Source organism: Lepisosteus platostomus, chromosome 7, assembly GCF_059453375.1.
Source record: "Lepisosteus platostomus isolate fLepPlt1 chromosome 7, fLepPlt1.hap1, whole genome shotgun sequence".
In the NCBI taxonomy this organism is placed as follows: Eukaryota; Metazoa; Chordata; class Actinopteri; order Semionotiformes; family Lepisosteidae; genus Lepisosteus; species Lepisosteus platostomus.
This window is the reverse complement of record NC_142617.1, coordinates 43,177,626-43,247,076: the sequence shown is the minus strand read 5'-3', so window position 1 is coordinate 43,247,076 and position 69,451 is coordinate 43,177,626. Positions and strand designations below refer to the sequence as shown.

At 41.8% G+C, this 69,451-nt stretch overlaps 4 protein-coding genes, 1 long non-coding RNA gene and 1 pseudogene across 10 annotated transcripts in view; 1 reads left to right on the top strand and 5 right to left on the bottom strand.

Annotated features, from left to right (window-relative positions):
* The window catches only part of LOC148658853 (sodium- and chloride-dependent GABA transporter 2-like), an 11,477-nt pseudogene extending 3,450 nt beyond the window's left edge, over positions 1-8,027 (bottom strand). The window contains exons 1-7 of the transcript XR_015940519.1: positions 7,665-8,027; positions 6,721-6,950; positions 2,653-2,792; positions 1,354-1,494; positions 1,000-1,087; positions 770-902; positions 1-89 (exon numbers count right to left, since the gene is read on the bottom strand). The exon at positions 1-89 is cut by the window's left edge and continues 46 nt beyond it. The product of XR_015940519.1 is annotated as a sodium- and chloride-dependent GABA transporter 2-like (transcript). The remainder of the gene's footprint in view (positions 90-769; positions 903-999; positions 1,088-1,353; positions 1,495-2,652; positions 2,793-6,720; positions 6,951-7,664) is intronic.
* A 4,054-nt stretch (positions 8,028-12,081) lies between these two features.
* Positions 12,082-19,365, bottom strand: LOC148658852 (sodium- and chloride-dependent GABA transporter 2-like). 3 transcript variants are annotated; one of them, XM_088640620.1, is made up of 15 exons: positions 19,194-19,364; positions 18,461-18,680; positions 17,975-18,109; positions 16,579-16,719; positions 16,237-16,324; positions 16,007-16,139; positions 15,192-15,326; positions 14,736-14,839; positions 14,249-14,373; positions 13,870-13,982; positions 13,600-13,737; positions 13,266-13,368; positions 12,879-12,979; positions 12,558-12,728; positions 12,082-12,447 (listed from the first exon to the last, which is right to left on the bottom strand). In XM_088640620.1, the coding sequence occupies exons 2-15, from the start codon at positions 18,654-18,656 to the stop codon at positions 12,277-12,279; spliced, it is 1,854 nt and encodes a 617-aa protein (XP_088496746.1). In that variant the 5' UTR covers positions 18,657-18,680; positions 19,194-19,364; the 3' UTR covers positions 12,082-12,276. The 3 variants fall into 3 exon arrangements, with proteins under 3 accessions (XP_088496746.1, XP_088496747.1, XP_088496748.1); XM_088640621.1 differs by lacking the exon at positions 19,194-19,364 and having other exon boundaries at positions 18,461-18,816; XM_088640622.1 differs by lacking the exons at positions 12,082-12,447; positions 12,558-12,728; positions 12,879-12,979 and having other exon boundaries at positions 13,068-13,368; positions 19,194-19,365.
* A 1,804-nt stretch (positions 19,366-21,169) lies between these two features.
* LOC148658851 (sodium- and chloride-dependent GABA transporter 2-like) lies at positions 21,170-28,785 on the bottom strand. Its single transcript, XM_088640560.1, has 14 exons — positions 28,590-28,785; positions 28,265-28,399; positions 27,809-27,949; positions 27,454-27,541; positions 27,229-27,361; positions 26,496-26,630; positions 25,040-25,143; positions 24,600-24,724; positions 24,371-24,483; positions 24,099-24,236; positions 23,664-23,766; positions 23,110-23,210; positions 22,782-22,952; positions 21,170-22,670 (listed from the first exon to the last, which is right to left on the bottom strand). The coding sequence occupies exons 1-14, from the start codon at positions 28,783-28,785 to the stop codon at positions 22,500-22,502; spliced, it is 1,854 nt and encodes a 617-aa protein (XP_088496686.1). The 3' UTR covers positions 21,170-22,499.
* Positions 25,849-29,525, top strand: LOC148658850 (uncharacterized). The gene is made up of 3 exons (XR_015940224.1): positions 25,849-25,948; positions 26,457-28,362; positions 28,607-29,525. It is a non-coding gene; the product is annotated as an uncharacterized LOC148658850 (long non-coding RNA).
* A 5,811-nt stretch (positions 29,526-35,336) lies between these two features.
* LOC148658849 (sodium- and chloride-dependent GABA transporter 2-like) lies at positions 35,337-43,861 on the bottom strand. 3 transcript variants are annotated; one of them, XR_015940223.1, is made up of 16 exons: positions 43,688-43,861; positions 40,729-40,971; positions 40,353-40,487; positions 39,957-40,097; positions 39,620-39,707; positions 39,169-39,301; positions 38,350-38,484; positions 38,118-38,221; positions 37,728-37,852; positions 37,366-37,478; positions 37,117-37,254; positions 36,787-36,889; positions 36,475-36,575; positions 36,152-36,322; positions 35,797-36,037; positions 35,337-35,466 (listed from the first exon to the last, which is right to left on the bottom strand). XR_015940223.1 is itself a non-coding variant. In XM_088640558.1 (15 exons), the coding sequence occupies exons 2-15, from the start codon at positions 40,922-40,924 to the stop codon at positions 35,867-35,869; spliced, it is 1,854 nt and encodes a 617-aa protein (XP_088496684.1). In that variant the 5' UTR covers positions 40,925-40,971; positions 43,688-43,861; the 3' UTR covers positions 35,498-35,866. The 3 variants fall into 3 exon arrangements, 2 of the variants coding, with proteins under 2 accessions (XP_088496684.1, XP_088496685.1); XM_088640558.1 differs by lacking the exon at positions 35,337-35,466 and having other exon boundaries at positions 35,498-36,037; XM_088640559.1 differs by lacking the exons at positions 35,337-35,466; positions 43,688-43,861 and adding an exon at positions 41,262-41,616 and having other exon boundaries at positions 35,498-36,037.
* A 5,458-nt stretch (positions 43,862-49,319) lies between these two features.
* On the bottom strand, positions 49,320-62,272 carry LOC148658848 (sodium- and chloride-dependent GABA transporter 2-like). Its single transcript, XM_088640557.1, has 14 exons — positions 61,795-62,272; positions 59,458-59,592; positions 58,213-58,353; positions 56,088-56,175; positions 55,871-56,003; positions 55,379-55,513; positions 54,914-55,017; positions 54,162-54,286; positions 53,947-54,059; positions 53,652-53,789; positions 53,194-53,296; positions 52,695-52,795; positions 52,155-52,325; positions 49,320-51,703 (listed from the first exon to the last, which is right to left on the bottom strand). Exons 1-14 carry the CDS (start codon positions 62,039-62,041, stop codon positions 51,557-51,559), a joined length of 1,881 nt encoding a protein of 626 aa, XP_088496683.1. The 5' UTR covers positions 62,042-62,272; the 3' UTR covers positions 49,320-51,556.
* Between the last annotated feature and the right edge of the window lie 7,179 nt (positions 62,273-69,451).

Here is a 69,451-nt window from a genome sequence, read left to right as displayed (position 1 = left end):
AGTCCATCAGCAGCTCCAGGCAGAGTGAGTCCTCGGACCAACAGTACCACCAGCATCACATAGGGGAAAGTGGCTGTGACGTACACCACCTGAGAGGGCAGGAAACCATTGATATATAGAGGGTTCATTTCAAATCTGCAACTAACCAGCAGCCATGTCACCCTGCAACTTACAGTTGGCAACCTACTGAAGCAAAGCAGGTGTGAGCCTGGTCAGTACCTGGATCGGAGACCTCCTGGGAAAAACTAAGGTTGCTGCTGAAAGAGGTGTTAGTGAGGCCAGCAGGGGGCGCTCACCCTGCGGTCCATGTGGGTCATAATGCCCCAGTATAGTGACAGGGACACTATACTGTAAACAAGCGCCGTCTTTCGGATGAGACGTAAAACCGAGGTCCTGGCTCTCTGTGGTCATTAAAAATCCCAGGGTGTTTCTCGAAAAGAGAATTGGCTACATTACTTTGTTCTCCTCCCCCTCCGCCCACACCGACGGCAGGCGGAGCGATGCGCCGGTTGGAGTATTCTTGGTCGCGGTAAATGGCAACGTCAGCTCAAAGATTTGGTTCAAACCAGCAAATGGAGACGGGCGTGCCGACAAGCGGATCCTGCTGATGCGGGATTAACGTTAGGATGAGAGAGATTTCAAATCTGCAACTAATTCATTAAATTACCATGTTAGCAAGTCAATCTGGCTTTTTATACTTCAAACTACAATCTTAAGAAAATATCAGAAGAAACTATGACATTATGCAGGCCAAATGCAAAATCCTCACCTTCCCAGTGGACTTCACTCCCTTCCAGACAGAAAAGTAACAGATGATCCAGGCCAGCAGGAGACACAGGGCCAGTTCCCATCTCAGACTGCCCACCTCATCGATCCCACCAGAGATACCCAGCACCCTCCTGCTGTAGGGATGATGATGCACATTTCATATTATAGTAATTAAGTATTGTATGCGCCTGTAATATCACTTTAGATATAGGTACAGTATGCCTAACGTACTTCCAGAATTCCATTACAGCTGAGGTGGTCTTTTCTGCATCTGTCCAGTTGGAAGTGAGATTCTGCTTGTCAAACTCCACACAGTAATCTATCAGAATTCCAACAGAATAGAAGACGTGTGTGACCTTGTGCGGCAGACAGCAAGGACTGGTGAGAGTGCAGAGAGAACAGGATCAGAACTCTGTTAATACAGGAACTACTGAACTATCAGCTTCAAGACAGGATGTCTTGCTTCTAGACAGTTTTACTAACACCAGTGTGCTCAGCCAAGGAAAAAGAGTATCTCTGGACTCTTCTTTAACAATGCACTGATTGTTCATCAGGGGCTGCTAGTGAACTCCTTTGCTCCAGTACCTGTGTTCCAGGAGTTTCTGCAGCTGGCCCAGGGCAGCTCAGAGCTGAAGGAGGAGAACAGGTAGAAGAAGGCCCAGGCCTGGATGATGATGTAAACAATGACATTGTAGATCATGATCACCACTGTGCAAAAGCCAATTCCTACAGAGACAAAATCAGAACTGGAGCAGAACTGCATTGTCATGTCATTTACCAAACCGCTTTATACCACACAGTGTCGTGGGAAGCCAGAGCTTTCCCAGCAAGCAACGAGCACAAGGCAGGGTACACCATGGATGGGGCGCCAGTCCATTGCAGGGCAAGTGTAAGCCAATCAAAAATGGGGACAATTTGGAAGCCATCGTTTAGACTGAGTGAAGAAATTTAGCCCGCACACCGGGATAACTCCCCGGTGATCTTTAATAACCACTGAGAGTCAGGACCTCGATCTAACGTCTCATCAGAAAGATGGAAGAACTGCATTGTTGGGTGGTTCTTCGTACTGTATAGGGTTATTTTACATAACATATTTTTCATAACACGTTGTTGGGTATTTTATTAATAAAATGCTTAAAAATGCCCTATTTCAAAATTGAATGTCAAGAAAATGGATGGGGTGTTACTCCTGCATTGTCCCTTTCGGGGGAATTTAGACTAGTGCTGAATTTGGAGTGAATTCAGTGTTCCAGTGTTCCTGTTGTCACCAGATCAGTTCAAAGGAATTGTTAAAGGTAACCATCTTGTGCAGTGATAAAACTGTTCCTGATTCCAAAGGAAGATGTGTCCTGCGTTTGTTTTTCATAACAGGCACAGTAACTCCACGTTTGAGAAGGGACACTTATTGAAGAATGTTACTTTGTGCAATGTCAGAATAACATGCTACCTGAGACACTGTTCTCAAAATAATAGTTAAATTTACCATACACATTTTAAATCTTATTTCCCAGTATTTTCTGTGCTTGAACATAACAATTACAAAATCGTCTATTTCTAATTATCTCATGGCTTTATGACACCGTATTCTCTTCTGAACTGGACAGGTTATTCACAAACTCAGGTCTGGAACAAACTGCCATGTCAAGTTATTTTTTTGGATTCTCTTGGAATTGTTAAGGAAACAGCTTCTTAACTTCTGTAACCGTTCCTATAGTCTAAATGAATCAGTCAGTAATAGTTTCATGTTTCATTGGAGAAATGACACCCTTGTGGAAGTTTTAAATGTAGTAAAGAATGAAGTAACTTCTTACAAATTAGCTGTAATGATGGTTCCATGAGTGTATGCAAAACAGTTATTCAAATGAATGGAAACAAGAAGCTCACCTTCAAACAGGCGTGTTTTCCTCCAGCAGGTGATGCCCCCCTGGCTGGTGTTCTGCCCCAGAGCCGTCTCCAGCAGGTACAGGGGGATTCCACAGGTAAACAGGTAAACAGGAACAGGACGTAGGGGATGAGGAAGGCACCTTCTACAAAAGGGAGATTAAATATCACAAAAGATATAAAGGAGAGATTAAAACTTGGAAAAGATATTATGTCGAACTATATTAACACTTTGCCTTTTCCAGTGTTAATTTCCAAAGTCAATGCCACATTGTTCACTGAAACAGATTAATATTGTTAGTGTTGTAACAGAACGAATAAGGTTCTTGATCCCGAGATGAAGTAAAACAGATGAGTTTATTGCATGCAAGGAACAATAAAGCTGAAGTCTTGTTTCCCGCAAGAAACAGCAAAACCGAAGTATTGTTCACCGTACTGGTACAAACTTTTGGGTTATATAGTGTCTTCTTCTCCATTCTGACGTCATTCGGTCTGATGGTAAAGAGGGGGTTCATGGTATTTGGCCAGTTTACGATGTCCTGGCCAAATAGTCAGTTTAAGATTACACCCAGGGGGGTTCCTAGCTTTCATCTGCAATCCTTATCAGTTAACCCCCTTTCCTGCCATAAACCCCAGCTTGTGACTTAGAAGTCTAAACTTCATACAGAAAGGATTAAATTTAAACACCCGTCTTCACATCTTTCTTCATTCCCCCCTTATAAAATATGGCAAACGTCAGTGTAGCCTATTTTTATACATACAATGTCAGGGCAGATCTTTCCTTTCTTGGTGAACAGGTATGTATTGCCATGACATTGTACGTTCCACGGTTATAGCAAGATGTGATACATGTTTTTGTGCACGTGATGATTACAATTATACATATAAACAATACTATTCCTACAAATAAACACTGTAGAAAGGTTCCACCCCAGGCCCCAAACACAGACTTTACCCAAGACCCAATTCCCCAATTTTCAGTATAATAGTCCTGATATTTCTGTCCCTCATTGTAAATGTGTTGGGCCAGATCTGAGATGTGCTCAGAATTATCAGGAATATATGTGCAGCATTCAGTGCCAATTACTGCACAAGTTCCTCCTTGGGCCGCCAGTACATAATCTAAAGCTAGTCGGTTCTGCATGGCCACTGTTCTGAGGGCTACCATCTCATCATTAACAGCCTTCAGACTAGATGAGGTAGTATTTGCTAATTTTTCTAAAGTCGAGGCCATTTGAATTAACTCTCGACTCAGAAAGTTCATGCCGGCTTGTGGAAATATTATACCTAAATAATATTCCCAATCAGGAATATTGGATTTACAGGATTGGATCCTGTAAATCACTTGTAGCCTCCCTAAGTCTGTCCCAGTCCAGTGGTTAAAAATGTACTGTTAATGGAGTGTTGGTTTCTCTGTTAGGGGATACTGGAGCACTACTGTCATGCTTGTTTCACTCCTCTGTTCAACAGTGTGCTATAGATTAATGTATATGGGAAGACGGCAGGAGGCCACAGGAGTATTGGGACAGCAAGTTTTGACGCTGTTGATGACAGCGTCACTCTAAGTGTCTAGCACCTCGACGGGGTGCTAGACACTTAGAGTGACGCTGTCATCAACAGCGCCAGCCCCCGCTACATCAGGCCCTCTCCCGCTTAGGGTGAGAGTACAGGTCTGCGGGCGCCCTCTGTTTAAGAAGGGAGTTCCTGTTCCATCTCTATCACACTCGTACCAGGTGTCATCCCACTCAGACCCCCCGTCTCCATATGGTCACTGTGGGAATTGATCCCAATTATATTCATTTCCTGCCTGTCTGTTCCCCTATGGGAGAGCAGGATATAACACATTAACTAGTGCAGTGCGACCAGGAACTAATTCTTCTTTTAGTTTCTGATTCTCCTGCACTGCCTCTTTTCGCTTTTGTTTATACTCTCTCGTAGCGAGTAAAGTATCTTTTCTTCCGGGTTTTTGTTTTCCCCGTAAACACACTTTTAAGTCACATCCCAATTTCTTTTTTTTTTTCTTTTTTTCCTCATGTATCTGCCACCACTGGTGCTGGCCGTGCACCAGGGTGGGAGCTACATGCTTGTGCTTTTGCCAATCAATACTCATACAGTATGCTTTCTTTACAGGCGTCTTCGCCCCAGACTCCCTCTGACAAACTCAACTTTTCGCATATTTTTCTCCTTTTTTTTTCCCGTCAACGTACACTTTTCCGATATATAAACGGACCCTTCCACCACTTTCTCAAACCATCAGTTAGCACACATGTTCGGTCTCTTTTACTTTTGTCGTGTGTGAGGTAACAGCTCATACAGTAAGGGGATGCTTTCACTTGAAAAACCTGTGCATTCCTGCACTCATTCAGCCAAGGGCCTCTGTTACCTCCAGATCTAAATGCCTCTCAGAGACTTTAGAGAGGACTTACACCATACTGTTCACAGGTAAGGAACGAGACCTCGAAAACCCCCTTTCTTGATCAGTAATTCACCATCCCCAGAACGCCAGCATCGCTGCTTTTGCCCCGGGATGGACTTACGTACTGAGCTCAATCAGGGCGATTCTCGGGTCTCAACGTCCTTTAAATCCTGCTACTTAATGCTTTGCTCTTTTATTATGAGGTGTGTTTATGTTAGTGTCGTGCGTGTGTATATGTATTTCACAAACAAGGAAAACACCAAAAACATACATACATATATATCTCTTCTACTCCTGTTTCCTTTAAAACAAAAAACCACGCCACGCCAATCCGTGCACGATCAAGGCGTAGCTAATCTCAGGACCCCAGGCGCAATTAAGGCCCACACCAATCCTGGATTAGACGTGCATTTAATGCACCACTCAGCTCCAGAACCCCGGGCGCAATTAAGGCCCACACCGATCCCGAGCCTCAGAACTCCGGGCGCAATTAAGGCCCACACCAGTCCTGAATTACGTGCATTTAATGCACCACTTGCTCTAGAACCCCGGGCGCAATTAAGGCCCACACCGATCCTGAGCCTCAGAACTCCGGGCGCAATTAAGGCCCAAACCAGTTCTGACCTTCAGAACTCCGGGCGCAATTAAGGCCCACACCAGTCCTGAACTTCGCGGTAAGGGTCCAAAACCCGTTCAAAAACTCCACGCGCAATTAAGGCATACACCAGCTTCGAACGCCTGTACACAATACCGCGGACCACCTGCCAGACCAAATTCTGGGCTTACAGCAAACAACCCCTTACATACACCGGTGTCTTCCCCGGGCCAGAGGAATTCAGGAACTCACGTTTACTCTGTCATCTCGGGCGATTCTCGCAGGGAGCAGAGACTTCCCAATCAGTCAGAGAGAGTCGGGACTTTTAAATAAAAGAGGAGTCCTTACCTCTTAGTAATGTGCGCGCTGACCGTCTCTCCTGCCGATGGGAAGTTCCGCGCCTTCTGGAGCATCCGCCGACTACGCCAAATTTGTTGTAACAGAACGAATAAGGTTCTTGATCCCGAGATGAAGTAAAACAGATGAGTTTATTGCATGCAAGGAACAATAAAGCCGAAGTCTTGTTTCCCGCAAGAAACAACAAAACCGAAGTATTGTTCACCGTACTGGTACAAACTTTTGGGTTATATAGTGTCTTCTTCTCCGTTTCTGACGTCACTCGGTCTGATGGTAAAGAGGGGGGTTCATGGTATTTGGCCAGTTTACGATGTCCTGGCCAAATGGTCAGTTTAAGATTACACCCAGGGGGGTTCCTAGCTTGCATCTGCAATCCTTATCAGTTAACCCCCTTTCCTGCCATAAACCCCAGCTTGTGACTTAGAAGTCTAAACTTCATACAGAAAGGATTAAATTTAAACACCCGTCTTCACATCTTTCTTCATTAGGGATTTAGGATTTTAAAAAATCTACACATCCAACAACCAAAATATTAATTTCCTTTGATTGAAATTTAAACTTTGATTAAAATATACTCTTCATGATTATATCAATGACAGTCCACGATATACTCTGTGATCTTATACTGTATCACCAATATACAGTATCAAGATCAATGAGCTTGATCTCCCTGTATCTCCTGCACTTCAACTGCCTCATTCACCTCCCCCGTTTTTGTAGCACAGGTAGGGGAACCTCCACACGTTGCCCAAACCAACAATCTGTCCAGCAACAGCCAAGATGAACTCCCACTTGTTTGCCCACTGGCCCCTCTCCTGGATCTTCTGCCCCTTCTGCTCCAGCCTGCTCCCCTGGACTGGGGGCTTATGTTGGGCTCCTGTCTGCACCTTCCTGGCCATCTCAACTCCAGCCCTGTGAAATTATTCAGTCAGTCTGGGAATGAAAAAACAGAAATTTTAAGGTAGATTAATTTTCAACTTTTGAAAGAAAACACAACAGAAAATGCAAATGTGAAGCTCAGAAAATGAACTATTTAACCAACTGGGAAGAATCTCTATAATGCTTTTGTTTACCGAGCACACTCTACATGACATTTAAATTTCAATTGGTTTTTAATAGATCCAATTGAATTTGACTGTCAATTGTTAGACTGCTCTGTGAATTCTTAGTCTGTTCTGTGAAACGCTGGTAACTTTACCTTTTACAAGAGTGGGAATCCTTTATATGTAAATTAGGAACTTGATCTATGGCTCTTCCAACATATTGTATGTAAAGTGTTTTTTGTATTAATAATATGCAGGGCTCATCGAAGGAATCTCCCTGAGAGCATTTTCCAATCACCTCCCATGAAATATTTCACACCATTTCTTCATTGAAAAGAGGGCTGTATATTATTTTAATGTACTTTGATATCACGAGTTGTCACTGTATTTCAATACATGCTGTCAGTCACTCATGCTTTTTAATCTATTGTCATCAGTCTTTATGATACTGAAAAACAACCTGACACTGTTTGCTGCTACGAGATGTGAATGTATCTGTGTAATCTCTGGTTCTACTATACTAAATCACCTTCTTCAATCTTGTAGTACAGCTGAGGGAACCTCTACTTAACAATAGGTCCAAAAACATTCAAAATAAACTTACACTTGTTTGCCCACTGGCCCCTCTCCTGGATCTTCTGCTCCTTTTGTCCCCTGGACTGGAGGCTCTCACTGGGCTTTTGCCTGCAGATCCCTGGCTGTCCTAGCTGCAGAATCATGGAAAGAACCTGTCTCCTGTAAACAAGGGAGGAGGAAAGAACTATCCCATCTAAAGACATAATAGTGAGGAACATTCTGTTCTCCACCTCTCTGTAAAGTTCTATGAATTCTTAATATTCAAAACCTTTGGATTCCTGTATGCGCATTTGACAAATTGACACAAAAGGTATTCAAATTAAATTAAATTTGATAAATTCAGTAAAGCTTTCAAAAATGTGGTGGTTGTTCTATTCAGATCTATGATATTTTTTTAATCTTTTCTCAAACATTATCAGACAAAGTAAAAGTTTATAAAATTCCTAAAATTGCTTCCAAAAGCATGAACTCAAAAGATACATTTTCAAAACATTACACTGATCAGGACCTAAAGTGAAACATCATTTCACATTGAAAACAATATGGACATTTTTCTGACTTCTTTGTAAATGACATTCAGAGATCAAACAAAACTGAGTCTGTTGAATATACCTGCTGGCATTAAAGAAAAGCACATTTGAAAACCTTTCAGTTTTCCAACAACATGAATGATTTAAAATCCCTTTTGCAATTCTTATTGTGAGCTTTTCCTTGCAAGAAACAATGCATAACTAATCTCAAAAACCAGAATAGCAGACTGAGTGGAAAAGAAAACTAATAAAGATTAAAGCTTGTAACTTCATGATTTCCCCCCATTACTAATGCCTACTACTTACTAATCTGGAGTCTAGGTGTGTAAATGGATAACAGATATACACAATCACTATCAGACCATCACAGGAACAGAAGGTACAAGAGCAGGAGGCCATACTGTATATGGGAGTGAAACCTGATCACTGGGCATCAATGTCAAGCATCCCTACCAGTGACACCCCTAACCCTGCAGCCAAAAGTACATCTTACTCCACAGTTCACTGCTAACACACTAAGCGCTAGAGCAGGCCAAACATTAACATCATGTGTCATTATTTTCTGAATTGATTTTGTGTTTTTATTCATTGTTGGTTTTCCAAAAACACAACAAACAAAATGTTTTGTCCTTATGCTATCTATATATTTAAATCAGACTGTTGCAATAGAAGCATGATAAAAGAGTGACCGCATTAGCAGCAGCAACATAGAAAGTTTTGCATACTGAGGAATGGGTGTTCTGTTATTTTATTATGTGCTCTCTTGTTAGGGAAAGATGATTTACAAACCAAATTTAAATTAGAGAATAAAAAACACACAAGAATTGCTATTGAATTCCATTTAGAAGTTTCCAACAATATATTGTTACAAATATGGGGTTACAAATATGGTGAAATATCAGAAATAACTGAGTGTATTAGTCAATAAGTAAATTTAAAAATCATAAAAACCCAATGTGTAACAGATTATTGCCAAAAATATACCTGAGCTGTGGTTTTAATAACAGACAATTGAGATTTTGTTTTCTGGCACAGCTTAGGTGGAAAGAGTAGTAATACAGGACCACTGGGATAAACTGTATTGTTATTTACAAATAATGAGAATACACACACCAACATAAACATACAATACACAAGTTACGCTCTGTACAAACATATCAACAAGGCATCCAAAGGCCCACATCCTTACCACCCAGAAACACCCCAGACTGCTACCGAGCATTCAACTCTTATATAAGGCCAAAATAAGATAAAGTTAAATCATTTAAACTAAACTGAACACAACCTGAAGTTAAGTCTCCCCCTGTAAACCTGGTGTCACGGACGTCCAAAGGGACTAACCCTGGGGATCAGGAGAGCGGAAAAAGACCCATATGCGTAGCGGCGAGACGGGAAAAAGGCCCGGGCTCATAGTGCAAAGAGTTCAGGAATGCCGTATAGAAACCGATGCCCTCAGGGAGCGGACGTGGGGCGCCCTGGTGCTAGGCGGGTCTCAGGACATCCGAACATCAATGCTGAGCCAGGACAGAGTGCAAGACCCGGAAATATATAGCCCAAGGAAGAGAGGGACAGGAAGGACAGCAGACCGGAAACTAGGGACAGGACAGAGAAGGAGCGCCCTCTGGCTGCAGAGGGCGTGACACCTGGATGCTACAAAGTACAGTAAATGGGAACCTTTCTCCGTATTTAAAAAAAATCCATCAACTAACCAGGAGAGGCTATTTTAACCGAGGGGTTCTTTACACAATGATACATTTATCTAAAAACAACAGAATAACAATCTCTCTTGATAAGGTTTAAATACTTAACTCAAATCTAGTCATTATGTGTGGTATGATCTGGACAAAGAGTTTATGCCTTCTGTCTTTATGTCTCTTCCCATGTTTTCTTGTCTCCTTTCTTTCTCCTCTCCTCTCCTCTGTTCCCTCTCTTTCTGTACCTGCCGGTTTTATGCTGTGTTCCCAAACTGTTGACAACAATCTTAATGATTTATCAAGAACTTAATTAAATAAGGTAAAGCAAGGTAAACTTTACGATTGCTTTGATCACTGAACCAATGACCCCTACATCTCAGCAACTACAGTATCTCCTTGCTTTGAAGCTCTAGGGAACTGGAAATGATGACAGTAGCTAAGTGTTACCGATTGTATCTAGATTCTTAAAGACACTTCAATAGTCACAATAGATGTACAGTAACAATATTGAAGGAAAAAGGTTTGACTCTTGCAATCAAGGAAAGTTTCAGCTCAGTGTGAAGTGAGTGTAATCCAGGGATGGAGCTTGAAAACGTCTTTCTCAAATAGGCAGGTCCTGGGCACGGTGACACAGCTGGGGGAAATGCTGGAGAAATATCAAGAACAAATGAGTTTGTTACAAACATTGGCTCAGGAGATGGAACAAACTGTCACAGGTCACGATATAGCTTTCCAGTCACTAAACGGGGAGGAGCAGTACCTGGTGTAGCTTCACTGAGAGTTTTGTGTGCTGACAAATGGTCTTCATGGCTACTATTTACCAGGGAAGAATCAAGGAAGAATCATTTTCAAATGCAAACACACCAGAACTGAACAAATAAAATAAAATGCAATTTTTTTTTGTGAAGCCCAGTAAAGAGATTCTCCAGTCACAGTCAGAGGTGTGGAATAATGAGCCACTCTCATTCAACGCTAGGAGAATCAGGAAATACTGGCCATTAGCTCTCATAGGCTCCACCTGCAGTGCTTCCTGCACAGCTCTAGAGACTCATCCAACTGAGGTAAGCATGAAGCTTATATACAGTTCTGACAGACATGTGGCACAAGATGCCAAGGTAAGAACAACACAGTTGTCAATTAACAGGCCTTAATTTGTACCATCTTGATTGATTCTGTATGACTACTGTAATGTTGCGGCTGGTGATTTGTCAGAACGCAAGCACAAGAGACTAGAGAGTGAAAAGTAAAAGGTGATAACAAAATAATTGATTACTGGCCGGCAGGGCTTAATCCTCTCAAGTTAACTGGATTACTTTTGGCTTACTGGATTCCGGACGAAATGAGGCTGCTAAACATAGCCCATCTATCAGAAAAAGGGAGTCTTAGATACGGAAAGAAACCAAATAGCGAGAACCCTGAAAAGGAAACCAAACGGGCTTAAAAGGGCAGCCCTCAGGAGTGCCAGGTGTGCAGGTCAGCAAAGTTGAGGGTCAACGTGGTGACTAAAATAAGTGTGGAATAGATCAAGGACTAGAATCTGAGACTAGAGCATCAGGCAATGTACAGAGAAGGCAAGGAGCTAAGGAAGGTTTGCTAGGCTGGAGCTGAGGCTGCTGTGCAGGTGATGCTGAGAGCTGGCTTGGAGCTGAATCACGGTCTTGAAGCTGAAATTGCTATCAAACACAGTCCGCCGGTCAGAAACAGGGAGCCTCGTGTAGGGGAAAAAACTAACGGCGAGCCCCGTGGGAAAGGAGCCTGATAAATTTGAAGGGCAGACTGAAGGCCGCTAAGACTGCTGTGCAGAACAGAGCTTTGGCTGAAGACTGCTATGAATGCTGCACAGAGCAAAGCACTGTCTGGAGACTGCTGAGACTGTTGTGCAAAGTGAAGCTCTGGCTGGAGGCCGCTGAGACTGCTGTGCAGAGTGAAGGCTGGAGGCTGCTGAGACTACTGTGCAGAGTGAAGGCTGGAGGCCGATGAGACTGCTTTATTTTAATTTCTTCAAAAACACAACAAATATTTTATTTCATCATTACCCTTTCAGAATATTAAGATCACACTGCTGCAACAGAGATACAACAAGACTTTGAACACATCAGCAGCAGAAAATATCCAGTGTTGCATAGCAAGAAATGGGGGTTCTGTTATTATGTGTTCTTTTGGCAGGAACAGTGAGTATCAGCTTATGAAGGAAGAAGAATGGACTGATTTAAAAGCCAAATGGAATTTAGAGAATTAAAGTTTATTGCATGCAAGAAACAATAAGACCAAAGTACTGTAAATAGGTACAAAACTTCCAGTTTATATAGCAAATTTCAGCCGCTTCTGATGCAAATTGTTACCATGGTAATGGGGGGGGCATGTCTACCCCAAACACAGGTACCCATATTAAACCACTTTCTACACTGCTGCTGTGTTAACAGACAGAGGCTGCTGGGATTGGAGCTTCAAGCCCCCCTTCACTCTTTAGCTGTTTCTCCCTACAACTCAACAGAGCGCTGGAGTCTGAGGTCACAGGATCACAGCTCTGTTTCTGCTTCTGGCTGAGAGGCAGGTCCTGGGCATGGCTACACAGCAGGTGCAAACGCTGTAGAGACACCAAGAACAGACAAAGTTTGTTACAGACCTCTGCTCAGGAGGAGGAATAAACTGACACAGTTCAGGATATAGCTCGCCAGTCAGAGGTTGGAGCAGTACCTGGTGTAGTGCCCCTGCAGTCCTTGTGAGTTTATACAGCATGACCAGAGGCACACAGGTGACAGAGGAGAGGACAAAGAGCCAGCCCAGGACATACGCCCAATCTGGATACACATAGGTGTTGTTGAACTTCAGTGGGGTGTACTTGACCAGGGAGAAGATGAAGATGCACTGAAGGAGAGATAACAGACAACTGACTCAGCAGCACTAAGACGAGAGAGGAGCACTGGTATGGATTTATTAAAACACAGAATATCATATTGCAAACTATTTTTTTTCACAGGTGAAGTTAATTTGAAGAAGTTCAAGAGATGCTCTTACAGTGCACACAGCTGGAGTGATGTAGAGCCAGCAGTATCGGAATGCAGCTAAAGGCCGATAGCCAATCATGTCCTCAATGTTGGCATATAACAGATCAGCTCCTGTATGAAATCCAGAGGTCAAGAGAAGAAGCTAAGTAATGACACAATTACAAATTACATACAGATTTTGTGGTGCTATATGAATTCATTGACTGTTTTGTGTATTTTGTGTGTTCCAGAGGTCAATTGGTATTTATCAATAATAATATCAATAATATCTGTTGATTTTGACTAAGCTGCAGACATGAAAGCTTCCTTAATATTGCCCATGTAAAGTCTACGAAGATGATGATATACTGGGACAACACAGATGCTGAATAATAGTAATAAAGACATGAACACCTACCATATACCCATCCGATACAAATGGTCTGAAATATGGCAACAAAAAATATGCAGGCCCCACTGCAAGCATAGTAATCAAGCAAATGGAAAATGTATATTCCACCCTGAAGAGACAGAAACAATATTGCTATTTAAATAAATGTTGTGACAACTGTGATTTGAAATAGAGAGGAGCAGCTCTCAATGAACTGTATTCTTCTTGGTATGTTGTTTTACAACACCTTCCTGAAGCTCTTATTTCAAGTTTGCTGTGTTGGATTTTCTTCAACTATGTGGGCTGTCCATTGCAGGTTTTGTTGATCGACTATCAGGCCCCTCAGCCCTCTTGTCCTCACCTCAGTGACCAAGAGGAGGCCGAGTAGGAAGCAAACTACACAGAAGAGGAGCAGAAGGAGCTCCCGCCGGTATCCTCTCTGGAACACTGCAGGAAACAAATCCACGATGGCCGTCATCACGGTTTCAATGCCCACAAACTGCAAAGACAACAGAGAGCATAGACGCCTGGATCACTGAGATAATGACATATAGTAGCCCATAGTGCATGCAAACACAAGTAACACCAGTGGATAAATACAGTACTGTATGGTCTCATAACATGGTCTCACCTGTGTGTCCAGTCCCAACAGGATGATCATGATGAAGAAGCAGGTGGCCCAGAGCTGGGGAAGAGGCATCATGGCCACTGCTTTTGGATACGCAATGAATGCCAGGCCAGGACCTGAACGACCAGACACAGGCTGATTCAGGGAGTAACACAAACTCTTGAAACCATTTCAGTTATGGAAGGCTCTAAATGCAGAATAGAGCACCACCACAGAAATGTTCTGGCCAGGTATCATTTACAATATTAAGCCTGGGACAAACCCATCCATAGTGTAAAGGAATTGGTTTTCACAGGACAGTCCTCTAAGATTTAAGTTTACATAAACACTCCAGAGAAAAACCAGGGTAACAGATAGCAGGTGTGAATAGACTGCAGCTCACCAGACTCGGCCACCAGCGAGATGTCCACTCCCTGCTCGTGCGCCATGAAGCCCAGCACAGAGAAGATGGCAAATCCAGCCACAAAGCTGGTAGTGCTGTTCAGGAGGCACAGGTAGAAGGAGTCCCTGTATGAAGAGAGACCATTGTGGCATTTAATCTCAATCCCCAGCTACCAAGAGTGGAGACCGAAAGACACTTTTTTAAAGCAGGACCTACAGTTATAGGTCTAGAATGTTCTAGAAAAAATGCACGTGGTGTTACCTTTAATGGTTAATGAATGGAGAAAATGATTCAACAATGGTTTAAAACCATCTATTATTTCTTAAATTCAATGGTTTACGAATAGAGGTAGTAACACTATAAGAAGTATTAAATTCTATGTAAAATAATGGATTAAACAGTGCATTTTAAAATGATCACTTATAAAGTTTGAAGTTTACAGGAATTTCACTTTGATATCATTTTCCAGAGTTACCTTTCCTCTTACCTGTAGCAGTTATTGTTGTATTTATTGTAACTGCTGAGTGCTATTAGCAGTCCTGCACAAACACTGTAAGAGAAGAAAATCTGTGTCCCTGCTTCCATCCATACCTAGGATAGACAGGAGCACAGGGCATAGAAAACTGTATGGGACACTTATTGACATACTTTAATAATGTGAGTTTCAAAGCCATATTACCACATGATAATTAAATTAAAATACTGAAATAATCACAATGTTGCATTCAGTTCTTTCTTATTTATCATTTAGTTATGTTTACAGTAGATGAGGGCTTCTGAGCCTTTACATATAAAGCAGCGAACAAGAGGATATCTTGAGTTTAATGTGCACAACATACATGAAAAGACAGACATTAGATCTGGGAGTAGACACCTCAGAACTTTTGTTCCATATGTTTCTCATGAAAGAGATACATATTAATGTTGAAGGCCTGTGCATCACCTGTGGGTCAGTGAGCCGTGTTACATCAGGGTAGAGGTAGAAGACCAGTCCATCAGCAGCTCCAGGCAGGGTGAGTCCTCGGACCAGCAGCACCACCAGCATCACATAGGGGAAAGTGGCTGTGAAGTACACCACCTGAGAGGGCAGGAAACCATTGATATATAGAGGGTTCATTTCAAACCTGCAACTAACCAGCAGCCATGTCACCCTGCAACTTACAGTTGGCAATCTACTGAAGCAAAGCAGGTGTGAGCCTGGTCAGTACCTGGATCGGAGACCTCCTGTGAAAAACTAAGGTTGCTGCTGAAAGAGGTGTTAGTGAGGCCAGCAGGGGGCGCTCACCCTGCGGTCCATGTGGGTCATAATGCCCCAGTATAGTGACGGGGACACTATACTGTAAACAAGCGCCGTCTTTCGGATGAGACGTAAAACCGAGGTCCTGGCTCTCTGTGGTCATTAAAAATCCCAGGGTGTTTCTCGAAAAGAGAATTGGCTACATTACTTTGTTCTCCTCCCCCTCCCCCCACGCCAACGGCAGGTGGATCGACGCGCCGGTTGGAGTATTCTTGGTCGCGGTTAATGGCAACGTCAGCTCAAAGATTTGGTTCAAACCAGCAAATGGAGACGGGCGTGCCGACAAGCGGATCCTGCTGATGCGGGATTAACATTAGGATGAGAGAGATTTCAAATCTGCAACTAATTCATTAAATTACCATGTTAGCAAGTCAATCTGGCTTTTTATACTTCAAACTACAATCTTAAGAAAATATCAGAAGAAACTATGACATTATGCCGGCCAAATGCAAAATCCTCACCTTCCCAGTGGACTTCACTCCCTTCCAGACAGAAAAGTAACAGATGATCCAGGCCAGCAGGAGACACAGGGCCAGTTCCCATCTCAGACTGCCCACCTCATCGATCCCACTAGAGATACCCAGCACCCTCCTGCTGTAGGGATGATGATGCACATTTCATATTATAGTAATTAAGTATTGTATGCGCCTGTATTATCACTTTAGATATAGGTACAGTATGCCTAACATACTTCCAGAACTCCATTACAGCAGAGGTGGTCTTTTCTCCATCTGTCCAGTTGGAAGTGAGATTCTGCTTGTCAAACTCCACACAGGAATCTATCAGAATTCCAACAGAATAGAAGACGTGTGTGACCTTGTGCGGCAGACAGCAAGGACTGGTGAGAGTGCAGAGAGAACAGGATCAGAACTCTGCTAATACAGGAACTACTGAACTATCAGCTTCAAGACAGGATGACAGTTTTACTAACACCAGTGTGCTCAGCCAAGGAAAAAGAGTATCTCTGGACTCTTCTTTAACAATGCACTGATTGTTCATCAGGGGCTGCTAGTGAACTCCTTTGCTCCAGTACCTGTGTTCCAGGTGTTTCTGCAGCTGGCCCAGGGCAGCTCAGAGCTGAAGGAGGAGAACAGGTAGAAGAAGGCCCAGGCCTGGATGATGATGTAAACAATGTCATTGTAGATCATGATCACCACGGTGCAAAAGCCAATTCCTACAGAGACAAGATCAGAACTGGAGCAGAACTGCACTGTCATGTCATTTACCAAACCGCTTTATACCACACAGTGTTGCGGGAAGCCAGAGCTTTCCCGGCAAGCAACGAGCACAAGGCAGGGTACACCATGGATGGGGCGCCAGTCCATTGCAGGGCAAGTGCAAGCCAATCAAAAATGGGGACAATTTGGAAGCCACCGTAAAGACTGAGGGGAGAAATTTAGCCCACACACCAGGATAACTCTCTACTGTTATCAAGAACTGCCCGGTGATCTTTAATGACAACTGAGAGTCAGGACTTCGGTCAATGAAATATGGAAGAACTGCATTGTTGGGCTGTTCTTCATACTGTAAAGTGTTATTTTACATAACATATTTTTCAAAACACATCGTTGGGCATTTTTTAAAATAAAATGCTTAAAAAATGCCCTATTTGAAAATTTAATGTCACACTGTGTTGTGGTACACTGTTCTCATCTTTTCAGGCTGTTTTTTGTATCATGGTATTTTACTATTATACGAGTAAAGGAACAGTGTGACTTTAAAAGGCCTTTGTGTGGTAATAATGAGGGAGGAGCTTCCACAATAAAAGTATAATTCTGAGGCTAAATTTGTTCTCTTGTAGAGCTCTGAGAAGATGGATGGGCTGTTATTTCTGCATTGTCCCTTTCCTGGGAATATAGACTAGTGCTGAATTTAGAGTGGATTCAGTGTCCCTGCTGTCACAAATCTGTGTTCAAAAGAAATTACTGAGAAAACTATTTGTCTCAGTACTAAAACAGCTCCTGATTTATTTTTTCTTATCAGGCCTTGTAACTCTGTCTTTGGGAAGGGATGGGACAGGACACTTTTTGAAGAATGTTACTTTGTGGAGTGTGAGAATAATGTGACACCCAAGACACTCTTCTACAGTATATAAGATTTAAGTTAAGGTAAAGTCTTATTTCTCAGTGCTTTCTATGCTTGAACATGAGAGTTATAATACAAATCAATTATCTAATGACCTCCAGACACTTTTATCTCATCTGAACTGGACTGGAAATTTCCAAGATCAGGTCTGGAACAGATTGCACAGTCAAGGTATTGAAGTAGTCTCTGTGAATCTTTCAATAAACAGCTTCCTATCATCTGGAAACATTTCTATGTTCTAACTGAAACATTCAGTATTTCCTGTCTTTCTTACGGAAGGTTTTCAAAATCAAAAAAGTGTGATGTAGGAAAGCTGTAAAAATGAATGAAAACAAGAAGATCACCTTCAAACAGGGGGCAGATCTTCCTCCAGCAGGTGATGCCCCCCTGGCCGGTGTACTGCCCCAGAACCGTCTCCAGCAGGAACAGGGGGATTCCACAGATAAACAGGAACAGGACATAGGGGATGAGGAAGGCACCTTTTACAAAGGGGAGATTAAATATCACAAAAGATATTATACTAACCTATATTAACATTTTATATTTTCCACTGTAAACATCTTTTTTAGTCAAAGTCAAATTGTTTATATTCATAAACTTATATGGGACTAAATGTTCTCAAAGACAATTTTATAATTCATAGATTTATGATTAAAATAACTTGTTACACTCGTGCACAGAAGGATAAATAAACTTCCTCAAATTTAAATTAACTGCTGAAAAATACTTATGCTGTGATGTAACTACAATCACAGAAGAAAATTGTTTTTCATCAAAATCAACCCTTTTAGACCTTCAGTGGATACATACCATTCAACTGCCTCACTCACCTCCCCCGTTTTTGTAGCACAGGTACGGGAACCTCCACACGTTGCCCAAACCAACAATCTGTCCAGAAACAGCCAAGATGAACTCCCTCTTGTTTGCCCACTGGCCCCTCTCCTGGATCTTCTGCCCCTTCTGCTCCAGCCTGCTCCCCTGGACTGGGGGCTCATGTTGAGCTTCTGCCTGCAGATCCCCGTCCATCCCAGCTGCAGCCCAGTGAAATGACTGTTGAGAGGAAAAAGGAATGGGAAGGAAAGAAAAAGTCAAGAAAGAATCTTCATCCTCAGAAACAAAACTAAATGCAAAGTTCAATACAAAAACTGCTACTTCTCAAATTTTTTTGTGAAAACCAGTAAAGGAACTGTTTAAGTGGTCTAACTCACACTCACTCTTTTTTATACTGTGTACATGGCATTCAAATTCATTGGTCTTTGAATAACAGAAGTCATGACCACTTTACCTCTTTCACAAGAGTGATAAGTCTTTATATGTAAATTAGGAACTTAAGCAATGATGTTTTCACTATATGTAAAGGGATTTTTGTATTTAATGGCACAGTATGTGAGGCTCACACAGGTGTCACAGTGATGGACTGGATTGGTTTACCTTGTAAAACACATGTAAATATGCTGCTTCCCTGAAAGGTAGACAGAGTCTCCAATATCTCCTTAAATATTTCATAACACCGTTTCTTTATTTATATGCATACTGTACATGCAATGGAAAATCACCACTCACAGTCAGAGGTCTGGAATACGGAGACTCTCCCGTTCTTCAGCACTGGATGAACCAGGAGATGCTGTCCATCTCATACTGTACTATTCACCTTCTGCTCAGCTCTAGAGACTCACTGAACATAGGCAAGCATGAAGCTTATATACAACTCTGTCACACAAGTGGCACTCAAGGAAACACGTTACAACAACACAGTATTTTATGGTCTGAGAAATGTTTGAAGCAGCAAAGGAAAAAAGAGACAGGATAAGTGATATGAATGGTCCCAGGAGATAAGGTGTGCTCAGCTCAGAATGAAAACAAATTAGAAGACAACACAAGATAGAGCAAACACAACACTAGTCTTTTTTCCCACTAAACAGTATATTCTCCATTTTAACAATACATGAATCATTCATCACTATAACTCATTCTTGAAAATAATAAGAGTGTAGAAGATGAATAGGAGGGTGAGGGTGTTTTGCAGGCCACAGTATGTACGGCTACAGAGCTGTGTGTCCGAACAGATTGTTAGCAGTACTGGGGCTCCACAGGGGACTGTCCTTGCTCCATTCCTGTTCACCTTTTACACTTCTGACTTCAGGTACAACTCTGAGACATGTCATCTGCAGATGTTTTCAGGTGACTCTGCAATTGTGGGGTGTATTAGAGAGGGGAGGGAGGAGGAATATAGGAGCTTGATTACCAATTTTGTGGAGTGGTGTCATCTTAACCATCTCCAGCTTAACACCAGCAAGACCAAAGAAATTATTAGGAATAAGTCTCTGGTTTCCATCCAGGGTGAGGACATAGAGGGCGTACATTCCTATAAGTACTTAGGGGTACACCTGGATGATAAGCTGGAGTGGTCTGGTAACACTGATGCCCTGTACAAGAAAGGTCAGAGCCAACTCTATTTTCTTAGGAGACTCAGGTCCTTTGGTGTGTGTGGAACACTGCTACACATTTTTTATGAATCAGTGGTGGCGGCGGCCATCTTCTACGCTGTGGTGTGCTGGGGCAGCAGCATCATGACAAAAGATGCAAATAGGCTCAATAAACTCATCAAGAAGGCTGGCACTATGCTGGGGATGAGCCTTGACCCCATGGAGTAGGGTGGCTGAGAGGAGAATGCTGAACAAGCTCACAGGCATCATGAACAACACCTCTCATCCGCTTCATGGGACTGTTACTGGGCAGCGGAGCACATTTAGCAATAGACTGCTCCAGCTACGGTGTTCAAGGGAACGTTTCCGCAGGTCTTTCCTCCCAGCGGCTGTCAGGGTGTATAACGCTGCCCTAGGCTAGGACTGTTAGCCCTTCATTTGCTCCTCTATGGACAGCATGTTTACTCCATTGTACTTTTTGGACAATCAGTCTGTATAAACCTATGCTCATTTTGCACATATTTTATTGTTTATACAGTGACTATGATCAGCACATTTTGCACACACCTATGTATTTATTTATTTTTATTTATTTTGTTTGTCTTTTGTTTTATAACTATTCTGATGTCTGTTTTGCTTGTCTTGGGCTGGACTGCTGTAACACATCAATTTCCTAGAGGATTAATAAAGTATTATCTATTTATACAATGAATGGCAGGCTAGAGCAAAACATAAGCAATTTTTAGGGAAGAAAATCAGATTGTTTATGACAAGTGTTAAATAAATTTGACCAGTCTAAAAAAAACAAGGTGACACTCTCTTTTGTCTTGAAGAAGGAAGCAAATTGAAAACAGTTTAAGAAGCACAGAGGTTATTGTCACTGAGATTACAGAGCTACGGACAACTAGATCCAATCTCACCCAATCGTGCACTGCTGATTAGACAATCATACTAGTGAGCTATCATAGTGAACCTGTGATTGCACAAGCTACACTTGGACAATTTCCTTTCACAGTGGAGCCACTCAGCAGGCCTTAATTGTACCACCTTGGTTGAATCTATGTGACACATATTTAATTAAAAGAAGCAAATAAGAACAGCTTAGCATCACCATTCTACTCCAGCCAGATATTTATTATAGTACATCATAGAGATACAGGTGTGTTCGGTGGGGAGCTCTCAGCAGAGAGCGACACGGTGCCTTGATAACGACAGCTGAGAGGAGTGAGTGGTAATGAGCCTCAGCTGTGGGAGTCATTTAAAAGCACATCAAACACGTTCCAGAACAGTGATCAAGCCAAGACTTTAGTCTTGTGCAAGCTGCAGGCGAGAGAGGAGGGAGATCAGGTCTCCCGTAAGCAGGGGCTCAGCTGTGAGAGAGAGAAAAAGAGGCCGAAGCAAGACAGCAATGGATGTGAGTCGCTGCCGGTGCGGACACTGTTAGGAAAGAGCATCTGCCTTACAGGTGCGAGAGAGAAGGCAGACTGCTGGCTGTAGCAAAACTCTGATAAGGGGAGAGATGGAAAAGCAACAATCTCAGAGGAGATTGTGGACGGAGAGTCTCTGGAGTTAGACAAAACTGAATTATTTATAGAGCCTGCAGCCTATTTTGGTGTAAGTGTCCAGGACTGCTTGGAGTCCACTGTGAGAGTGTTTAGCATTTATATGTGTTGGTTACGCACTTATCACTAATTTGAGGTGCACCAGCAGCTAAAGTACATGAGTGAGAAAGCAGTGGTGGATAGGCACAGGAGTAGGTGTGCCGGTTGACATGAAGGCACAGCCTGAGATGTGAGAGTAGGGCACCAGAGAGATTGTGTATTTCAATTAGGGACACAGTGTTGAGTCTCGGCATGAGTGGTGAAATGCAATAACAGACTCGGCTATATAGTTAAGGGGTGATATGTCTGGGCAAAAGAGTGAGGTGCTGTGGCCTCATTGTGTCTGTGACGCCCAGCCTGGAGGCATCAGGAGGACGTCATCAGCTGGAAGCAGATCTGAAGACCATGGGCTGGCTGATCGTGAGAGGACCACTGGGTGTTCTGGGGGAACAGGAGGCTGTATGAAATATCTAGGAGCTGGAGGCTCCAGGTGAGTAAGGTAGTAGAAGGCTCCCTGAGGTGTCCAGAAAGGGAAAAGATAATAAATCAGTGTTAAGAGGTTGCTTGTCAAGCTTGCGAATCCACAGGCAAAGGTCTCGGAGATGAGAGGGACCTCCATTATGATCCGAGAGGGGGTCTCGTATGACAGTTGTTTGAGTCGGAGACTCTGGGTCCCATAGTATCATGTTAAGAGCACTTTGTAACAGTAATTTGACAAATTTATGAATAAATTATTTTAAAACACTGTATTCATCACACTTTACCATTGTTAAATTTAATAACCTTTCTGCTTCAAACATCATAAGTACCCATATTGAACCACTTTCAACACTGCTGCTGTGTTAACAGATAGAGGCTGCTGTGATTGGAGCTCCAGGGCTCCCTTCACTCTTTAGCCGTTTCTCTCTTGAACTCAACAGAGCACTGGAGTCTGAGCTCAGGGGATCACAGCTCTGTTTCTGCTTCTGGCTGAGAGGCAGGTCCTGGGCATGGCTACACAGCAGGTGCAAACGCTAGAGAGACACCAAGAACAGATGAGTTTGTTACAGACTCAGCTCAGGAGGAGGAAAAAACTGACAATTCAGCATAGAGCTCTTCAGTTACCAAAGAGGGAGGAGCAATACCTGGTGTAGTGACCCTGTTGATGAGGTGAGCTTATACAGCATGACCAGAGGGACACCAATGACAGAGGAGATACCCAAAAGCCAGCCTAGGACATACGCCCAGTTTGGATACACATAGGTGTTGTTGAACATCAGTGGGGTGTACCTGACCAGCGAGAAGATGAAGATGCCCTGAAGGGGAAAGAACAGACAGCTTCACCTCAGTTCAGTGACTCAGCTTCACCAGGACAGCACAGGGGCACTGCTGAAGATGTGGAATGTCATATTACAATAGAAACTGATTTTTATAGGTGGAGTTAATTTGAAGAAGTTCAAGACATGCACTTACAGTGCACACAGCTGGAGTGATGTAGCGCCAACAGTACCAAAATGCAGACAAAGGCCGATAGCCAGTCATGTCCTCAATGTTGGCACAGAAGAGATCAGCTCCTGTATGAAATCCAGAGGTCAAGAGAAGAAGCTCAGTAATGACACAATTATAGATGTATAAATGTATTTCGTTGAGTCATCTGAATTCAGTGAGCATTTTCTTTAATAGATGTGAGAGTGTTTCTGAGTTTAAGGTAATATTCGGATTATGGATGACCAGGGACTTTAGCAATTCTAGTGATTAGCTTTACTAGTCAAGAGATTAGCTCCTCTTGTAAAAACCAAGAAGCCAACTAAAACAATTCAGTAAAAATCAAAAGAGGCAAAGAATATTTTATAACTTTTATATATATTATAACTGAGAATTAAAGAAGACTGCGTGTCAAGTAGTACTGTGCAATAAAACGTTTTGCTAGGCAAAGATGGATCAGAAAAATGGATCTCAAAAACACTTAAGGAGAAGGAAGTAAAGTCCTGCACATAAGCAGGTGTGATAATGGAGTGTGAGCTCACCGTACACCCATCCAATGCAGATGCTCTGAAATATGGCAACAAACAAAATGCAGGCCCCATTGCTGCCATAGTAATCAACCAGTAGGAAGACATACAGGCCACCCTGTAGAGAGATACAAATATTGAAACCGAAAGGTTACAGTGACACTCTGTAACACTATGGGTAAATTCAAAATGATATGTTATGGCACAAATATCCTACAGTTTCCAATAAATCTCTTAATCTCTGTAGGCTGCTCAGAAGAATTACCTGATCCCTTAAGTACTGATTTGTTGATTGGTGCCCTAAAATGGCACAAACGTTCCTGCAGTTTCCAATAAATGTCTTCCAATTCTATGGGATGTTCAGAAGAACTTGCTTATCCTTTTATTCAAACCAGCTCATTACAGGTCTTGTTGATTAACAATCAGGCCCCTCAGCTCTTCAGTGCTCACCTCAGTGACCATGAGGAGCCCGAGCAGGAAGCAGACCACACAGAAGAGGAGCAGGAGGAGCTCCTGCCGGTATCCTCTCCTCAGCACCATAGGGAACAAATCCACAATGCCTGTCATCACCGTTTCAATGCCCACAAACTGCAGAGAGGAAGACAACAGAGAGCACAGACACCTGGACCACTGAGTCAACTCATGCTAAGAGGACAGAGAAACACAGGCTAAACCTTGTGAATTTACATATACTGTATGTTGGACTCATTAGATGGTCTCACCTCTGTGTCCATTCCCAGCAAGAGGACCATGATGAAGAAGCAGGCAGACCACAGCTGAGACAGAGGCATCATGGCCACTGCTCTCGGATATGCAATAAACACCAGGCCAGGACCTGCACAACCAGACAGAGGCAGAATCTATTAAGATTTATTTTTACAAAACACACTCCAGTCAGAGATGAACCAGGGTGACAGATACAGTAGCAGATGTGGACAGACTGCAGCTCACCGGACTCGGCCACCTGCGAAATGTCCACTCCCTGCTCATATGCCATGAAGCCCAACACAGAGAAGATGGCAAATCCAGCCACAAAGCTGGTAGCGCTGTTGAGGAGGCACAGGTAGAAGGAGTCCCTGCATGAGGAGAGAATATGGTGCCATTCTGAGAGGCATTTGAACACAAGCACTGCACAACCTACTGTACAGTTGAGGCTAAGATGTACTGTACGCCTGCCAGTGGAAAGACCTGCAAGCAATAGATTGTGAGAATGAACACAGGTGGGCTTCTTGTATTATTATGAAAGATTCAAAAGCAAATTTTACAATGGATTGTTTTGCTCAGAGTAAAATGTATTTAACAATTACCCCTAATCCTAATTCTAGGGGAGAACATAGAGATTAGAACATATCTTTTTCTTAGTATTTTGCCATTTTGACCTTTGTACTCACTTGTAACAGTTGTTACTATATTTGTTGTAGCTGCCCAGAGACGTCAACATTCCTACACAGAGACTGTAAGAGGAAAACACTTGTTTTGCTGCATCCATCCACACCTAGGAGAGACAGAGACAGGGGAATATTACTGCTGTCATAGACGTCCCCAGAGCCAATTTCCATCTGGAATTATGAATCCTCAATTTTGTAATATCTCTAGAAATATAGACAGTAGACGTCTGGTTTAAGATAAATTGAAGCTAACACAGTGGCCATTAACCAGGCATGACCATTCACTAGACAGAAATATCCAGATTTTTTGTCTTCAAAGATCAATTGTTCAAGTTGTGGCCCTGTCAGACTTCTGAATATGGTTGCAGACCTTGTCCTACGTGTCTACTAGCATGAATAGAAACTTGAGACAAATATAACAGATCTAAAAATTCTACATAATTGTGAAGACAGGACCTAAAATGGTTTTGCTCGCATTTCCAGAAAATCTATTAAATTGTAAAAAAAGTAATTTAAAAAGTATAGTAGCTATTGCAATTACTATAGAAAGCCTCTAAGCACTCCCACAGAGACTTTTATTGTTGTTAGGCAGAAAGGCCTGACAGGCCTTCAGCTGTGAAGTGATACTGTAAGAATCTGATTGATCATTACTTGCTATGTCAACAATCAGTAGAAAAATGTGCAGTCTGAGGTTCACAGAGGACGTCCATCCCATAAGCTTCCAAATGGTTGAAATAAAAAAATGAATGGCAGTAATGTGAACCTATTAGACCAGCTTTTTCAAGCCCCAGGAGCCAATCGGTCTCATTTGTCTCCAAACCTGGAGATGAGTAAATTATCCTGCTTGTGAATTTATCTGAATAATTTCTTCATGTTCTATAAGGTGCAAACGTGGGATTTGTATGCATTTGGGTGAGCTTTTGCTTTTGGGATTGTATTTCGACGGGTTACTGACGGGTCAAAGGTCTTTGGAACTGTGCTGAACGAGTCATCAGATAAAAAATGTTGCTGTAATTGATTGCTTTCTTGTCTTATGGATTGGGAAACAGAGAAGCTCTGAAGCTCCGGTTCTCTTCTTGTGATTGAAAAAGTTTATGATGTTTTCTTTGCTGGAGAAAATTTATTAAATGTGCTGTGTATGTATTTTTTATTTATCGTCCTTATTATGATGGTTTGGTTAAAAAGCCTTTCACTGTGATGAAAAAAACATTTAGTCTGTTCTGCTTTCATGGTTTGATTTAGAAGACATTGGAGCTCCCTTCTACAGTGGGGAACACTGGGGCTAGGTTTAAAATAACTTGATTATCTGAAGTTAACAATGATTCCAGGGCGTGGTGTCCTCAAACCCTCTGGGGACCCTGCAGAGCACTGTGGGGTCTACAGGACCCTTTCAATAATAATTCACATGGATCTGTGACAGATACACCGCGGAGGAGCTGGCCTGTGTGTCCTGAAGTACCTGAGGGTCAGTGAGCCGAGTTACATCAGGGTTTAGGTAGAAGACCAGTCCATCAGCAGCTCCAGGCAGGGTGAGTCCTCTAACCAGCAGCACCACCAGCATCACATAGGGGAAAGTGGCTGTGAAGTACACCACCTGAGGGGGCAGGAAACCACTGATATGCAGTATGGAGAGGTTTAATTTTAATTTTACTTGTACTTTCTTACTTCAATTCAAGATACAGTTGAGAGAATTGTCTGGTCTACCAATGTTCTTCAGCAAATCATAAAAGTTTTATTTTTAAACATACAATCTTTAAAAATTATATAACCTGTTTTTTATTTTCACTGATGGGATTACAATCCCCTTCAGCATGATTTTCTAAGATATTAGAAAAGTGTTTCTAAGATCTTACCCTAACAGTTTAAAAGAACTGAATCCGACCAGACAAATCTTTAAGGAGACTTGATTGAAGAACTCAAGATCCTTGAAGGTATTTACACTGTCACCCCAAAGGACTCCTTCAGCATTACACAAATGCAACCTACAGGGAAGTGTATTCAAAACTGACAACTGGAGGTGCTGTGAAACACAAAGGATTGTGGGAGTATTTAACAACCTACCCATCAATGTTAATAATGTCCCATGGTACCATAAAGACAATTATATCCAACAAACTATTGTCTAGATTGGATGAAAATGTAATTCCTGCAGCACAGAAGAAAAAAACACCCCAACAGCAAAAGTGTCTCACCTTCCCTGTGGACCTCACTCCCTTCCAAACAGAAAAGTAACAGATGATCCAGGCCAGAAGGAGACACAGTCCCAGCTCCCATCTCAGACTGCCCACCTCATCGATCCCACTGGAGATACCCAGCACCCTCCTGCTGCAGGGATCAGGACACAGGCACGGTTGTGTTGAAAAACATGACCAGAGTATGTGATTGTGTATGTACAGGTGTGAGGGTGTCTAACTTACTTCCAGAACTCCATTACAGCAGAGGTGGTCTTTTCTGAATCTGTCCAATTGGAAGTGAGATTCTGCTTGTCAAACTCCACACAGGAATCTATCAGAAGACCAACAGAATGGGAGAAGTGTGTGACCTTGTCTGGAAGACAGCAAGAACTGGTGAGAGTGCAGAGGGAACAGGATCAAAACGTTGCTAAATATACGAATTTCAGAACTCTGCTAATACAGGAACTTCTGAACTATCATCTTCATCACTGGATGACTGCATCACAAACACCAGGAAAAAACAGTATCTCTGGAGTCTACATTTTCAACACACTGGTGTTTCACTAATGGCTGCTAGTGAAGTCCTATGCTCCAGTACCTGTGTTCCAGGTGTTTCCACAGCTGGCCCAGGGCAGCTCAGAGCTGAAGGAGGAGAACAGGTAGAAGAAGGCCCAGGCCAGGATGATGATATAAACAGTGCAGCCACAGACCATTCTCACGACAGTACATAAGCCAATGCCTGCAAAGAACAAATGAAGATTGGAAATGCAGAAGAAAACAAATACTATCAGTGTGATAAATCTGGCCATTGTCTTTATTGTGTAAAACTAGTGTGATGTTTGAAAGAATGATGTCTGAGACTCATTTTCTAGGACAATGTCTCTGATTCAGGGTGGTACATGGTGTTGTTAAACTACATGACATGACCATCATATTATAAATCATGTTTGTCTATGTCCTGATTCAATTAAAACTTAAATTTAAACCCTCAAGTAACAAAAACAGTCTTTCCTCATTTTCACATTTTTGAATATTCTGTTGCAATGGTACCCACCCTCAAACAAGGGGCAGATCTTCCTCCAGCAGGTGATGCCCCCCTGGCTGGTGTACTGCCCCAGAGCCGTCTCCAGCAGGAACAGGGGGATTCCACAAGTATACAGGAACAGGACGTAGGGGATGAGGAAGGCACCTTTTACAAAGAACAAGATAATAATTTCCAAAAGCTTAATTACTGTACATAATGTAAACACTGAGAAATGGTCTTCATGATTAGAATTTACCGTTATATAGAAAATAACTTTTTCATCAAGATCACATTGTACATTGTATACATTGTATTTTAAATTAGCAGAAATCAGCCATTCAATTGCCTCACTCACCTCCCCCATTTCTGTAGCACAGGTAGGGGAACCTCCACACGTTGCCCAAACCAACAATCTGTCCAGCAACAGCCAAGATGAACTCCCTCTTGTTTGCCCACTGGCCCCTCTCCTGGATCTTCTGCCCCTTCTGCACCAGCCTGGTCCCCTGGACTGGGGGCTCACGCCGAGTTCCTGTCTGAAGATCCCCGTCCATCCCAGCTGCAATCCAGTGAAGTAACTGGATCACAAGGATCTGTCCTCTATAGAGAACAACAGATTGAGAAAGGGAAAACCGGAAAGTTTCAGGTGCTGAAGCTCTCACTGGACTGAGGAAGGCATAAAGCATATATACAATTATCTAACACCAGTGTAAAACCCATGTTAGAATAACAAAATGTTTTAGGTCCAAGATAGCAAAACAGAGAGACAAGATGAGCTATATGTAAGGCACCAGGAGATAAGATGTGCTAGGCTCAGAATGAAAACTTAACAACAACAACAACAACAACAACAGTTATATAGAAGGACAAGGTCTTACAGTCAGAAAGCAGGAAAGACAAATTAAAACAAATACACTATGGGTATCTTTCCACAATTCAAACTAAAATCATTCTTCTTATTGCCAAATTAACTTAAATTAATCACTATGACTCATACTTGGACTCATACTTGATCAGAGAGCCAAGTCTGCTCAAGCTCTTATAACACAGCAGAGGACTCCCCAGAGGTATGCTATGCCATCAGACATTTTAATGAAGCTGGGCTGGGCTCTCAGCATACTTTTATAAGCAAATTAATAATTACACCTGTCTAAAAAAGAAATTCGAATACTTGCAAAATTGCTCATTTAAAACTCAACTCACAGGTATCGTTGGAACATGAAATTACGAAACGTCTTCAAAGGAGCAAGAACACAAATCTGAATTGATCAAATTTCTCCTTCATTTACAACTTGTTGCGAAACAGATTGACAAGAATAGCAGACAAATGAGCCAGCTCAACTGACCATCCACAGCTGGGATGAAGCAGCACCAGCAGTACCTGAAAAGAGTGGACACCCCTGTCTTTTACATGGCCAAAGACATTATCAGTCCTTAAAGATTCAGCACAAACAACAGATGGCAGACAGCACAAGACAAGAAATATTTTTACCGTTCATTCTTCCTGTCAGCCAAGTAAACATGACTGCGAAAAACAGAAGACACAATGTAGAATCATCCTTAATATCTGTTGAACCTAACTGGCTTATTTAAGGTAACTAAAATAATCAGAAATTGTGTTCCTTTTTGTCCTCTTGTCCTGTTCAGTCACTGCATTCGAACACATTTTGACAGTTTTTCCACTCTGACATTCATCTTCTTGAAGCTTTAAAATGATCTGACTGTTCTTTCCTACTGGAAGTGGATATTCCTATTTAAATGCAACCTTGTGAACCTGACCTAAAGATACTTCTTAAAAAAAAACTGAAGAAATAGCATAGAGTTATCCTTTTAATGTGTTGAGCCTAACTATAACTTAGTAAAACCATATATAAGAAGAATAAAATTAGATAATTTATGACATAATGAATTTAAGATATTACAATACTGTTTCATTTACCTTTGGCCAGATAAAAAACATACAGTAACTTATCGTGAATTGTGTTCCATGATGCATGTGTTGCAGATGCCTGGCTGCTCCAACTTCAGCCCTGTGAAAAGACATGGATCTGTCTCCTGTAAAGGACAGGAGGTTGGGAAGCAGACAATAGGAAAGGCAAAGGAGAACTATCTTTTCTGAAGACAAGAAAGTGAGGAACCTCCCTTTCTCCAGCTCTCCATGAAGGAAATTAATTCTTAATATACAACAGTTTTAGTTTCCTTATTTCTAAAGAATTAACACAATAGGTATTCAAATTAATCAAAATTTGATTAACCGAATGAAGCAAACAAATGTGTGTGCTGTGTATTTATGTGATAAATCCTCATGATTTATCATTTTTATTAAAACTGAATTCTTTTTTTATCAAAAACCTGTTTGAAGAAAAAAACTACTCTAAACTTTTACTTACATGTAAAATGGTGCATTAAGAAAGTAAGAAGGATCTCTGAAACAATGGTCATTCCAAGACAGCTTGAAAGAACAACTAATCTTAACCTTGCCTGCCAGGTTGTAGCACCAGTATCTATGTGTCAGTTTCTCTTGACAGGAAAATTCTATTTAGGTGTCGCTTACTCATTAATAAAGAAAGAACACATTTGATTAGCAAACCACTTATATTATAATATGTTAAAGGATTAAAATGTGATCAAGCAAAGTGTTTGCTCAGTGTAAATTGAGGGCAGAGGATGAGTTTCAACTTGACTTACATTTTGTGACGCGCAGCACAGAGAAGATGGCAAAGCTGGTACAAAGCTGGTAGAGCTGTTCAGTAGGCAGAGATAGAAGGAGTGGTATCATTTTTGAAGAATTTGAACACAGGCACTGCATACAGTACCATAGAGCTGTGGCTGGGAGAGTCATCTGCCAGGCCAAAATCACCTGCAAGCTACAGATTGTGAGAATGAAGAACACAGGAGGGTTTTTCTTCTTGTAGTATCATGAAAAATACATGGATTCTCTTTTTCTGTTTGGAAAGTGTCTCATTGTAGGGGAGAAGAGTGGGATTTAAAAAGTTCCTCCACAGAGACTGTAAGAGAAAGAACTTGTCTTGTTGCATCCATCCACACCTAGGAAAGACAGAGCTAAGGGAATACTACGTATTTTCCAATAATGATCCACATATATCGATGATTTCTGAGCTCCTAATAGACATAGTGGCAGAGACAGTGTCGTCTCTACAGGGGGGGCAATGCTCCCCCAGATGGACCATTGTGCTCCCCTGGAAAAAATGTTAATACTCCAATTCAGGGGCGTAGTTACTGGTGAGCCTGGCCCACCCAGTCAAAGAGAGATTCCTCTCTGAGCCAGTCAATTAAAAGAAAAATTGACGGTGTGATGCTTGTCATAGCGTTTCTAACCAATAAAAAAATGAAACAAATGAAATGGGGAGGTCAATGTGATATAATTGGCTAAGTCGCTGTCAAACTCTTGACATTGGAATAAAATAAAAAATCTTATCAGTTGTGGTGCAATATCAAATAAGCTACTCGCATACGAGCTTGCCAAAGTTAATCAGGTTGGCACAGAAAACAAATGTTATTTTAAAAAAGCACACTTGGACTGGTCCAATTCTGAACAGTTATCATATTCAATGCCAAGCCCTGCCATATTTACTTTGTGCTGTAGACCAAACATTGCACGCCAACTCAAAAAACATCAAAAGTAGGGCTAAGCTGAATATTAGACTAAATTAGGTCAGTTTACATGATATTATTATTCCTGTGCCACCCGTGGCATCTCTGACCTCTGTTAAGTTTTCAAACTGAATTGTGCTTGCTATAATTTCGTTGGGACGGTGTGTTGGTTAGCATCGGCATGCCTTTGTTCATTAGTCTGTAGCTAGTTGTTTTTCTATAGATGGATGTTGCATTTTGCTTTCGTAAGCTATTTGCTTTTGTAGGCTATGTGCTGGGTGCTTTATAGCACATATGGGTGCGTTCGTTAATTCACCCGGAATGCCCAGTGGTGCACCGGTTCGTTTTTGATCGGATTCGATTTATGTACCAAGCGTACCAAGTTGCGTACCGATTCCTCATGTCCCTAATGTAAGAGGAACAGGCTTCAGGAATGGACTGTTCAGAGACTGCTGTCAGAGCACCACAAAACCATTTAAGCAAAGCCCGCAGTAGCCTATTAATAACATTTAAACTGGCCTTAGTATGCTGTGCTTCGACCGCAACATGCGAAAACTCTTTCTCCACACTGGAAACTGTTTTCCGATCATCGTTCCTAAAAGTTCAGTTCAAGTCACATGTTTTGATTTCAGCTTTTCTGATGGTAACTAAGATGTTTTTCTTTCTCACTGAACAAGAGCCTCTAACGTTATTTGTATTCATCACTGTTCACAATGATTATGTTGTCTTGACTAGTTTTATCAGCTTGGCTACCAGCCATGGTCCTGATTGTCACTCCCGCCATGGAGGAGTAAAACACCTTTTGCATTTTAGATGATTTGGTGCGATTTGCTTTATTTAACTGGATTCTTTGTGATGGTGCTTGTGTTTTCGAGTGGGCAGTGGTCGAGTCTGTTGTTCTGGAAATAACGTTGGAATGTTCTTTGTGTTTGTTAACACCATCTGTGGCGATGTTATAAACACTTTTGAAGGAGACAAAATTCGTATGTCAGCCAGTATGCAGAAAGACTATACTTTCTATACCATACTATATTTCATCCATTTACAGACCAAAACATATAAATATTAGTGCTCCCCCCCCGTTGATCATTGTCTGGCGCCGGGTCTGGGCAGAGAGGTGGCCTGTGTGTCCTAAAGTACCATGTTTCTTCACAGATATGATACTCTGTGATTCACATCCTCTGACAAAGCTCAGGGGATTAGGACTGTGCAACTCTGTTTCTTCCTAATCCATAGACCACAGGTGGTGCAGATAAGTAGTAAAACATCAACACCACTCACCCTGAGCACTAGCACCCCACAAGGCTGCTGTCTTAGTCCAAGGTTGTACTGCCTATTCACTCACGACTGCACAGCAAGACACAGAAACAACCGCATCTTTAAATGATGACGAGTCCACTTACAGGGATGAAGTCGTACAGCTTCTGAGGTGGTGTCATAGCAATAACCTGGACTTGAACGTGAGTAAAACAAAAGAACTAATTGTGGACTTTTGGAGATGCAGGCCACACACTCACAGCCCACTCAGTATTGATGGAACAGAAGTGGAAACAGTCACATTTCTAATTACCTAACCTAGACTGTGAACATGGACATTATCTCGATTAATCTCTATTTCCTGAAGTGCCTCAAGCGATGGGCGGTGGCAGTACCTGTGTTGGTGAACTTCTACTGCTGCACCATCGAGAGTGTCCTCACCTACAGGATCACTGTGTGGTTCGGCAACACTTCTCGAGAGAGAGAAAGGCACTGCAGAGAATGGTTAATGTGGCCCAGAAGATCATTGGCTGTGGTCTCACAGAGATTAAACAGCTCTATAAGGACCATTGCCATGGTAGAATTCTGGCCATCACAGAGGACAGTCACCACCCCAGGCATGAGCTCTTCATCCCACTGCCCTCAGGCAAGAGATACAAGAGCATACGGACACTTACCACTAGATTCTTCAATAGCTTCTATCCACAAGCAGTGCGATTGGCGAACAAATTTAGCCATGCCCCTCGGTCCACACCTACACCATCTACCTCATTATGATTTCTTATTTATTTATTGCACATCTCCAGTCATTCTTTACAGGTCTGCATTGTTTAAACTTAAACTGTTTACTTGTTTACTTGTACAGGTACATTGTCTACTGTTTGTCTGTACTGTATATTGTCTTGATGCACTGTCTGCAATTTGAGTCTTACACTTTTTTTAACAATAGTGAGACTTTCTGTAAGAATTCCATTGTACCAGTACATGTACAGTGCATGTATCTATGTGCTCACCTTTGAACAAATGACAAAAATAGTCTTTGCTTGTTTTGTACTTTCTGTAGAACAATCTGCAGCAATGTTACCAACCTTCAAACAGGGGGCAGATCTTCCTCCAGCAGGTGATGCCCCCCTGGCTGGTGTACTGCCCCAGAGCCGTCTCCAGCATGAACAGGGGTATTCTACAAGTAAACAGTAACAGGACTTAGAGGATGAGGAGGACACCTGCAAGAACAAAATACAGTACACTGTTCACCCTAGTATCTCTAAATTGACCTTTTAGATGCTGGAGGAGCTGAAACCAGGTGTCCATCAGGGAAAACAGCAACTACTGTAGTATCTTGTAAGCAAACACAGAACAGAAAATACTCTCATTCTAACCAAAAGCCAGGCTCCATGCTATCAGTGCCGCTCACAGTCACACAGTTAAGCACACTGCAAACTGCCATCTCATGACAGTGTCTTGTGTTATAAGGAACAAAGAAAAGAAGAAACAGGATGAGCAATATGCAAGATAAGGTGATAAGGTGTGTGCTGAGCTCAGAATGAAAACTTACTGTAACAGCAACAATAATACAGAAGGACAAGGCCATTCATCCATTAAACAGAAAACAAAATAAAACAAGCAGCACTGGTGTTTTTCCATGAAACAAAGTAAAACCATTCTCCTTCTTACCAATTCCCAATGACTTTCATCACTATGACTAATTCTTGGAAACGTTGTGTAGAGTGGAGAATTGACAGGTGGATGATACAGTACCTGTTAAAATCACCTCATAATCCTCATGCTTTGCAGCCAGCTTCTGAGACAGCCAAGTCTGCTTAAGCTTTAATAACACAGCAGAGGTCTTCCCACAGGAAAGATATACAATCAGACATTTTTCATAAAGATGGGATGGGCTCTCAGCATTCATTTATGAGCAATTTAATAATTACAGTACATCTTTCTAAAAGAGAAAATTGAATACTTACAATATTGCTCATTTAAAACTCATCTTAAAAAGTAAATTTTCTTCTTGTGAATTCTTCTGGGCACTAAATGTATTGCTTGTGACCTTTCAGAAATGGGGGAGCCCAGATATTTGCTGTGTACCTGATCAAGGAGAAGATGAAGGTAGACTGGGCAAGACAGAGCACAGACTGAGGAGACTGTCCTAACTTATCTCACCTCCTCTTATAGCACAGCTCGGGGAACCTCCACCCGATAAGTCTCCACTTGGATCCCAGATTTACAGTACTTCCATTTGTTTGCCCACTGGCCCCTCTCCCGGATCTTCTGCCCCTTCAGTTTCTCCCCAACACTGGGGGCTCACACTGGGCTTCTGCCTGCAGACCTTATTTGCTTATCTGAAATTCGAAATTGACCTACAGTATAAGAAACACACTAGAATCACCATTCTACTCCAGTCAGATGTTTATTATAATGCATTAAAGGGGAATACCTTTGGATATTGTGATCAAGGAAAACTTACAGTATGCTCTGTGTGATATGAAAGCAATCCAGAGGAGGAATTTGAAAATCTCTTTCTCAATAAGCAGGGCTTCAAACAAAAACTAACATACATACAGAAATAATTACACTCTTTCCATAATAAACAACAAAGTATTAGGTCAGGAAGAATTTGCTACAGTAATTTGATAGATTTATTAACGCATGATTAAAATACTGTATTAATTACATTTAACCTTTATTACCATGAATGACCGTGTCTACCCCAAACACCACAGGCACCCATATTGAACCACTTTCTACAGTGCTGCTGTGTTAACAGATAGAGGCTGCTGGGATTGGAGCTTCAAGGCTTCCTTCAACCTTTGGCTGTTTCTCTCTAAAACTCAACAGAGCTCTGGAGTCTGAGTTCAGAGGATCACAGCTCTGTCTCTGCTTCTGGCTGAGAGGCAGGTCCTGGGCATGGTGACACAGGTGGTGCAAACGCTGGAGAGACACCAGGAACAGATGAGTTTGTTACAGACATTGGTTCAGGAGGAAGAACAAACTGTCAGAGGTCAGGATAGAGCTCTCCAGTCACTACAGAGGGAGGAACGGTACCTGGCTTAGTGTTCCTGCAGTCCTGGTGAGTTTATACAGCATGACCAGAGGCACACAGATGACAGAGGAGAGGGCAAAGAGCCAGCCCAGGACATACACCCAGTCTGGATACACATAGGTGTTGTTGAACTTCAGGGGGGTGAACTTGACCAGGGAGAAGATGAAGATGCCCTGAAGGAGAGAGAACAGACAGCAGACTAAGCTTCACCAAAACAGAACAGGAGCAATGGAGAGGATGAATTAAAATACAGAATGTCATATTGCAAATGAAACTGCTTTTTAAAGGGGAACTTAATTTGAGAAAGTTTAAGACATATACTTACAGTGCACACAGCTGGAGTGATGTAGCGCCAGCAGTACTGAAATGCAGACAAAGGCCGATAGCCAGTCATGTCCTCAATGCTGGCACAGAAGAGATCAGCTCCTGTATGAAACCCAGAAGTCAACAGAAGCCATTCACTAAGGATTAAGGATTTTTAAAATATCGTAAATTCAACACAACATAATGTTAGATAACCACTGTTCCATTCTACGTTGTTTAGATATTGATGGATTCATAACAAAAATAAAAGCTACATGGTGAAGCATTCAGCATCCTGCACGTAAAGATTTGTGATAATGGAGTACGAGCTCACCGTACACCCATCCAATGCAAGTGCTCTGAAATATGGCAACAAACAAAATGTGGGTCCCATTGCTGCCATAGTAATCAACCAGCTGGAAGACATAATAGCCTCCCTGTGGAGAGACAATACACCGTTTCAATATTTGCTAGAATGATAATGGTGGTTTGGTTACAGTGATGGAACACTATAGATTAGATGAAAATGTCGCGCTATGCCACAAATATCCTACAGTTTTCAATACATCTCTTCAGCTCTTTGGCTTGTTCAGAAGAACTTGCTGATCCCTTAACAGACAGCTTGTTGGTTGCCTGTCAGGCCCCTCAGCCCTACAGTCCTCACCTCAGTGACCATGAGGAGCCCAAGCAGGAAGCAGACCACACAGAAGAGGAGCAGGAGGAGCTCCTGCCGGTATCCTCTCCGGAACACTGCAGGAAACAAATCCACGATGGCCGTCATCACGGTTTCAATCCCCACAAACTGCACAGAGCAAGACAACAGAGACCACAGTCAAATTAGGGAGTCAAGTTATTCCATTGCTTTTTACCTTGGGCATACTGTATATAATATGGAATAATAATATGGTCTCACCTCTGTGTCCAGTCCTAGCAGGATGATCATGATGAAGAAGAAGGTGGCCCAGAGCTGAGGAAGAGGCATCATGGCCAGTGCCCTCGGGTACGTGATGAACACCAGGCCAGGACCTGCACAGTCAGACACAAGAAAACATTCATGAACTCACATAGTAAATCTTAAAATGCACAGTACAATTACCGTTAGATTCTAGCCACAGATCAACTGAAGTTCCACAAAAACAGTCAAACAAATCATTCCTTTGGGTTAAGAAAATGTTTTTCACAGGACAGTCCTCCAAGGTTTACATTTAAAGAGCGCATTCCAGTCAGAGGAGAACCAGGATGACAAGTTGTAGATGTGAACAGACTGCAGCTCACCGGACTCGGCCACCAGCGAGATGTCCACTCCCTGCTCGTACGCCATGAAGCCCAGCACAGAGAAGATGGCAAATCCAGCCACAAAGCTGGTAGCGCTGTTGAGGAGGCAGAGGTAGAAGGAGTCCCTGGATGAAGAGAGACCATGGTGTCATGTTGTCAAGCATCCGAACACATTCATCACACATTCTAGAGCTGAGGCTGGGAGAGTAACCCGCCAGTGGAAAGACCTGTCAGAACAATGAACACAGGTGGTCTGTTCTTGTAGTATAATGAATGATACAAGAGTCCATTTTTGAATGGTTTCTTTTGCTCAGTGTGCAATGTGTCTATTTGTAGGGAAGAGCAAAGGGATTAGCAAAGTTACAATTTTGCCATGACCTTTGCACTCACTTGTAACAGTTGTTGTTATATTTGTTGTGGCTGCCCAGACACGTCAAAATTCCCCCACAGAGACTGTAAGAGGAAAACACTTGTTTTGCTGCATCCATCCACACCTAGGAGAGACAGAGACAAGGGAATAATATATGTGTATTCTAATAATGAACCATATGAATCTACAGTATGTTTTCAGAATTCATGACAGACACAGTGGAGGAGAGCTGATCTGTGTGTCCTGAAGTACCTGAGGGTCAGCAAGCCGGGCTGGGTCAGGGGAGAGGTAGAAGACCAGCCCATCAGCAGCTCCAGGCAGGGTGAGTCCTCTAACCAGCAGCACCACCAGCATCACATAGGGGAAAGTGGCTGTGAAGTACACCACCTGAAACCATAGACATACAGAGCAATTTAATTTGAATTGTTTACATTAACACTACTTGGGGTCAGAAGAACTTTCTGGTCTACCACTCGCCTTCAGCAAAATATAAAAGGTTTATTTTAATTATAACACATTTTTAAAAATGATGTACAGTAATATGTTTCTACACAGAAATGTTCCTTTGTGATTGACATCCTCTTCAATCAGCCTGTCTAAATTGTAAGAAAAGATTTTCTTAGCCTAAGAAATTGCACTGACTGGCTAAAACAACTGAATCGCTGTAAATCTCATCAGAACGTTTTGAGGCGGCTTGATTCAGGAATTCAAGATCATTGAACATATTATATCACACCAAAGGACTCACCCAAGTTCACACAAAAGCAACCTACTGTACTTGGAAGTGTATTTAAAACTGAGAATCAGAGGCACTGTGAAAAACAAGCTACCCAACAATGTTTAAGCCAATACTTTGGCTTCCTTCAAGAAATGTCTGGATTTGGCCCTTTATTTCAAAAATCTCTAGCAACCAAACAGCTTAAATGGGCCAAATATTACCTTCACATTTTGAAACTTTATGTTCCATTGTACAATAAAGACAATTATAGCTAACAAACAATTGTCTAGATGTAATGAAAATTTGTTCATCAGCACAGAGCAAAAGTCACCCCAACAGCAATAGTGTCTCACCTTCCCTGTGGACCTCACTCCCTTCCAGACAGAAAAGTAACAGATAATCCAGGCCAGCAGGAGACACAGGGCCAGTTCCCATCTCAGACTGCCCACCTCATCGATTCCACCAGAGATACCCAGCACCCTCCTGCTGCAGCGAACAGGACACAGACATAATTGTGTTGAAAGACATGCCCACAGTATGTGATTGTGTATGTACAGGTGTGAGGGTGTCTAACATACAGTACTTCCAGAATTCCATTACAGTAGAAGTGTTTTTTTATGCATCTGTCCAGTTGGAAGTGAGATTCTGCTTATCAAACTCCACACAATCATCTGCCAGAAGAGTTAAGAGAATGGAAGAAGTGTGCAACCTTGTATTGAAGACAGCAAGTACTGGTGAGAGTGCAGAGAGGACAAGATAAAAAATGTGATTGTGTGTGTACAGGTGTGAGGGTGTCCAACTTACTTCCAGAACTCCATTACAGTAGAGGTGGTCCTTTCAGCATCTGTCCAGTTGGAAGTGAGATTTTCCTTGTGAAATTCCACACAGGCATCTGTCAGAAGACCAGCAGAATAGAAGAAGTTTGTTTTTTTGTGTGGACTGCAAGTACTGGCGTGAATGCAGAGAAAACAAGATCGAAATTCTGCTAATGCACAAACTTCTGAATTATCAACTTCATGACTGGCTGACAGCTTCACTCACACCAGGGCACTCAGCCAGGGAAAAGAGTATCTCTGGAGTCTTCATTTACAGTGCACTCAAGTTTCAAGGGGGCAGCTAATCAGCTCCTGTGCTCCAGTACCTGTGTTCCAGGTGTTTGTGCAGCTGGCCCACGGCAGCTCAGAGCTGAAGGAGGAGAACAGGTAGAAGAAGGCCCAGGCCAGGATGATGATGTAAACTGTACTACCATAGGTATTGATCACCACAGTACATAAACCAATTCCTGTAGAAAACAATAGAGATGGAAATATAGAACTGAAATACTAAATTGGGGTAAAACATGCCATTGCCTTTATTGTGCAAAAACTGGTGTGATGTTAGAATGAACTGCCATCTCAGACCAATTTTCTCCCAGCAGGTCTGAGTACTTTATCAATGCAAAAATACAAATCTATGTGCTCACCCGTGAACAAGTGACAAAAATAGCCTTTGCTTGTTTTGTACTTTCTGTAGAACAAACTGCAGCAATGTTACCAACCTTCAAACAGAGGGCAGATCTTCCTCCAGCAGGTGATGCCCCCCTGGCTGGTGTACTGCCCCAGAGCTGTCTCCAGCAGGAACAGGGGGATTCCGCAGGTAAACAGGAACAGGACATAGGGGATGAGGAAGACACCTGCAGGAAGAAAATACAGTGTTCACTCCAGTATCACTAAATTGACCTTCCTATGCTGGAGGAGCTGAGACCAGGAGTCCATCGGGGAAAAACAGCAACATGTAGCTTGTAAGAAAACAGAATAGAAAGTAATGCCATTCTGACCCACAGCCAGGCTCCATGCTATCAGTGCTGCTCACAGTCACACAGTTAAGCACACTACAAACTGCCATCTCAGCTATATTAACAGTCTCCTTCTCACCTCCTCCATTTTTATAGCACAGGTAGGGGAACCTCCACACGTTGCCCAAACCAACAATCTGTCCAGCAACAGCCAAGATGAACTCCCACTTGTTTGCCCACTGGCCCCTCTCCTGGATCTTCTGTCCCTTCTGCTCCAGTCTGCTCCCCTGGACTGGGGGCTCACACTGGGCTCCTGTCTGAAGATCCCCGGCCATCCCAGTTGCAACCTACTGAAATGAGTCTGTCCAGTGGAATCTGTGCACTGTTGAGGCCAATGGATTGAGAATGAGAAAACAGAAAAGTGTCAGCTACGGAGTATCTCTCTGGATTGAGGAATGCTTGAAGCTTATATATAATTAATTTACAAAAGTGACATTAAGGAAAACCCATGTTAGGAAAAGAGTACTTTTTAAGGAGAAAAGGAAAGAACAGGCGATCTCATCTCAAATTGAAAACTTTATCAAAGGAATTGCTGAAAATAGAGAGCTAAGAAAACACAGTGGGTTAAACAATAATTTAAATAATTATTTCCCCCAAATGTCTAAGATATACCTGAGCTGTTGGTAGAGTTTGAGTTCTTTCTTTGGTACCACAGCTCTGGCGAAGAAGTAATAAATGAGAGGCAAACTAGAACAAACATACTGTATATTTAGTAATGACACAGCTAGACAACGCCAAACTCAACATATAAGTTTGATCATTCATAAAGCAAGGCGTCTCAGAGGTCTACATTCTGAGGTCCCTGAAAACCATGTTATTGAAACAGTACTTAAAGCCTAAACAGAACTAAATCTCCCTTCATATAAACCTGGATGCCACAAAGCGAATGAGATTCTACCTCCTATTCTACAAATGCATCGTCAACAAGGAGAGAATGTTATTAGCCTGAGGTCTGCAATAATGGAAATCAGAGTGTCTCTCTTAGACACGGTTCAAACACATACAGTAGCTAGGATCTGGCCTAAAGACCAGTCAGAACAAGGTCCTGTTGCCTGGTTCACTTTCTCTATCTCCCTCTCTTTCTCTTTTCTCTGCTTTGCTTCTGTTCTTCCTGTCTCTACTCCTGTCTTCCTGGGTGTTGAAAGTTTGATCTTATTGGGATTAAATAGAGCAGGGGTTGGCAACTTTTCAGATGGGGCATGCCAAAAGAAAGCTCATGAGGAATTTTGTATGGATTTGCATGTCTTTGATACTTTTTTATTGTCAACTTAGCTTAACACTTTAAGCAGCACACAAGCCTTAGAGTGTTCAGTTGTTTACTGGCTATAGTAAGAACACATCACATCAATTGTTGATCCAAATGCTTACAACAATGAAAATGTGACATTTTCTTCACAAAGTCAAATTTAACTGTTCACTGAAATTCAATTAGCTGCATTTCAAAATCCTCAACACCCATTCATTGAAACACTGAAAAATGTATGTCAATGTTATGAAAGCTATCTGTTTTAATTTGTAAAGAAAACATTGGGCCAAAATCTTGTAAATCATGAAATTCTGATGCCCGTTCTTGCACATACACTCCAAATTCAGCTGCAGTGTTATGTTTTGAAAGTTCTTTAAGATGTTGGAAATACCATAAAGTTGAAGTGTCAAGGTCCTAAGGAAAAAATGGCAAATTTTGCAAGAAATGCCTTCCACATTTTGAAACATGGAAAAACATTTAGTTTTGCATCCCATTTTTCTTCATGCAATTTGAGGTAGTAACATTTGACAAAAAGCTTTTGATTGCATCACAACAGCCCATAAAAAATACCAAAATCTTCCCACGGCTTATCCAATAAACACTTCTGTGAAGTGAAATGCCTTTGTATGCACTATCCACCTCCCAAAACAGAATTTGAAACTGCCTGTACATCAAGGCAGATTGAGAAACTAGAAAATTCACAATTTTCATCACATTATTAAGCTTCTTAAAATTTACCATAGGGAAACCATAGCAGATGCACTGTTAGTCGTTACAGAAAGTATTTTCATGACGTCAGTTTCTTTCCTCAAAATGATTAATAAATGTCTTAGGTACTGTATTTTCTCCTGAAGTTGTGGAATACATGTGTTTTAAATAATGTAGCTCTTCTCAAATTGCATCTGAGTCACACTATCTCATGAGAATTGCAAATGTTAGTATTTCATTTATATCAATTCACTCATCTAGTACAATACTAAATATGTTTACAGTATATCTTTAAATGGCAACGTCAGCTGTTTGTTAACATTTTCAGCCATTTCACATACAGTAACAGTATGCATCCCTCCACCAGTCTAGCACACACAGGTAAGTCCTTAATTCTAGAGATAAACAAAACATCTTAACAACTGAAAAAATCCTCTTTAAAATTTTCCATCTGTATGTATTTTTCCATGTTTAGCAGTTTTGTAACTTGCTTCTATCACTTGACTTTTACTTACACAGAAATAAGTAAAGACACTATTTTCTGTACCTCATTATGGCCTGTTTGACAGGCTCAGCCTTATTCACCCCATCCTTTAAATGTTTGTCATGTTTTGTCTGAAAACCCATTTGGTGCTTGATGTGCGACAAGCAGCACTCTCACAACATAGAGCACAAACAACATGGTCTTTATGTTGAACAAATCAATGTTCATTTCTCAAAATGGACTGAAATGCACAAAACCTTTGTGTTCCACATGTATGTGACCTCTATTTTGCCCAAAATATTTGAATTTGTTTTCTGCGTCAAAGAGCTTTCATTGGATAGCATGTAGTAGAGAATTACAGAATAGTCAAGCATAGTTTGTATCACTTTTAAAACTTAATTTCTTTTATTGCGCTTGTCGCTTTCAATTCAGCACATCCTGTCAGTCACTCTTTTGGTTTTCTAATCTGACATCAGTCATCATGTAGCTGGTAAAACAATCTTACTCTGTTCCTTGCTATCAGATGTGGATAGTTGTGATATTCCTATTTAAACTCAAGTTCTACTGTCCTAACTCACCACCTTTGTTCTTGTAGCTCACCTTGGGGAACCTTCACCCACTTCTGTGCCCGCTGGCCCCTCTCCTGGTTATTCCGCCCCTTATGCTCCCTGAGACTGCAGGCTCACACTGGACGTCTGCCCTTGGCTGTGCCAACTTCAGCAAATAAGAGGTTGGAAAGGAGAACTAAATTATCTGCAGAGAGTAAAGTGAGAAACATCTATGTGAAGCTCTTTTGAAGTCTTGACATAAAAGATATGCAAATGAAAAATTTGATTAACTCACAAAATTTTAGCTTTGTTCTTTACAAATGTTTCTAAACTACAGTTTTCTAAAGCTCATTAATTATTTCTTTCTTCAAAACATTTCTGAAGAGAAACATGAAAACATTGATCATTAATGCAGAAGGAAGGTTTTTTGAAACAATGGTCATCACAGGTGGCTTAATAGAGAAATGTATCCTGAAAGATACATTTGCAAAATATTTAGACTGATTAAGACCCAAGAGGACTAAAAGCTGATTGCTGGGTTCTGATGTCGGGCAGCCCTATCAGAGATACCCATGAATGTACAGCCAGAAGTACACCCCCCCCACACACACACACACATTTCACCATTGTCACTCTGAGCTCAGGAGCAGGCAATGCATCAACCATCATCCATATTTTTCATCATTTTTTAAAAAACTTTTTGTAAATCAGACTCACAAAATAAGATCAGGCTACTATAACAGAAGCACAATTAGATTTTGATCATATCATAATCAGCAGCAATACAGAAATGTCTATGTTTGCATAAAAAAGAAATGGCTGTTCATCTGTTATTTTATTATGTGTTGGAAGGGTGTCTGTTAGTCATGAAAGAGGAAATGACTGATATAAAAAAAGGAAATTAGAGAATAAAATCCAGCTAAGGATCACCACTGTACTCCCATGAGAAGTTGACAAAAATATGTTAAAGCAAAAAAAAAAATTAGGTCTGAATTTAAGAATAGGTTCTATTCAGTGGGATATGTGTGTAAATCAGAGGAAGAATTACTAATTCCTCCCTTTCTTTGAGCTTAAGGTATCGGGCGAAGTCGGGAACGAGACGTAAACCCTCAGGTAGCGGAAGTGGGGCGACCTGGTGAGGCAAGCCTCTCGACAACTGATCCCAATGCCGAGTGAGGAGGACAAGACAGACCGGAAATAAAAAGCAAACCTCCACCAGAGGCACCGGAAGCACAAGAACAAGCACAGGGAAGCAAGGAACAGGACAGAAAGGTGGAGTGCCCTCTAGGGGTAGGAAGAGGGTAGCGACAGTACCCCCGCTTCAAGGGCGGCTCCGGACACCCATAACAAAATAAGCTGCACAGCACTGGGGGGAGGAAAAACCTCATTTAACTGAAAGGAAACCTCTGATAGTCCATGGCTGAGAGCTAACTCCCTTCTCTGGGGTTAACCTTTATTTTGAGGAAAGGGGAGCCAATCAGGGCACCCGAGTACAGAGACAAATACCAGACAAAACATGTAAAAAATAACGTACAACAGAAATAAACCCTGACGGAACAGAGGAACACACAACATGTAAAAAATAACAGGGAGACAGGGAACCAGAAGCCAGAGAGGCCAGGAAAACAAAAGCCAGGAAAGAAGAAAAGGGAGAAAGGGAACAGAAGCCAGGGTGGCCAGGAGACTACTCCCAGGGTCTAGAGCAGGCTTGGCATTCTGTCACGGGATCCGGAGGCTAGCCGTGGAGAGAGACCGGTGAGACGTGAAGACCCAATGCGAAGCGGCAGGAAAGGAGCAAACACGGGGGTTTGCTCCAGGCTCCAGGTATCGGGCGGAGTCGGGAAAGAGACATAAGCCCTCAGGTAGCAGACGTGGGGCGACCTGGTGAGGCGAGCCTCTCAACAACTGATCCCAATGCCGAGTGAGGGGGACAGGACAGACTGGAAATAAATAGCAAACCTCCACCAGTCGCATCGGAAGCACAAGAACAGGCACAGGGAAGCAAGGTACAGGACAGAAGGGTGGAGCGCCCTTTAGGGGTAAGAAGAGGGTTGTGACAGTACCCTAAGCAGAAATCGAACATGGACCTTTGAGGTAAGAGGCATGCACCAAACCCAGTGTACCAATGCACCACTCAACAGATTAAAGTGGAAATAAGTTATTTGATATACAATACACCCCTAATGGATCACCACAGAGCTGTGTCTTGTGCCACTTATTGTACATTTTGCATTCTAATGATTATAAGAACAAATATAATGTTAAGCTTGCTGATGACACAGCCCTTGACACTTAAATAAAGGATCCAGAAAACCATCATGGGTCCATTATAGATGTAGCAGAGCATATTAAATGAAGCTACTGTTTCACTGATACCTAACGCACCACTCGTGCCAACTATTGATCTTCTTTGGCCAGTAAGAAGCTAAGTTTGGCAAGCCGATTCATACAGTATATGGTATGCCGCGGCAAGATTGCCATGGACAAGACTTTTGACACACATTCTGAATGGCTGCATCTGTGGTTCAAACAAGCTCAAACGCACATCATATGTGGTTTTCTTATGTTCCATGCTTCAAGCGCATTCTGTGTCAGTGTTTTTGTATTTTTTATTTGGGGGAATGTGACAGCACTGATCGCAGACCAGCACTGTCATTTCCTCAGCTAGGAGAGTCTGCAATTTCCCTCACGGGATCAATAAAGTATCTATCTATCTAAAGCCAAAATATTAAGCATGCTATCTTCACATCCGTCAGCTTATTTTGTCATTATTAGAGTATGTCTAAAGGACTGAAATTACCTGAAATTGTTACCTTGCATTTTAAAGGAAGTTTATCACTTTAGATATATAATATTGCATTCTGCAGAGCTACCTTTCCTCTTACTTGCAGTTATTGTTGTATTTGTCGTAAGTGCTCAGTGCTCAGTGCTATTATCAGTCTTATGCAAAAACTATAAGAAAAAAAAGCTGTGTGTCTGCATTCATCCATACCTGGGACACACAGAAACGCAGACTTTGGTAACTTTTTATCATACTGCGATGATGTTCATTTTGAGGATTTTCATGGAGGAGCAGTCCACTAGAGGGCAGCATATTGACCTTCCAGTGACACAGTACTAAATAAGGTTGCACAAGCGCAAGAGGAATCGTCTTTAGTTATTGCTCATTTCAGTTCTCAGTAAAAAGCACTCAGCAAGCATTGTCTAGTCTGTTGTTAGATTAGACCTGCTTTTGTTTAGTGATCATTGAAGGCGGCAGTAAGGTGCTCTCTCGTGAGGAGACAATGTGGGGAAAATAGTTATTATTGACAGCTGCTGTGTCAGGGATGCTGGTATCACTGTTTAATACCCCTGATATAAGATAACACAGCTACACAGGATGAGCATGTTAGATTTTTCTAGGGAAAGATCAGACCAAGTCAAGGCTGGGAAGGTTGAAAACTTCAGGACTGCTATGTCTTCAGCCCCGTTCTGTACGTTCCTGTAGTAATAAAGAGGATTTTAAAGAGAGGTACATAACAAAAAAATCATAATCTAAGTTCAATGTAGATTTTCTCAAATGCTATAGCCATTTTCATAGGCTAGGAAAAGTGTTTTTTGCAGTTTTATTCCACGTTTCTCCACGTTTCATTCCATGGTTGAATATTGAAGGCCTGTTTCTCTTTCAATGCCAAATGGAGTTGAGAGGACTTTCTGGGCTGCAAAACTTAAATATTTATTTTAATCATAAAAATTTTAAAAATAATATGATGTTTCTATCACAAATATGAGCCCTTGTGATTGACATCAATTACACAAGTGCAACCTTCACTGAAGAAGTCTTTTAAAAGCTGCCCAGCAACGTTGCTGCTGATACCCTGGCTTCCTTCAAAACAAATATCATCTAGAAAGGATGAAAATGTCATTTCTGCAGCAGAGAACACATGACACCCTGAAATTCCCTGTGAATTTCAATCCCTTCCAGACAGACAAGTACCAGATGGTCCAGGCCAGCAGGAGACACAGAGCCAGTTTCCAGGAAGAAGTAATAGATTTATTCCATGCTGAAAAGAGAAGAGAGAAAACACAACATTTCGGCTGTGGAGCCTTCTTTGGGTGTCACCCGACAATCTGACACCCAAAGAAGGCTCCACAGCTAAAATGTTGTGTTTTCTCTCTTCTCTTTTCAGCATCTTTATCACTAGATGACAGGTTCACTAAGACCAGTGCACTCAGCTTGGGGGTGAGTGGAGACATTGTTTTCAATCCTCTGAGGTTTTTACTGTGGTTGCCAGTGACCTTCTATGCTCCAGTACCTGTGTTCCAGGTGTTTCTGCAACTGGTCCAGGGAAGGTCAGGGCTGAAGGAGGAGAACAGGTAGGACGGTGATATAAAGAGTGCTGCTGTAGATAATGATACAGCACAGCACAAAAGCTAATGTCTGTAGAGAAAGAATCAGAATTGGACATACAAAGTTTTCAGTTCTGCATTGACCTACCTACAAAGTTATTCTTGGAATTACAGTGGTGAAAGCAGAAACATTTTCATGACGGATGGCAGTAATCTCTTATAGTCTCATAGATTTTTTGTTTTCCCCTGCTCATTATGAGATTTCTAGAACATTTTCTTTTTTTCTTTCATTCCAATTGAGTACAGAGTATAGACTACAAAAGGGTGACTGTAGCAAAGGAGGGGGTGGAAATACGGTTGAATTCCCCTCATTTAAGAGAACCACATTCTTCAGATTTTCATGGGGAAATCACTGAATTGCCTGCACCTGGAGACTCTAGCTCCCTTGGTTTGGGCAACTCATAAGGATGCCCCCTAGTGGCTTCCACTGGAGCTGTTCCCGGCACGTGCCACTGGGTGGAGAGGGGATTACCTCTCTCAGCTGGCTCGGGAGCACCTGAGGATCCCCTAGGAGGAGCTGGAGTCTGTTGCTGGAAACAGGGAAGTCTGAGCAGATCTACTCGGCTTGCTGCAACCGAGACCCTCACCAGGAAAAGCGGAGTGAAAATGGATCTTTAACAAAAAATTATCTTTAACAACCATGCAGGCTTCTTCACAAAACCAGCTATGTTGAGATATTACCCTGAAAGTTAAAACTAGGCTTACATTTTTCACTATTGCATCATTACAGGAACCTGAGACCACAAGATGCAAATCGCTTTATAAAAGATAACCCCAAGTTGAATTTAGCCTTGACAGGTGACTTTCAACAAAAACATTGGACACCAGCTGCAGAGCAATGGAACTACTGCCTGATCCTATTAACAAATGTAGCACCACAAGGCACAACACACCAGGTCAAAATGTAAGTGATCTGTGTACAGATCCTTACCACCAGAGTCCCTAAGCTCTGATCAAGGCCAGGACACGTGGACCAAGTTATATAACTGGTCCTTACACAACACTGAGCGTTCCCCCAGGAGAACTGTGAGCAACAGACTGGTTTATCTTCCAAAACACATGAAAAATGTGGCCATAATCAGCACCCTCCTTCCATGAGATTTTAAACACTGGTATGAATATATATGTAAATTAGTTTGATTTTACCTTTTGTCATCCTGAGTCTGTACTTGGTCCAACCACAGAACTATAAAATGCTTGTTTAAGATTGATTTAAAATTCTAAAATTATTTTAGGGGTTCATGTGGACTTGATTTAAAAAGTGTGAATCGACAATAAAAAGGCCAGCAAAATGCTTTGGAGTGTTAATAAGTATATTTTAATAGATGGAGGACAAACACAAATGGTACAATTCTAAAATGCATAAGTTAGACTGCACATTGAATTTTGTCTTCAGTTTTGGTCCCTGGACTACAAGAAAGACACTGCTGCTCTGGAGGTACTAAAAAGCAGAGGGACCCACCAGACATAAATTCCCATCTGGAAGGGAATGTCATTCTCACACAGTCTGAGGGAAATGAAATGCTTTAATCCTGGAACCAGGAGATTACGTGAGACCCTGAGTTGGGTTTGCAGAACCTTTGACCCGGAGGACTTCTTTGGAGTCGGCAGTGACATAAGGACCCAAGGAAACTCGGGAAAATGAAGTTTCCATTCAGGACAGAGAATAGGAGACACTTCTTTACACAAGGGATTGTGGGAGTCTGAAAGCAACTCCCTGTGCATGTGGTTAAGAGCTTGAATTTAAGATACTAGCAAACAAACTAACCAAATGGTCTGAATAATTCCCTCTCTTTTGCAGCCAGTTTTGGAGTTCTTCTATTCTTAATATGAGAAGTGCGAAGATTGTTCCCAGCAGGTTTATTTTAGAAAAACCGGCATGGGAATATTATTATTATAATATTATAATATTATAATATTATAATATAATATTAATATAATATTAATGGGAATATTATTTAAGCACCCATTAATCCTCCTGCTTGCCAGCTCATTGAGCGTGCAAGGTTTTATAACAGATCAGAGGTCTTCCCACGTGGTATTTATGCAATCAGGTCTTTTAATACAGCTGGGCTGGGCTCCTTACATACCTTAATACTTTAATTAAAGAAATTCCAGGAGATCATTTTAAATGAAAAAAACAAAAACACTGACCATACTGTCGTTTGAAAAGTTCACTTTATAAACAAATCTGATATTTCTTGAATTAGCTAATACATGCGTTGCTTGTGATCTTTCAGGGGCTGGGAGCCCAGATATTTTGTAGTGAACTGGAGGTCTCCTGCAGCTACACATGTACAAGTAGGGCCTCTGTGTTCCTGTACTCTAGGCTTGTATCTTTTCAGCCGAGGAAAGATAAAAATGAAAAAAAAAACACGAGCCAACGATTTAAACTGGAACACCAGCTGCTGATGAAGTAAGACTCTTTCTCCTGGGAAAGACCTGGGGCAGAACCTTTATTACAGTATGTTTATGGCAGAATGGCTGAGCCACAAAATCTGCTCTCTCCGGTGAGATACGCAGTTTAAAATCTCAGCCACCTTCCTCTTCATCGTGGCAGTTACCCAAAGAACGATTTCTGCTCCTCTAAATCACACTAATCTGAAGTAGTTAACTAATTACTGTGCTCCAAAGACTTTGTTAACCATGATTGTGTTACACCTGGGCTGGGAGCGACTCGCATCCCGATGTTGCCCAAGGCAACCAGCACACTTGCACAGGCTCTCGGCCTCCTTCCAACCCCATGTGAACTCACTCAGAATGCGCTTTTCAAAGGCTGCCAATTTTTGGCACAAATCAAGAACTTGTATTAGCAGGAAAATGTTTGTATTTTTAAAAATGTATTAATAAAAGGAAACGTTTACAAAAGCAAGACATGTAACAGCTTTGTCCGCCATTATATTTATTGCATATTTATTAACTAATTAGGTTATTTTTTAATATACTCCTTTAATTAAACTATATAAAACTATAATTTTTCCCATTATAAAACAATCCATAGCAAAACACCAAAATACATAATATATTCACAGGAGCATAAATGTCTAACTTTTAAAAACCTTTGTGGTATATTTTTTCCCCTGTTCTAGGCATAAATGTAGAAAATTATTTGATATAAAAAATAGATGTTTTGCCTCAAAATGAAAGTTAATCAAAAGTGGGAATATAATGAAGTAGAAAAGTGTGTATTTCTCTCCAGTTTAACAAATCCAGGATAATGAAACCACTGGTGACTAAAATGAAGCTATGTGTACTTTAACATTCAGGAAGAGTAGGTGTGTTTTGTCCTCTGAATTGACATTCCTGAACTAAATAAACTGAATAAATACATTTATATTAATTTCCAAGTGTATATTTTAGGCAAACAACTGAATCATATTGAATTGTTTGGCAATCCAGGCAAACTAAGGAGACGTGCTCAGTATTAGACTGAGAGATGTCCATGAACCCTGTAAAATGTATTTTTGATCACACATTTGCTGTTTTTCTGTGAAGCCCTCAGACCGACCCTTATTAACAGGTTACTGGCTGGCTATGAAAGAACACTCTTCACTTCTACATTGACACACCTCTCACTGGAGAGGTCCTGACGGAGGTCAGACATCAGATGGCCACTGTCTTTCTTCTCCTTCCGGGTCAGTGGAAGGTCATTTGCGGGCAGACTGAGCAGACGCAGCCGCTGGGAAGAATAAAGGGCAGTGGGGTCACTTTTACGTTACAAGACACAAGGATGACCTCTAAGGAATGTTTGCTTTGGCACATGTGTGTGATATTTTCACAGCATAGATTCATTTACTGCCAAGCCATGACGCTCCATCGTCTGTATTTATCTCTTCTGCACCACTGTGTGATTTACTGTACTTTTACATTCATTTGTCAATAATGTTTTTAACATAGTATTCACCAAAATCACACACACGGGAAGTGGGGGAAACTCATTGTTATATGATGGACAATTCCGGAACAGCAGCTCTACAGAGGACTGGAAGCTGATACCTAGAATTTCCAAGACAGAATGTTTGTGGCATTTTGTGGCATTAAAGCATTTTTGTGGAGAGGTCACAGGGTGTGGGTATTTGCAAGAGAGCAACCCCTGACTGGCACATACTTCCAAGAACGTTCTCACCTACCTGGCGTAAGGTCCCGTTGGTGTGGCTGAGTTTATAGACCATCCACAGGGGGATCAGTGAGAGGGAGGAGATTGCCAGCAGCCAGCCCAGGACATACGCCCAGTCTGGATACACATAGGTGTTGTTGAACTTCAGAGGGGTATACTTCACCAGGGAGAAGATGAAGGTGCCCTGGGGGAGGGGGGGACACAGTGGTCAGCAACAGCGAGAGGACACAAGAAGGAGAAGGAAGATGAGCGGTGGCTGACCCGTACTCTGGGGGAGTCTTACATACCTCTCATGTGTGTAAACCTAAACCATGAAAGTCAGAGTGCTGCAGTCACTGTGGTGGCTGGTTGAGTATCCATTTGTTTAGGAAATTACACCTTGCAGTTTTCATAGACAATGCTTATTTTTTAATTATCTTTAGCTCAGAGCGTTGAGACCAAAGTGATTCTCTGGAGTCTTTTTGGGATTAACTCTGTCATAGTGTTCTGAAATAACAGGGCAGGCGGAATCCACAGATCCACCTTAGAACTGATGACTCAGTGCTCAACTCACTGTGCAGATGGCCGGGGTGACGTAGAGCCAGCAGTACTTCATCACAGGCCAAGGCCGATAGCCAATCATGTCTTCGATGTTGTCATAGAAACGATCGGCACCTGCAGGAGGCAGGCTGAAATAAGGGAAAGGCATGCACCTGGAGACCTTCGAGAAGGAGTGAGGTGTGGTTTACCACTCTCCACTTAGAATGGAAATTGCACAGGAACCAGTGTCAGATGTCCTAGGCAGACTGGGGAATTATCTGTTATCACATTTTAAATTGGGCAAATCCAACTCCACTATCATGAAGACTTCTTTGGGAATAATGTGGGTGTGGGACCCTCATGAAAAAAAAACATGTGGAAGTATGGTTAGTGGAATTGTAAAGCAAACAGGATATGCACCCATGGATTCTTGTGATTGCAAGCATGAGTCTGTCTGCATGAGGAGGTGGAATTGAAGATGCTGTGCTAGCAGTGCGTGGTGTGTATACAGTAGGCGGGGGTCCTGTACTCACCGTACACCCAACCAATGCACATGGACTGACAGAAGGCGAGGAACAGCAGGGTGGTGCCACTGCACACATAGTGATCGAAGAGCTGCAGCAGGTACAGGCCCCCCTACAGAGAGAGTTTCATGTTGTTCACCATTATTCCCTGCATGGCAGTTCCAGGCATAGGTGGCTCAAATGAATTGACATTCATCTTGTCCTAATATTATATGGTTCATTTTACTCTAAAGGGATAAATAAACACAGAGTTGAGAACTAGCTAACCAAGGAAGGAATGAAGAGTTTCGAGTCACTACTGTACATCTCTGCATGCTTCTCAAATGTAACAGGCTCTGCTACACATTTATAAAAACAACACAGTGATTAAAAGCAGGATCCCTGTATCTACAGGTGTTCAGAGCCAAAGGAGGTAGAAATGTCACAAATTGCACAGACGTGAGTTAATGGCTAACCCAAGCACTCACCTCAGTGACCATGAGGAGTCCGAGCAGGAAGCAGCACACACACAGGAACAGCAGGAGGAGCTCCCGGCGGTATCCTCTCCGAAGGACCATGGGGAAGAGGTCCATCACTGAGGTCATTAAACTCTCAAGACCCACAAACTGTGGAAACAGGTGCAGGTCAAAGTGTAAAGAAAGAGGGGTAGAGAGGAGCTGGAGCAGGTAACATGGCGTAGTGTGAGAGAATGATAGAGGATCGGAGAGAAGAAACTGAAGAAAGGGCTAGATAGTGGAAAAGGACACATATTGTGGGGCTAACCTGGCTGTCTATTCCCAGGAGGATGATCATGAGGAAGAAGCAGGCGGCCCAGAGCTGGGGTAGAGGCATCATGGCCACCGCACGCGGGTACACAATGAACGCCAGGCCAGGACCTGCACACGTGCGCAGAGAGACACACAGCACATCAGGCAAGATCCTCCTAGCAGTAAAGTCTAGTTTAGAGCCTCTGCTCTGTCTCTTTATGAGCACCTTACCTGACTCGGCCACCAGTGAGATGTCCACTCCCTGTTCGTACGCCATGAAGCCCAACACAGAGAAGATGGCAAATCCAGCCACAAAGCTGGTAGTGCTGTTCAGTAGGCAGAGATAGAAGGAGTCCCTGCATGAAGAGAGACCATTGTGTCAATCATTTCAACACAATCCTCCCAACCTCTCCCCCTCTGTTGTGGAGACACTTGCAGACTGCAGGACCTGTACAGTCATGTCATTTTAAAGGTGCACTGTACACTGTGACCTGTACTATAAAATGATCCTCCACTCTCAAAGAATTGATTAAATTGGCAATAGTCTTTAAGATTAATTGTCTGCAGAGGGACATATGGTGAGGAGAGTTCATTGTGATCTCTGTGTCTTGTTTAGTCTTGCAAGGCACCAGGACTTTAAGTAAAAAATTTTGTCCCATTGAAGCAAAATAGTATCAAAGATTTCACTATCTTATGTCAAAGTTCATCATCAGTACAATGAATAAAGTTCAGTCAAGTCAGGTAAACAAATAGTATTCTAGAATAATTCTAGAATTCCAGTTTGCTGAGAGTGCTAGAACAATCTCTTTGTTACAAAATGAGGACATGAAGAATAAAGTCAACACTCTCCTGGCAGGTTTATTCAGAAAAGCAGAATCCTCTAGCTCAAGGGTCAGATCTATTGTGAAGGTCTGAGTGAGGAATTTTTCTGGGCTGGTGTGTAGAGAACATGCAAATTCAGAGATTGAAACTCTGTTTCACACCTGTAGCAGTTGTTGTTGTACTTGTTGTAGCTCCCAAGAGAAGTGAGATAGCCCAGACAAATGGCATAGGAATAGAAGATCTGAGTCCCTGCATCCATCCACACCTGGTGAAAAGACAAAAGTGCCAGTTTGTCCAAATTTAAAATCTTTAGGACAGTTCTGGTTTTAAATTAGGAAAAGGACACCTGTAAAAGCCAATTTCCTGGAATCCTTGGAGAAACAGCAAGATCCACACATCAGTGAGGTTCCAGAAACCAAAAGAGTACAGACTCTACTCTTATTTGCGACTTTGTTTATATTCTTGTGTTCAAAAGGGGTTGCCAGATGACTACTGTAGTCATGTGTTCCTTTCTTCTCAGTTTTATGGGTTTGCCCATCCTGCTATATTCATGTGAAACAAGCTAGCAAGCTAGCAAGTGTCAATCAGGACTCCTAACAGAGTGGAAAAGCACTATTGTATCATACCTGTGGGTCAGCGAGCCTTGCTGGGTTAGGGTAGAGGTAGAAGACCAGCCCATCAGCAGCTCCAGGCAGGGTGAGTCCTCGGGCCAGCAGCACCACCAGCATCACATAGGGGAAAGTGGCTGTGAAGTAAGAGGCCTTTAAAGAAAAACAGGTTCTAATTATTTAAATGGAAATACTAGTTAATGAGTTAAAACAGGATTGTATGAATATTGGAGCTCAACTGGTTTTCCGAAGGCTGATTAGTGACATGATTATGAAACTGCAGTTTTAAAGGGACCCTATTCCAGGAAAACAGGGAAAGCAGGGAAACAAAGCTATTGAGTGTGTGTGTGAACCCCAGAATACCATGCAATGCATGTTTCAGATGTATGCATTTATCCCTTCACCTCCAGACACTGCTCAGTTAACTGAGAAGGTAAGGAGAAGCTCCAACAATGTTTTTCAGTCTGTATCACCTGTCCCAACCTTATCCCCATAATAACATTCTCTCACCTTCCCTGTAGACCTCACCCCCTTCCAGACACAGAAATAGCAGATGATCCAGGCCAACAGGAGACAGAGTGCCAGTTCCCATCTCAGACTGCCCACCTCATCAATCCCACTGGAGAGGCCCAGCACCCTCCTGCTGCAGGGACCAGAAAACGCACAATCAGAGATGAAAAACTCTTGTTTCTCTATGCTCCTGGAATTGCTTAGATTTGCTACTTACTGCCAAAACTCCATGACAGGTGATGTAGCATTCCCTGGAACACTTAAGTTGGAATTGAGGTGATGCTTGTCAAATTCCACACAGGTAGCTGCAGGAGATTCATTAAGATTCATTACCCTACGGAAGCCTAAATCATTAAATAATCTAGAGCAGTGTCTCTGTAATAGTACAATTTTTTTGTCAGTAATTGGGAAAAACATAATTTAATAATGCACTGGGCTCTGAGGTCTTATAACTTAACTCATATCTAGTTGAGCAAACCTGGCATACTATGGTTATACTGTATATGAATCAGTAGTAATCTCCATTTGATTTTACTGTCTGGCTGAAATGCTAAACAAATTCCTAAAACATATTTTTGGAAAAGAACCTAAGAAAGGTTATAGATGAGAGAAAGCAGTTCAGTCATTAATTCTGGTAGATTATTGATGTGAGGATCTTATTCAGATTACATCATGACCACATTGCTGCTTGGTTTGTGTTAAATTTCCACAACCATGTGTGTGAAAGAGTGCTTCCCATTTTCAGTTTTAAATGCACATTTATGTTTCCACTTGTGTACTGTGATGTGCCACTGCTGATTTGAAATAGGACCATTGAGCTGATTTGGTCAATGCTTTTGAGGACTTAGAGATTTGTATCTTCCAGTATACTCAGTTAGGAATTGTTGCTGTGTGTTAGTCTGGCTCAAATTTGTTATTTTTAAGGTTAAAAAAATAATGAAAGCAGAAATGATCAGTAAAAGCTTTCACTTACCAAACCACAGATTTCAACACCTTTGTATTTAATTGCACATGTAAGATAACTGGCAAATTAAAAAGCAAAGGTAAATTTCCTTTTTATTTAATAAAAAAAGAGACAACAGTCCCTCCCTTTAGAATACTGGCATGTACTAGCACTACCTGATGAGAAATCGGAAGAAGCTGCCAGCAGGCACAATTAGTCTTTCATAAGCAAATTTCTGTTACAAAACCCTGATTGCCCTGCAAAAGACTGCTGCTGTTACTTCATGGGAAAGTGCCCGTGTCCCTCCCCTGGGTATGCACATCAAATTCATCCAGCATTACCCTGCTATGTCACCTGGCCAGCTCTTTCTCCACCAAGGCCTGGTGAGCAGGGCTCTCCATCACCGCTTTTGGATTAACAGCTCCCTTCCAGTTGGAATGCTGTTGTTACCTCATAGGGAACCACAGGACCCAGTCCCAACCTGCTTAAGCTTGTAATGATGATTGATCACAAAGGGAGAATGCTAAACAACAGAGGGCATCAATGCAGCTGTCATTGCAAGAACAGTCAAAAGCCACACCTCTGCCTCAAAAGAATCCCCATTATAGAGGGTCCCAGATGAGAATGAGTTCACAGCCAGCCAGAGTCAAAGGCCACAGTGCTCATAGACCATGCTGACAGCATCAATGACCACCTGGCCAGCTGGTGCTTGGAAAGATCTGCACCTAGTGATCAGCCCCTGAAGGTTATGAAATGACAGTTGGATCTCTTGAGGGGACATGTTCTGAATCCAAAGCATGTTGAAACCTGTTGCTGTGAAAGCTTCCTTCTGTGTCACCAGCTCATTGACATGGAACAACAACAAGGCCTTAAATACTAAGGCCAGCTCAAGTCGCAACAGCATAACAGAAAGGGAAAGGCATCAAAAACCAAGAAGAGGATGACAATAAGGGCTTTAACTGAGGCTCAAAGGAAGAACATTTCAGTACCTCCAGGACAATGTGGAGGCCCCATGGTGGAACCAACTCTGTGCAGGAGGTGGGAGACATGGGAGTACAATTCTACAGGTTTACTCATTTACCCTGTCTCAACATTCCAATATGGAAGTCAAGTAAAGCTGGAGGGTTTAGTAGAGACAGGTAATCACAAAAAAATCTTAATTCTGCATAGTGTGCAGTGTCACAGTATGAACTCAGACTAAGTTCTAGACCCTCAATGTAAACTCCAATGCCTCTGCTATACAAAATATCTCCTATAAAACTGTGAGCTCTAGTACCCAGCTCTAGACCCTAGGGGTGTATGTAAGGACTCCACTACCCGGTTCTAGACCCTAAGGGTGAGAGTATGAACTCCACTACTCAGTTCTAGACCCTTGGTGTGACAGTTTGAACTCCACTACCTGTGTTCCAGGGGTTTCTGCAATTGGCCCAAGGCAGCTCCCAGTTGAATGAGGCTATCAGGTAGAAGAAAGCCCAGCCCAGTATTGTTATGTAAGAGATGGCTCCATATCCAATGATCAGTTGACTGGTGTAGCCCATACCTGGAATGAATTACGTTTTTAATTTGAAAGATTTCATTATTTTAATAGTAAATAGAATGAAAGGTGGTTGTTCTCTGAAACATACATAAAGTGACGGAAACTGTGTGAAGACTGTTCTGAGTGAACATGCCATTTGTGTTAATGATTTTTGCAAATCCCCATCATAGACTCAATGGATCTAATGAAGTGATGCAATAACAGTAGCACTTTTTTTAAAAAAAGAGGTATTCTGTCATTTTCTGCAAAAACATGAATGCCTGGAGCACAATACGTGGAATCACATCTGTAAAGTCTTCCTGCCACTGTAATTGTGTAACCTGGATAAATGCAGCAGGTGTGGCAGGTGGAAGTTACTGGAGGTGTTCTCACCTGAAAGGGAACACTTTATGCCCCCAGGTATGAACTGCTGATGGGGAGAATGCAGTCTGTTGGTTAAAAGCTTCAGTTTTAATCATGTAACTTATTCTCTTAACAAAGAGCCCCATGTTCACAACAGTGTAAGATTTAAAGATGTTTAAAGAGTTATTGTTGCCTTGAAATTTGAGCCAAAACTACACACCTGCTGTATTTGGTTATTCTGTTCAAGTACTGAAGGAAATCTGACTACATTCCCATCAGTTTTTCTCTACCCACTGCTCATCATCATAGATGAGGCCACCCTAAATTCTCCATCTCTTCAGTCTGAACAAAGCCAGAAGTACTGTACTGCTCTGCCATTGAATTTTTAAAAGGCCGTGTTTTCCAAAGACCTTGCAACCCTATCATAACAGATTACATCACAAAATAGTTTTCAAAATACACCAAGACACATTAAGCCAAAATGTCATAGCTGCTTAGACAATCCACAACACAGAAATCTCTGAGGACATTCAACTATGTTAGGGAATTTAGGTCATAGTGTGCTGTGATCATGACACTCTCTGTGATCGCCTTAGGACAGGGAGATAGCCTGCTAAACTGCTCTGTTTCTTCTCCTAAGTGCTGATATACTGTATCAGGTATATCAGGACAGCATCAAAATACAAGTGACAACAATGCCCTGTCTTCATACCAGACTTTCTCATGTTCATATGAGGAAGAATAGACTATAATAATGGCACACACCCTCAAACAGGGGGCAGATCTTCCTCCAGCAGGTGATGCCCCCCTGGCTGGTGTACTGCCCCAGAGCCGTCTCCAGCAGGAACAGGGGGATTCCACAGGTAAAGAGGAACAGGACATAGGGGATGAGGAAGGCACCTATTTACAGGAAAAAAAAAATCTTAATTTGACTTGGTAGGTGAATTGGACCTTTAGCATATGAATGGAGTATACATTGTGAAAGTAGATTAAAATGTATTAAAAATGATGCCAACAACATGTACTGTACAGGAGTGTCTTGATTTTTGAGTTGCATGTTTCATAAATCAAAAACAAATTCCCATCTATATAGAATCTATATAAATAAGGACAGGAGGAGCATTCTTGGTCCCTGCATATTTATACATGTTTTAAATTCCCACATTTATTTCCATAAGATGTTTATATACAGTAGTTGTACTGAAAGCATTTGTTTAAATGTTTGGCAGAGAACTACATGGATGCCCGCAGAGTCGTCTTTTGTGGCCAGACCCTTCATCAAAAAAGCAGAAGTTCTGCACAGAGGAAATTTGCAAATCATAGAGGAGCTGCATGATCACCGAGCAGAGGGAAAATCACAAAGCCAGAATCACTCTTCCACACACCAAAATAAGCAAGTACAGCACACAATGAAAAAAATATAGCCCAGCACAACACAAAAAGTGCCATCATCCACACAGACATCACAAGCAAAAACCTCCCTTATCCCAGAGATCCCAGTGCTGCTGTCCATCCGTGGGGAACACCAGATCCAGGCTCTGAAGGAGAGAATTTCCTTGAAGACCAGTGTAAAGTGAATGATGCATCAGGTGGGAACATGCACTATATATTTCTATAGAATAAATTCAAGCTATGTCTGACAGGGATTACCCTAAAATCCAGGGTTATGCTCAAGCTTTATAGCACACTATTAATGCTTCACTTACAATATTGTGTTCAGTTTTGGTCTCCTTAGAGCCTTAGAAAGGTTCAAAGAAGAGAAATAAGAATAATTCCTGGTGTCAGGGAATATACAGACAGGTTAAAGGAAATCAGTCTCTTCAGTCTGGATTGCATGAGATTGAAAGGAGATTTGATGTATAATGTATAATAAAGGGGGATCTTTCAAACTCAATAGCAGAACAAGAACACGTAGTTACACTAGGGAAGTAATGAACTAAGAGAAAGTTCATTCAGAATGGAGAATGGGAAAGACTTTACACACACAGTTATGGGTGTCTGAAACTCAAGCAATAAACTACTAAACAAGCATGCTGGGTTGAGTGGTCTCCTCTTTTTGCTGTTCTTCGTCCTTCTCTACAGTGTGCTAGTCAGCACGTTAGACTAAACAAACCTTCCCTGCAGAAGCCCCAAGGTCCCAAGAATGAAAACTCACTGCTGCTGCAAGCAGATCTTTGGGGTTATGTGTAAATCGAGCACCTTAAATATGAAACATTATTCACATACCGTACTGCACACAAACACTTCCGCATTCATTAATCAGGTAATTAGTTAGTTGATTGACTGATCTTAATTTCTTAAACCAAAGCAGCTTACAATAAATTACTGCTGAACTGTAAAGATAAACTCAGTGCAAAACAAAAATGTGATACACAAAAGAAAAAATAAATAATAAATAATAATAATAAAAATTGTTGTCTCGGGAGAAGATCTTTGCTGCTTGCATTTTGAACCCTCATGGAGCCCATGAGAGCAGGGAGAGGTTTTCTTTATGCTCTCAAGTTCAGGTGAACACAGCAGGCGTGATGAGGCGAAAAAAGACCTTAACTGACTTGAGACACCAGGGTGACCAGTGTAGCCCATACTCTGCTGGTGACTCATGACTGCAAGAGATTCATCTCTGCTTATCCTCTTGTGACCATGCCTTCTGAACAAGACACAGACTCAGCTATGCACTTTAAAATAAAAACTCTCGATGTACTGTAAGTGCTGAGACAATAGCACTCATTGCAGAGCCCCTGTAAGAGTTTTAAAAGTCAGATTTTAGTTTTAAGAATAAAAAAAGCAAGAAAGAGAAATAAAATGAGAAAGGCATTTATCTTAATTTCCTGAAGAAGTTCTTTCCAGTGTGTTCCTTCTGCTTTATAATGGTTAAAACAGCAGAATGAGAAAGGAAAATAGAACAGGACTGCTATATAAAAAGTTGCAATATGATTTGCAAATGCTCCTGAAGATCTTTGTATTCTTCATAATTAAAACAGAACAGAGACTTACATTTCATGTTTTAAGAATCAGTGCAACCAGCACATAACAAATCTACAGGAATATACAAATGGAAATTCTGCATCTTGACGTGTATAGAAAGTATGAATTGTCACTCACCTCCTCCGTTTTTGTAGCACAGGTAGGGGAACCTCCACACATTGCCCAGCCCAACGATGGCTCCAGCTACAGCCAAGATGAACTCCCACTTGTTTGCCCACTGGCCCCTCTCCTGGATCTTCTGCCCCTTCTGCACCAGCCTGCTCCCCTGGACTGGGGGCTCACGCTGGGCTCCTGCGTGCAGATCCCCGTCCATCCCAGTGGCAGCCAGAGCAATAGGGAGCACACTTGTCCGGAGAGATGTCATTCCTGGCTTTTCAGCAGGATCAACAGGATGTATGACTGTCTGCAGCAGGCTTAAGGAGAAGAGCACACAAATGGTGAAGAGCAGGCTGGCCTGAGGGCACAGCAGCTCGATTGTTGCAACATGTTTCAGAGTCTTCACTCCTTGTAAGGAGCTACTGGGGTTACGCTCCGGTGTCCTTACCTTGCACTGCAGACAGGGAGTGTGCCTGGAGCCACCTCGCAGGACCTGGGATCTGCCTGAAGGACTGCTGGAACCCTTGCTCTGTCAGATATATATATACTGTATATTGCAGTGTTCAGCAGCAGGGGGTGGGTTCACTACATCAACTCACCATTTAAAAAAGTAGCTCAGAACCACCATCTGAAATCGTAGGTGTACATCAATATGTATATTTAATCTATAATGTTGTGCAAAACATCTGAGACATTTGATTCTTTGTTCTTCTCTTATCACCCAGTACTTTTCCTTTTATGTGAAGAGATAGCATTCTGTGGCTAATCTCAGAAACTGCAGCCTTTTTGTTTTAAATTAACAGTTCATCCTGATAGATTTGTGTTGTGTTGCCAAAAAGCTGTCTTTTAGTTTTGTGGCAATGTTAGAATGATGAGGAACATCTCATAAAAATCAATTACTGTAGATCAAATGAGTAACTGTGATGGAGTAGCTTCTCCAGCACCTTATATTGGCGGCTCCTCTGTAACTCACCCTGAGCTGTTTTAGATAATCCAGATCAGTGTGAGTTAAAGATTCTAAGTTACAGGCTTGGTTTCTAATAACCCAAAGTATTAATAATGGAAACATTTATATTGGTATAGATAACACTAATGGAGTTTTTGAGCAAACCGTTGATGATCATAACATATACTGTATACAGTATCTGTAACTCCTGACTGTGTCAAAGACATTTACACAACAGTTTAAACACACACTTGTGCATTTGTTAATATCTTAAATGATCTCTAAATACCTGCTGTATGACTTATTTAAAAAATGTACAGTATCTTCATATATCAAAAATACTTCAAATGTGCCACTGCAACGTATGTATACATTCTATGCATAAACATATGGTCTACACAAACATGCACTAGAGCAATTAATCTACTGTATGCATTACCATGTCATTGTGTGAAAATTATACAGAACTTTAAAAGAAACTTTGAGTCACACCAAGCATCTTCTCTAGGTTATTTTGTACATTCATGCTGGTACAGGTTCTGAGGCTTGCAGGACGTATAGAGATATATTTGCTGCTGGTGAGGAGAAAATTCACAAGCTTGCTCCTGGAACCCCTTGAAAAACTAAAAATACAGGTAGTAAATAAATGACTTCCTCCAAATGGAGGTTTGACAATTGAGAGAGTTGTTGTTGTTGTTGTTGTTGTTGTTGTTGTTGTTGTTGTTGTTGATTAAATAATGATGATTTGCCTTTTATTTTTAAGAATATTGTGAAACACTGAAATAGGTTTTTTTTATTAAATTTTCATGTAAAATGATGTGATAAATGACTATGTTCCATAAAATATATTTTAGGAAGGACTAAAGCAGAGGCCAAGCACAAGTGTTTATAAGCAACATTTTAAACACAATTTCAAGACAAGTCACTTACAATGGAATGGGAGAATTGCCAGTTTCCTCCTTGAGCTCTGCAGTGCTGGAGAAAACATATCTCTCTGGCTGATACAGTGAACAGTGAATGTCCACTTCCAGCATGAATGTGTTAATCCCCTGTATCAGGTCCTGACACACACACAGAATTGGTGCTCACTACGTTTCAAATACTTTAAAATAAAAACTTTTATTTTGCTTTCATGGCTGCTTCTCAGCACCAGTACCATAAAATAGTAAACCAAGGCTACTGTAGTTTGTGTTTTCATTTACACATAAAAAAACGAAAAATATTTGAAATATGTTACGGACAATCTAATCAAACTCCACGAAAATCAATCGTGCTCTACAGTAAAATGTGATTTCCCTTAGAAACAGCAATTAGTTGCATTCTATTTGACATCCCTGCTAAGCATGAGAAGACATGGCTATTTGATTTAGCTGCTCAACTAAGAACACTTCCACTGACACGGTCTTTAAAAACATAAAAACACTTACGGAAGCGTTCAGGTTAAAATAAAATGTCTTTCTACCTTTATCTATAAAGTTTATTTTAATTGTGAGCTGTTTCTTTTTTGCCCCTCTACTGTAAATACCACACAACTAACCCAACGCGTTGCTAAACTGACATCACCGGGAAGTGTAAAGCGGAAACTTTTGTTTTGCTTTTTTCCCCGTCAGTTATTTCATATTTCCACAAACAAACAGTACAGAATAATGGCCGAGATTAAATAAGGAAATCAACTCACCAGCCAATCACAAAGAGTCAGTTCACCTCTTCATGCCTGAGACTGGCCCTTGAGCCATTGTGCTTTGGTGAACTGTCGATTAGCAGAGGGACACTGGCTCCTGAGCCACTGCTTGGTGAACTGACGATGCACAAAGGGACACTGGCCAGGCCCAATCTGGTGTTGACTTCTTGTGTGAAAGCAAGCTCCAGTCCAAAACCTACTGTATACAAGCATGATGATGTTCTTGCAATCAGATTTGAAAAGACCTCAGGCAAAGCTCATTCCTTCAGCACACTGGGAGCCTGGATGGAGTTGCAGGAGGTGCGGACACAAGATTCAGGTCACCAGTATGCCAGGTTGGCAATCAGTGGAGAGCCTCACAGTAAAGTACACCCCTGCTGAAATGAAATGGCCACCTTTTGCTGTCTCCGTTTCACAAAAGGACTCTCCTGACTCCCAGAATTTCAATTTAATTCAAGCGATGCTTGATTGAGGTGAAGAGCTAAAGGGACGAAGAGTTTGTTAAATCCCCCAAACCATGAGTGCTCACATTTGCCCACGGAGCAGAAGCACAAGACGTTATGGTGTTCAGGGTCAAGAATAGAGGTTAGCTTTATTAGCTGAATTTATACAGTGCTTGTCATCCCAAAGGATGCCAAAGAGCTTCACATACTGTGGGAGGGGCTACCTCATCCACCATGACGTGCAGCCCCACCTGGGCGCCACACAGAAGGTGCACTGTGATCTGAGAAAGTCCTGTATCCAGGACTGTATGAAGTACTTATCTAAAATAACACATTCCAGCGATCAGGAACACCTACATGAACTACACAGTTATCCACTGAGATTATCAGAAGTTGAAATCTAATATATATTTCCAGTACCATTAATCTGAAAGAATTAGGACAAAATCTCAATAATGCAAGGGTAAGTTTGTTCCAAAGTTTATTATTAAGGACTCCACACAAGCAAGTGTACTTTGCTGTAATTGTTGTCATCTACAAGGACTTCTGGTGATATAAATCAAACCTGAAGTTAAGCAAGGTAGAGCTGTCCTGTAAAGAACGAAGAGCATAGATACTTAACATTACAATACTTGACATTTACATGGTGAAAATAACTCACACAGGGTGTGTTTTTTGGGGGGCGGTTGTGGGTGATGAGATTTCTTTGAATGGTATTTTGAAATGTACGTGCTGAAGGATAACCCTACTCATAATGCAGGTTGTGCTTACTGGATTGTTGATGTCCCCTGATCTTATATAAACCATGGCGAAATGCACATTGTACAGCACAAGGACTGGGAATTTGAAAGTTCAGCAAAGGAGATACAGATTGAACAGAGTCAGAGAAAGGTTACTACACAGAGAACCACAGCAGAGTCATCATCCACCTCAGTAGTGTGTCCAGTAAATTAAGGAACATCCATGATTATGATTCCTTGCAACAACATCAGAGTGTTTTTTTTTCTTGGATATGCTTCTTTAAATGAAATTTAAATCTGCTGCCTTCCCCATGCAGGGAACTCTGGATAAACTGTCTGAGGCAAATATGTCAGTAATGTAAAAAATAACATTGAATCTTTGGTGTCTGCTAAAATTATCCTGCAAACTACGCTGAGGCTCTAAAATTAATCCAGACTGGATTACAGAGTAACACAGGGATTTAGTCTGGAGTCCTACAAACATGGCACAACCTTTTCAAAAAGCTAACATAACTCTCCTTCAGGAAATGAGTTTTGGTAGAGCTGGAAAACAGAGAATGACAATTTACATAAAGCATTTCCCAGGTACTGCAACTTCTTACCAGTTACCAACTTCATTATGCTCACAAAGCATTGAGTAGCCAAAGCATCACTGAATGACAGATAACAGTCAGCAAAGCTGTGCAAATTTCATAAACCCTTTCTCCCCATTAACTATGGTGAACTCTAGCGATGTAGGCTCCTGTGTGAAATGGGAGGTGTGACAGGGTCATGTTGGCCTGTATGGGAATTGGTTGAGCCTATATGAGCAGGAGATTTTCTCTCCCCCCAAGGTCACCAGGACAAAGCAAATTCCTGGGTTCAAACCAGTTTAACCACACATCTGGCAGCTTTAGGTAAATATAAATCCACTCAAACCTCACCACACAAAGGTCCAGAGGGGGATCTTCACTTTTCACTCTCCCCTCCAGGGTGACTCAACGTCATGCTTTCTGTTAACAACAGCCAACATGGCTGTTGGTGTAAGAATACTGACCCTGCATTCATTAAAAAATGACTGAGGGTCCTCGGAAGAAATCCACCTAGTTAAGCAAGTTTCCATTCTGCTTGTTTCAAAAAGAAAATGAGATCCTCAGGCATCTGGGAGCAGCGATCTCTGCTCGCAGACAGAAAGACTGGAAGCTCTGTTCTCATGGTCCCGCTGGAGACAGGGATCAAGCAGAAGGAGAAACAACAGGATCAGGAACGACAGTGGAGGCCAGGTTCTCAAGTTTCTCTGTCTCTGTCATCTATGTCTATCTACCTAGCTGAGAAGATTTCTATGCTCTGAGCTCTGACCACTAAAAACCTGTTTCTACAGCTTGAGGTAAGGTATTCTTTCTGTGGAATTGGGAAACAGAGTTAAATCATGTATATATTTTCTAATCAGATTTAGAAGATAGGTTTTATCTTTAATTATTGTGAAACTATCACTTTTTCTCTGAAATGAATAAAAAATTTAAAATATTACTTCACAAAAAACATTCAAAAAGTGCAAACACATAGATGCATAAACTATCAGTTTCAACAGTTCCCTCTCTGAGACAAGATTGTGCATTTTGTCAAAATGTATTCTTGCTTCAACTGCGCTACATTTATGAATAAAGAAAAATGAACTACAACATTATAAAGGTATTCCTTTCAGATGAAGCAACCCATACAGTTTTCAGATTCTTTTTTAACCAGACACTATGACCAATTACCCATTATAGGAGGCGCAGCCATCACAGCAGGCTCTGTGTACAAATCTTCAATGCCCTCAGTAGGGTACCTGAGAGTAAATCAGGCACAGCTGGGTGTGCACAGTAACGAACCTCAAAACCTCATTGCTTAATTGAGCGCAGATAGGCTGTCCTGGTTGTGGAAGCCATAGTTTGAAGGGGTCTTGCTCAGGTCTTGAGGTGTGGCTGTTCAGACAGCTGCTGGGCAGGAGTCTCTAGGTGCCAGCAAACTGCATACCAGACAGGAGCCAGTTCATTAGTGCAGAGTTAATTACTCAACAGGCGCCATGCCTGACACAGACTGGGCTCAGGGCTTGATCTGTCTGTCCACATTAGAAGTGCACAGGTCTCTGTAAGGTAATACAGCACTTTTGCACTCACAGCCATACTGTAGCATTTGTAGATCCTCTCCTGACCCTTGCAGCTTTTGGATTCATTTTCGGATTGATATTTCATTTTTATGATATTCCATCCTTTCATCCATCATACCATTAACAGGCTCTGGGGTGCAGAGCTGGAAGGATGTGGGTGCTGGGTTGCAGGGCTGGAAGTATGTGAGCACTGGGGTGCAGAGTGGGGAGGATGTGGGTGCTGGGGAGCAAATCTGGAAGGATGTGGGAGCTGGGGTGCAGAGCGGGCAGGATGTGAGTGGTGGGGTGCAGATCTGGAAGAAGTTGGTACTGGGGTGCAGGGCTGGAAGTATGTGGGTGCTGGGGTGCAGAGCTGAATGGATGTGGGCGCTGGGGTGCAGAGCTTGAAGGATGTGGGTGCTGAGGTGCAGAGCAGGCAGGATGTGGGTGCTGGGGTGCAGATCTATAAGGATGTTGGTGCTGGGGTGCAGATCTGGAAGGATGTGGGAGTTGGGGTGCAGAGCTGGAAGAAAGTGGGTGCTGGGGTGCTTAGCTGGTAGAAAGTGGGTATCAGGTGCAGAGCTGGTAGATAGTGGGTGCTGGGGTGCATTTCTCCATAGTTTCATAGCACTTGATAATTTTGCAAACTTGATGATATTGAATATGTCTGGTTCATTCAGCCAGGCTCATTTTGCCCATTTTCCCAGCCTGTGCATCACAAAAACAGACCACTGGTTTTGGTCTGAATCAGTTCCAGTTTTGGGATGTGGGTTTCCATCTTCTCCATAGTAAGTTAAACGGCCATCTTTAAACAGCAATGCATCAAAAGGTGTTGTCTTATACTACTTTAATCAAATGTATCCAATAAGCAATAGCTCAAATCTCATCATCTGATAGTCTCATTAATGCTCACCCATCACAGAGCTGGCAATTGCACTACTGTACAGCAGTGGTTTTACTTAAATATTTCTAGTGCTTACCCCTGGGGGACATCGTGGTTTGATGAATTAGCAGAAATATCCACACATGACATCAGCTGGTGGAAGAGGAGGCCATCAAGTTAAAGCTAAGCAAAAGTCAAATTAAATCCAAGCTTTTCTTAAATTGTTTTTTTTTTCATTTAAATCTAAAGGTGATTGCAGAGCACAACAGCAAGATAGAAAGTCACAGATGGGCACCACACAAATATCTGAAGGAAACACCGAAAGCCATTTGAAGGGAAAAACCAATCATTTCCTTTAAAAAAGTGCTGATCATGAGATCATGATTAAGATCGTGAGCTACAATAACAGCCTAAATGATGTCATAAGCCTTTATAAATGCTGCAGTTAATGAAAAATAAATATAATTTGTCCCAGCAGGATCTTTGGCTATCCATGGTTGCTGAAATGGGCTGAATATCAAGTACTCTATCTAATATGGAAAGCAATGAATGTGATCTATTGCAGCTGTGGTCCGCTAAATGACCTTAATTTTCCTGCCCAAAGATAATTTATCTCTTTCTAAATCAAACTGATAATATAAACAGCATAAAAAGATAGATTATTAAGAACCATTGCATATTTTTGGAATGATGTTCACAGATTTCAAGTATACTACGAGAGTAATAAATTGAAAGGAAAATAATGTACCTACGTTAACAATAATTGCAAACATATCATAGATCTAATTTTATTGACCATTGTGGTACAGAATAATACCTCTGTCTCTATCTGTATAAATCAGTTCACCCTGAAGCCTAAGGAGTAACACATTTTG

What these genes read in the sequence shown, in the direction of transcription:
- LOC148658852 (XM_088640620.1), bottom strand. Translation starts at nt 18,656, where the DNA reads ATGGACGGGGATCTGCAGGCAGAAGCTCAACATGAGCCCCCAGTCCAG. An exon ending in CACGGCTCACTGACCCACAG is followed by an intron (nt 14,840 to 15,191) that starts GTGATGCACAGG and finishes TGTCTATCCTAG; the next exon opens with GTATGGATGGAAGCAGGGAC. An exon ending in TACAACAATAACTGCTACAG is followed by an intron (nt 14,374 to 14,735) that starts GTAAGAGGAAAG and finishes CTCTTCATACAG; the next exon opens with GGACTCCTTCTACCTGTGCC.
- LOC148658851 (XM_088640560.1), bottom strand. Translation starts at nt 28,785, where the DNA reads ATGGACGGGGATCTTCAGACAGGAACTCGGCGTGAGCCCCCAGTCCAG. An exon ending in GCTGTAATGGAGTTCTGGAA is followed by an intron (nt 27,362 to 27,453) that starts GTAAGTTAGACA and finishes TGATCCCTGCAG; the next exon opens with CAGGAGGGTGCTGGGTATCT. An exon ending in GGCTCCTCATGGTCACTGAG is followed by an intron (nt 23,767 to 24,098) that starts GTGAGCACTGAA and finishes ATCTCTCTACAG; the next exon opens with GGTGGCCTGTATGTCTTCCT.
- LOC148658849 (XM_088640558.1), bottom strand. Translation starts at nt 40,924, where the DNA reads ATGGCCGGGGATCTTCAGACAGGAGCCCAGTGTGAGCCCCCAGTCCAG. An exon ending in TATAACAACAACTGTTACAA is followed by an intron (nt 37,853 to 38,117) that starts GTGAGTGCAAAG and finishes CTCTTCATCCAG; the next exon opens with GGACTCCTTCTACCTCTGCC. An exon ending in TCACTCCAGCTGTGTGCACT is followed by an intron (nt 36,323 to 36,474) that starts GTAAGTATATGT and finishes TCTCTCCTTCAG; the next exon opens with GGCATCTTCATCTTCTCCCT.
- LOC148658848 (XM_088640557.1), bottom strand. Translation starts at nt 62,041, where the DNA reads ATGACATCTCTCCGGACAAGTGTGCTCCCTATTGCTCTGGCTGCCACT. An exon ending in GATCTGCCCCCTGTTTGAGG is followed by an intron (nt 58,354 to 59,457) that starts GTGTGTGCCATT and finishes AATTCATTCCAG; the next exon opens with GTATGGGCTACACCAGTCAA. An exon ending in CCAACGGGACCTTACGCCAG is followed by an intron (nt 51,704 to 52,154) that starts GTAGGTGAGAAC and finishes TATTCTTCCCAG; the next exon opens with CGGCTGCGTCTGCTCAGTCT.